Source organism: Garra rufa, chromosome 5 (genome assembly GCF_049309525.1).
Source record: "Garra rufa chromosome 5, GarRuf1.0, whole genome shotgun sequence".
NCBI classification, from domain to species: Eukaryota; Metazoa; Chordata; class Actinopteri; order Cypriniformes; family Cyprinidae; genus Garra; species Garra rufa.
The window spans coordinates 31,592,919-31,665,007 of record NC_133365.1 but is presented as its reverse complement, the minus strand read 5'-3'; the positions used below and the strand labels follow the sequence as shown (position 1 = coordinate 31,665,007).

The following is a 72,089-nucleotide window of genomic DNA, read 5'->3' as shown; positions in this document are numbered from 1 at the left end:
CCAATAAAGGCTTTTCTATTGATTATTGAGAAGCTATGAATAATTTTGGACATGTCACTTTTTGTTCAAATGTAAATAAAAGATGAGTAATAATTTTTTTCACAATGATGCCTCTTGTACATCGTCTTATTATCTTCTGGGAGATGTCTGTGTCATTTCTAATTAAAAAAAAAAAAAAAAAACTTTTCAAACTTGCTGGTTGAAAAGAATCACCAGTACAGAAACAATGATCCAGAGAAATAGAGTGGGATTTTTTATTTTTTGACTATTCACTAAAGAAAAACAAAGTATATTTTGTTGTGAAAGTGCATAATACTATAGGCTGGCCATAAAGTCTTATTTTTCAGTGTGCATATAATATAGTTTATATGATTAATATACCAATATCTACAATATAAATATCTTCTAGACTATATACCCCCCCCCCATGCCCTCCAAAATTCCCACCCAGGATATCTGCCAGCCCACCGTCAAGTATAGCCGTCAAGAACCAGGCCTGAATATTGCATAAATTCCATTTGACTGAAATGCTTGTATATTGAAACATTTTGCATTCTACCTGTGATGAAAACTGTGGTAGATATTAGTTTTGTGAAGGATGGTCACTGTAGTAGGAAGCTTTTTGTGTGTGTGTGTTTATGATCAATCTGCATAACGCTGACTGTAAATTATGTAGTTTTGGTATGGAAATGACATATTTTGATACCAAAACTACAGTAGGACCCCTACCGCCATGTCCAAAAATGTTAATTTTCAAAAAAACGTTATCTTTATTAACTGCATATTTGAACTATAAACAAGTACATTCTCGCCTGAAAATCTCTTAAAACTACATTCCGTGACACAAAAACAGTAACATTTATAACATTATACTGGATTTGGGCATCCGCCATGACACTCGCTGTAAGAAGTACCGCAAGTGGAGTGATACAATTACAAATGGTAAAACGGCTGTTGGAGTTCTGATATCACTCTAATATCATACTCCTCTCAGGCAATCAGATTCGAGGACCAGAAAGAACTGTTATGTAAATGACTATATAATATATCATTTAATATAATTAGTTATGATTTACACTTAGGTGTGAGAGAAGCCTAATCATTCAGTCCTATCAGTCATCATTAAAAGTCTATATCAGCAGTTATTGCACCATCCCAGCGACAATTCGTCCGGCATCCCTCAACCTCCCCATTTCCTCCTTTATTTCTGTTATTCTCCCTCTGTGTAGTACCACCATGGGGGACTGAACTCTGAGCTCAAGCCAAGCCTTGGGTTCAAGCCTCTGTCGAGGACAGCAAGCCAAGCAAACTGTGAATTTGACAGTTTGCTACTAGCATAGTTTGCTATGAGAGAATACGACACAGGAAAATTTTAGCGGAAATATGTAGACAGTCAGCATGGATAAGTGTTGTGAGTTACAAGACAGAAAGTCTATCCCTCAGCCTTGTTTTCATCCATGAAAATTCAATATGTCAGCTACCCTGACTACGGTATAGTGGAATATTAATTTTTTTTTTAAACATTTTAAATGACTTTTATGAAAGACTTCTACCTTGATCTTGGCAGGTTTTCTATGACAGTAAGAACCCTGACAGATGGATGGATGAATGTTGCAATTCTAACAAGTGTTACAGGCCTTGGGAATGTAATAAAAGAAAAAAAAAAACTGTTCCAAGTGAGAAATACCTTTGTGCATTATAGAAGGTTAAATCTTTATATTTAGTTAAATTACTAAATGAATAATATTAATATATCATTCCTTTCTTACCTTTCTTTTATCACAGGCCCAAGGCCTGTAAGATTTGTTAGAATTGCAACATCCATCCATCCGTCTGTCAGGGTTCTCACTGTCATAGAAAACCTGCAAAGATCAAGGTAGAAGTCATTCATAAAAGTGGACGAAGACGAAGTCAGCTTGTCCAGCTCCCTTCTCTGATTTTTGTATTAAAGGATTAGTTCGGCTCCAGAATACAAATTTCTTGATTTGAAGAAATTTACTCACCCCCATGTCCTGGAATGTTTTCCTCAAAAACCTAAATTTCTTTTCAACTGAAGAAAGAAAGACATGAACATCTTGGATGACACGGGGGTGAGTAAATGATCTGAAAAATTTTATTCTGGAAGTGAACTAATCCTTTAATGTCTCAATTAGAAGATGGGGTATTATGTGTATTTTCTTTTACATATTTCACAATCATTCCAGTGTTGCATTTCTTCATAATTTGACTGAACAATCCAAAAAAATCCACATTAAGCTCTGTCTCACACACATACACCCACACTGAGCCAGGCCAAACATAGACGCCTTAATTGCCTGAGAGCTCACTGCTCAGAGTAATGCAAATCTTTTGGCTGCAACTGGCCAAAGTGCTGATAAATCAATCTCATTTGCATCTCTTACCATGCAAGAAAAGACATTCTGTACATTACAAGGCAGCTGGCTCTAATACAGACATGCAGAAGATGTTGTTATGTGTCTTTCTGTGTGGGACCATGATCATAATGGATAACAGGATTCTTATCTGTTGGCAGAACAGAAGAATAATCCGGAACTGATCGCAAGTGTGGTCATCCAATCCCAAAGGTCATACTAAATCATCTATGACAGATTTTAGGAATGTCACCACTTGCTTTCCATAACGGACGGGCTCAAGCATGAAGTCCTTGGGGGGTGGACTGATGCCAGAAAAAAATAATGCAGGCTTGAGATGAACAGTTGTTAATATTATATTTCTCACTGACTGGAAAGATTAGATTAATTCTGCTTTTCTACATTTATAAAGTACCAATCAGTGGTTCGGCTACACTTACACATAGACATCAAAATCATGAAAACAATGAAATAACTAAAATGTATGGGAATTTTTAAATGACTAATAATGTGAAACAAATACCTTATATTTTGGCTTCTCTTAACTGCTCTGCACATTCTGGCCTTCTCTGGTGTATCCTTGGATGCTTTAAAATAATAATTAAAGAGTTCTCATTTGCAGTGGACATTTGTTGACTGGCTTTCATTCACTATCCACTCAGGAATGAATAAAAAGCAGAAAAATATACGGATTTATAATTATATTTATTTTTCATTTCAAGCATCAAAGCATACTTTAAACTTTTTGACCAATAGGTTTTAAATAGCATTAGAAACAAAATTCAGTTGAACGAATCAAGCTTTTGGCTGAAATGGCTGAATATGTCTAAAATAATATAATATTGTAACACTGCTGATTACCCAGCATGCTTTAAACCTCTGGGTCAAATCAGAGTGAGTTTAAGCTGATTACTTGCGAGGACCATAAAAATGTAAAAAACAGTTTTAGGAAGGTATTCATAGTTGGCTGAAGATTTGCTTTTTGTTATTAATTGTGTTACCATTGAGATTTTTAGTCTATATTGTTTTAGTCCATATTTTTCTTGTTACTGTACTGTACTGTTATGTTGTTTACTATAGGGTGGTACAGGGATGATGTACAAGTTAGCATTTTAGATGTTTTGAATTGATTTTTGGTTACAAGCCTGAAATAAGGTCTGTGGATAACACAAAGTACATCACAGCAAACAGGTTAACCCTACGGATTAGTCAGCTTTTACAGTCTCATTGTGTTTATAATTGCTCTCTTGCAAACTTCTTTAACTTTCAAAGGAAAATGTTTTTAAATCAAGACTAAAAGAGTTGTCTGAAGCCTAATGGTGGTGACATTCACAGTAAGTCATGTGACTGCGGTGTAGTTCAATTAATTAGATTCATTTTCATATATTCTTCCTAGGCATCAGGTGGCTTATTCCCTTTTGGTTATGGTTAAGAGATTCACATACAGATCTTTGGCTCTTTGAGAAGATAACCAAGGTTTCAGGGGGAAAAATGAGCGGGAAAAGGGAGGGGGAGAAGGAAATAAAGGAGAAAAAGGGGGAGAATGAATGATAGATCATGACGCATTCAGTTCTGTGCCATCTGCTACATTGAGACAGCCATGCCATAAGGTTAAACTAAGGTCATGGCAGAGTCTGTCTCTCTGTCACAGATAATACACACACTCACATGCATACGTGCTGTTCCTTCACACATCTTGTGCAGTGTGTCTCTGCGCAGTGTGATGGGGGTTAAACTGTTGTGCTGTGTGTATATTTATGCATTAATCTTATAATGGGCTGTAATTTTCCCCATGGGAAGGTCACCTGGCAATATGAACCTGTAGTGAAATGTGTGTGTGTGTGTGTGTGTGTGTGTGTGTGACTTTGACTTTTAACTTTTAATGTAGGGCTTTTATTGTATATAACATGAATACCAGTCAGTGTGATGCATAAAAGAAACCAAATGTACAATGTACAATCAAACTTTTATGAAAATGTTGAGTGCTCTTCATCTGCTGATTGAAGATGGGAGATTCAGTTTCGATTCTGAATTTGACTGTCATTATGTCCTTATGAATTTGGTGACCAATCTATACACAACATGGAAGTCCCTGAAAGAATATAGGACTTTTCTGCAATACTACAAAATGCCAACATTATAAAATATAAAATTAAAAAGTATATAAATCACTTGTTTTTCTGAAGAAACATTGAAACCAGTGATACCAACAGGTAAAATTGCGGAGGTTGACCGTGTTTCTCTCGCCTCCCCTGAGCCCCTTGAGTTTTAACAGACCCTCTAAAGCATGGTGGGTAATTAAGAATGAATATAGCAAAGTCACGTGAGAGGAAGAAGTGCCTCCTTCGCAATATGATTGGATATGACTGGTTATGTTTGACTGTGATTGGCTGATAAATGATAAATCCCACCTTTTGTTTTCGCGTGTACACCGCATTCACAAATCAGTCTGAATGAACAATATAATAGCGTGAATATAATTTATAAAAGTAAGTAAACAACTCACACATTTTGATATAACCAATTTGTTACATTAAAATAATACTTAAAATGGCACAAACACACAAAAACTGGGAGTTTTTAGTGAGTAATCAGCTTGGTGAAATTTAAAGTAAATCTCTGTGTCTGTGACCAGTATTTACAGAGCTTCGATGACTAATGATCTGAAAAAATCTAAAATAGTTCAAAGTTAACTACTAAAAAGAATAGCTGAACATAAGTTCACAAATAAAATGTATTGTTTAAAATGTTACTGTGTTTTTGTATTATTTTGGAATGTAAATAGTTAAAAACACTAACTTAATGAGATTCATACTTGGCTTTATTAAACAGAATATTTTTAGAATATTCTTATTTTTCTGATAGTGTAAGTAATGTTTATTTAACCAAGAAAATGTGACTGAGACATGAAGTTACATTTGATAATAAAAAAAGTAAGGACTTTGAGGACTTTGCCTTCTCATTTCAGAACACCACTGGTCTATTTGTGTCATAATTGTAAATGTCATTTAAAAATATTTCGTTTTATGTTGTGTAAATGTGAATTTATTTATTTTTTTGATTAAACAAACCATGAAAAATATAATATTCTGACATATTATTTGAATAAAAAGGATAATATGTTTCTAATTGCTAACTGAAATTTGACCACACACACACATTTGAATATGTACAAATAAGCACATATCATTGCAGTTTCCAGCAGAAATATCCACTGTGCGACACTAATGTTTGTTTTCCCTCTGGAACAGATGAACATACAAATGGTATGTTTAATGTGACATTGGTTTTGTACATGACTTGAAATGTCCATTGAGTGGTGCTATAACTCTAATGCGTGACTTTTAAAATAGCGTACCATCTGCACTACACCTAAACCTACCCAGTAGTATGAACAAAAGCCAATGTGATGTAAAAACTCAATCTCAACCATGCCGTTTTATCTTTTTTTTTATCTCTCATCTTTCAGCTCTTTCATCATGAGTCATGTTTTTCACGGTATTCGTACCCAAGGATTCCGCATCCTAATCCAACTCAGTGCCGGCTGAGCTACTGAGCTTGTTATGTCTGGTGTTGTGTCCATTTTTGACCCCCTGCCAAATTATTACCCCCTTTGTTGAAATCACTACATGATTGCCTAATCCTAATCCTTCCCCTACATCTAACCCTAAACCTACCAATACTAGGGGGGGTAGTAATCTGGCAGGGGTCAACACCGGAAAGCGAAACATATGGAGCTGTAATCATAACTGTGTACGAAAACGATTTTATTGCCTCTAGTGTTCATTTCTGTTGGAAGCTGCAGTGATAAAGTTCCCACAGGTACGTTTTCGTCATGAGATCAGGTAGCCTATTTGTAAAAGTCTTAAAAATGACCCTCAAAAATGCGGTTGACCCCATTAAAAATGATGATATTTTAAAACTCAGATAGTGCAGCATTAATAATGTCCACTATAAACAAATGTCATTCTGAAAGGTTGCCATCCCTCTTCATTGTAGTCTGGTGATGCTGAAATGTGCAGCTTGTGAACTGAAGAGTGAATGCTTTCCTTTGCCCTCCCCTCAGTCATAAACAGAGGGACTGTTTGCATTGTTCTCAATAACAGCACTAACGCTCTAAACCTACAAAAGGTCATATGCCGAGGATAATGTTTTATCAATCACTTATCCACTTATGTGGCTTTGAATCTGCTTTTTTTCTGCCTTTCACTCTCTCGCCCTTTGTTTATGGTGCGTGTGCATGTCCAACACCCTGACACAGCACACTCAAAGTGAGAAATTACATTTCTTAAGAACTGCTGCATTTGCGTTTTTACAGCGGTCTGTATTTATTTACAAACACACACGCACACACGCACACGCACACACACACACACACACATGTTTGTTTTTGTGAATTGTGGGGACATTCCATAGACATAATGGTTTTTATACTGTACAAACGATATTTGCTATCACCCTACACCTTCCCTACACCTAAACCTAGCCCTCACAGGAGACTGTGCATATCTTTACATTCTCAAAAAAACGTATTCTGTATGATTTATAAGCCTTTTGAAAAGTGGGGACATGGGCAATGTCCTCATAAGTCACCCTCTCCTTGTAATACCTATGTCATACCCATGTTATTACACCAATTTGTGTCCTGATATGTCACAAAAACAAACACACACATACACACACACACACACACACACACACACACACACACACACACACACACACACACACACACACACACACACACACACACACACACACACACACACACACACACACAGAGCACTAAATAACATGCTATTAAGTGAGGCCATAGTGTTATGGGGAACAAGGGAGCCACTTTCCTCCAGTTGTTAAAAATAGCCCTTTAAAGCATGTACAGAGTATAAGGCCGTGTGTGTGTGTGTGTGTGTGTGTGTGTGTGTGTGTGGTGCAGGTACTCAGTGTAAAGGAGATCTCAGTTAAATGAACAACCTCTCTTGCTTCTCTCTTTCCATTTGTTAACCCGTAATGGACAAGGTTTACATCTAATGAGGTGTAATTTGCATGTAATTTCGACTATACGGTCAACCAGCACAACAGAAAACAACTTGATCTCCCTCTGGGTTGAAAGGTCCTATTACGCAAAGCACTCCAGTGATGAACCAAGCTTATTTTAGCTGGTGAATAGTTCATTGATGGTGATAAGAAAAAAGAAAAAGAAGAAGAGAGAGAGCACGGGTAATGTTAGCTCACCATTAACTGTTCTCTGTGCCTCATTGTTGTTGTCATATTGATTGTGGTAAAAAAGATAGATCATTTGTGGATACAAACACTCGAGTTGTTTTTCTACACAGGGTGCATGTAAATTAACAATGTGTAAAAAAACAATGATTTTATTTTGTCATAATAAGCCATGAATTGTCTTCACACTGCTATCGTGCTGCTAAAAAACCTGTTCATCTGCCTCATTTCCTGTGCTGCTCAAATACACACCACAGGGGGGTGCCAGGATATTTAAACACTTAGATGAACAAACAAATCTGAAGACATTCACATCTACAGTATTTTAAATGTCGTACTTCCAAAATGTGTTTATATATAATATTCAAATGCTACATTATTTGTACACATTTGAATTAAATTGAGCCTCTCATAATGCCAGACATATTTTTTGCATCCAATTGACAAACTTGTCTTCTTGATTTTCTTAAAATGTGTATGAACTGTGTACATGCTTTTTTTCAGAATGTTCTATGAAAGAAATATTATGTCTCAAAATAATCTACAATGTTTTATATAATTTTATACTGTTGTTAGTATAATATAGCTTAATTACTGTTTTAACAGCTTTAAAATGCAACATTAGGGTTTCACATAGTATAAAATATATCAAACTATTTGATACCTTCATCTTTTTCTTCCTGTAAGAGTGGGCGAGGACATTTGTAAATTTTATGGAACTGGCTTCCGGTCTCATCCGTCCGTCCAGCTATTTGTACAAAACAGCTCATTTTGCTGTTTGATATTGCAGATTGGTGTGTCTTTCCATATTATTTGAATGTATTATCCTAATTATGAGCACACTGGTTTATAGTGCAAATATGTCATTATGTGTATTTTGCTCACATGTTCTTGTATGCTTGATCTAATATGTCTTATGTTTGATTCCAATTTGGTCAATGCTTAAAACAGGAAAGAAACATTTTTACTGAGGTTGCAAAGTCTGCTTAAAGGAGTAGTTCACTTTCAGAACAAAAATTTACAGATAATGTACTCACTCCATTGCCATCCAAGATGTTCATATCTTTCTTTCTTCAGTCATAAGTAAATTATATTTTTTGAGGAAAACATTTCAGGATTTCTGTCCATATAATGGACTTCTATGGTGCCCCCGAGTTTGAACTTCCAAAATGCAGCTTCAAATGGCTCTGAACAATCACAGGAAAGAAGTGTCTTATCTAGCAAAACAATTGGTTATTTTCTAAAAAAAAAAAAAAAAAAAAAATTACAATTTATATACTTTTTAACCTCAAATGCTCGTCTTGTCTAGCTCTGTGTGTACTCTGTGTAGAGATTAAAAAGTATATAAATTATAAATGTTTTCAGATAATAACCGATCATTTCGCTAGATAAGACCCTTCTTCCTCGGCTAGGATCATTTAGAGCCCTTTGAAGCTGCATTTTGGAAGTTCAAACTCGGGGGCACCATAGAAGTCCATTATATGGAGATAAATCCTGAAATGTTTTCCTCAAAAAACGTAATTTCTATACGACTGAAGAAAGAAAGATATGAACATCTCGGATGACAAGGGGGTGAGTACATTATCAGTAAATTTTTGTTCTGAAAGTGAACTATTCCTTTAACTAAAGGCTTTATGGTTAAATTACACAAGGCAGCAAATGTAATATATCAGATATCAGACATAATTTAGGCCCAATGATCACTACTTTTTAAACCAAATGAATATTACACTGGTCCTATTAGGGGAAAAAATAAGGTGAATGAAACGAGTAAAAAGTGGTCTAGAGCCACCTCAAAGATATTATATGATTTTGACATGACTTTGCTTTTCTCTCTCTCAAAAAAAAAAAAAAAAAAAAAATAGGGTTAAATGTTAGCACAAATCCATCATTTCTTCTGTGGATGTCAGCAGAGAATCGATTGTGAGGACACAGAGCCTCTTCATGGGTGGTATTGATCTGCTCAACTTCTTAACAAAAACAAGTCCAGCTTTTGGTCCAGACACTGGTTCTTGTATTTTCTGCTCCAGAACTATATTCTGAGTGGTCAATGCTTGGCTGTTATTAATGTAAGATTGCAAAGCCTTGGAAAAGCAAAGACTGAAAGGGAAACACAGTGAGGCACAGCTGACACCCTCATCCAGATCAATGCTCCAATCTATCACTGGAGAGAGGTCATTGGGTCCCAATATAATAGATGCCCATTTGGTTTTTACAGGACTATGTGAAATATTTAAGGGGGGAGGAAAGAGGTTGTGCCTCTCATTTTATTTATTTTTTATTTTATTTTTATTTTTTTTACAGAGGGGGTAACAATTTATTATTATTTTATATATAAACATTGGCAGTTATGAATACTAGAGCTATTTTATAGCTTTATGTTAAGAAAAAGCTGAAAAGAAGAGAAAAGCAAACAGAATGTAAGACATATAAGGGAGCTGATAAAAGGATTGTACATATGAAGCAACAACAACGAAAAATGCATTAAAAAATCAATATTTAGTCTTGAGGGTTGTCCTTGACCTTTCTCACCTCATAGTGTTTCACTGGAGATGTTTAATTTCTACTACTGCAAATATAATTCAGAATGTGTGCTTGTCTTTTTTTAGTACAGCTATCTGAATAATGCTTACCTGTTTTCTATATACTGCTAATGCAGTCAGCAGTGTGTGTGTGTGTGTGTGTGTGTGTGTGTGTGTGTGTGTGTGTGTGTTACAATTGACTTGATCATTGATGAGAGCCTGCAGGTCTATAGAGCTTATTAAGAAAGCCAGACTCTCAGTCCTCATTTAGATTGATTTGTGTTACAGAAAGGGAGAAGGCTTGTGTGGACAGTAATGAACAACAATAATAAACTATTACATAAACACTGAGTCATTTGTTTCAGGAACATTTATGCTTATAACACTGAATGCCACATATGATACAATCTCCTACTTTCATCAAACGGTATTTACATTAACAGCATGTCCTATAAAAATGAGAACAGGAGCAAGATTTCTTAATTTTTACTTTTTTTTTCAGTAAACAAGGTAAAGATTTGTATTATCTAAATGTGATATCTGGGGGCAGTAGCTCTAAAACTTAGCTTTAATGTGCTTCTGTTCTGTCAAGAGAACCCCTGATTGAATTTAATTTTTAATTTAATAGCACATCAATTTATTTAATTGTTAGCTTTCTTGTATCTAGGCATGTTTGACATCAGGAACCAGAATTCTGTGTTAGGATTCTGTTTAATGAACAAGAAGCTGTCCCTGTGCATGAGCAGAAAACATCATTTGTGGTTTGTGGTTTGTGATCGGTTCTTCTTCTGTATCCGTTCTCAGCGTTTCTGAGCAATGTTTTAGTAGAGTGATGCCTTAAAAAGTAATACCTTTAAAGTATAGATCAAAATATGGTATCATGTGTATGTTGCTCACATGTTCTTATATGCTTGGTCTTACATGTATTACGTTTGATTCAAATTTGGTCAGTGCTAAATACAGGAAACAAACATTTTTACTGATGTTGCAAAGTTAACAAGTCTGCTTAAGTTAAGGCTTTATGGTTAAATAGTTACACAAGGCAGCAAATGTAAAGCTGGTAAAAGGAAATGAAATAAGGCAACCACAAATGTTCTATGGTAAACCACCTTCAACTTGATTGGTGTGACACTAGAGCAGTCTGCTGTAGATTTCTGAGCTTGTAAAAATATTTAAAATTTTATGCCATCATAAATAAAATACCTGACCTCTATGTGCCCTCTAGACTGTCCAGATAATGATTGGAGTGATGGTCTTTATACTTGGTGTTATACTTACCACCAGTGTCTACAATTATTATGCAATTCTAGTCTATAGTGGCATAACATACTGGGGGTCCCTTATTGTAAGTTTTGTTTTATGGTTTTACTTTATTGCTTCTCATTTCAATTTCTAAAATGACCTTTAAATGTCCTTTGTTTGTTTTTCTCAGTAAATAATAAAATAAAATAAATGATATATACACTACCAGTTGAAAGTCTGGACACACTTCCCCATCAAAGAGAATGGGGAAGTGTGTCCAAACTTTTGACTGGTAGTGTATATATAGATTTGTATATATAGATTTTTGTTGTAATATGGTATATTAAATAGTCTTTATATGGCCTGTGGCTGCTTTTGATATAATGAAAAGTCTGCTGTGAGTCCACTGTGAACTAAAATCTAAAACAGTAACAGTGCAAATAATGTTACGTATTGTAACTACGACTTCGAGACGAAGAAACAATTATTTAAATGGATATCATTTATAAATAATTATAACTTGCTGCATATATTTTGAACATGTATATTAGTGCTCTTAGAAAAGTTCTGATTATTCTTACTATATAAACAAACCAGAGCAACACATATTGTCTGTTATCAGCTGCTGTAAGTTATTCTGCCTTGAACATTATTTTTTCATCTAAGTGCTTTGTAATTTAAGTAGAAGGTGGCCATTAACAGAAACTTTCTATACTTGAAGCAAGCCCCTCCTTAACTGTTTTCACAGAGTTGACACACTCAAAGATACAAATAGAGTTACTAGACATCAATCAATCTCATTTCAGGTAAAATATTTTATATATTGACATTAATGTTCTTTTTTATATTGTGTGTTTATATACAATTTGTGATACAGCCATTTAAGAAAAAAAATCATGTTTTGACAAAATATATTTCACACCAGTGATTGCTGTAGTTGTCAATAATTTATTGTTTGGTACTAAAACTTAGTTGTTGTCAATGTTTTGTGATTTGTTAAGACGGTAGGCTGGACAAAGACATCTTAGTCAAAAAGGTATTTAGCAACAACAACAACAACAACAACAACAAAAAAAGGATTGCATTTGTAACAGTAAAAAACTGTAAAAAATCTACAATACAATAAACTGTAATAAATATTGTTTAATATGTGACCCTGCAAAACCTGCCATAAAGGTCAATTATTTTGAAACTGATATTAATACATCATCTGAAAGCTAAATAATTTTTTTTTTTCATTGAAAATCTGTAATCTGAGGGTGCAAAAAAATCTAAATATTGATAAAATCGCCATTGAAGTTGTCCAAATGAAGTTCTTAGCAATGCATATTACTAATCAAAAATGTTTAATATATGTTTAAGTACAATATACTTTAATGGAACATGATCTTTAATTAATATTCTAATGATTTTGGCATAAAAGAATGATTAAAAAAAAAATCAATAATTTTGACCCATACATTGTATTTTTGCATATTGCTACAAACATACCATGCTACTTCAGACTGGTTTTGTGGTCCAGGGTCACATAGTGGAAAATAAAGTAATTTTATAATTTACACTGAAAGGCCGTAAATTGCCTGGGACACTTCATATTAGATGTTTGTACATAGAAATGACGGTAACACTTTATAATAACGTTCAGTTGTAAGTCATTTATAAGTGGTTAGTTAATGATAAAATAATGATTTGCAAAACATTCGTAAATGTTTAATAAGTGTTATGCTAACAATTTGTGTATGTTTTGCTAATTCATTTACAAGTTAATTACAAGTAATTAGTTAATGATGAACTAATCATTTACAAAACATGACTATGCATTCATAAGTGATTAATAAGTGATGTTATATTTTCATATGTTTTGTAGATTAAGTTATAAATCATTTACAAGTGATTAGATAATGATGAACTAATAATTTACAAAACATGATTATACGTTCACAAATGATTATTAAGTAATAGGCTAACAATTTACAAATCTGTCGTAATTTATCTTAAAAAAAATAGCATATCATGAAATAAAGTGGTTAATACATTACTAGTTAATATATTATTTGTCACTTAAAAATAATTAAAATATCAATCATTAAAATGTTTATCCTTCACCGAAGATCGCATCATGAATAAATCATTTACAAATCTTTCTGCAACCCCTAATCTAAAGTGTAAACAATTCATCAGTTGTAAATGTTTTACTCATTTTTCTGGTCTTTCCCCCAGTGTGTATACCCACCTGATGCCCACACAACCTGGAACCGGCAGGTTTGTAAAACATTTACAACTGATGAGTAGTTTACACTTTAGATTAGGGGATGCAGAAAGATTTGTAAATGATTTATTTATTTATGATTATTTATTCATCAACAGCTTTTGAATACTTTGTAGTGTGTACTGCAATGTAAGGGCTGACTGGTGAGGGTAAAGATGTTTTCTTTGGCAAACATTAGCTGCACCCCAAATGACGCACTATACACTCTGCACTTATTCACTATGTACTTATGCACTAATGCACTATGCATCATGTAGTGTATGAATTATATAAGGTTATTTAGTATTTTATAACGCCCTAAACAAACTTTCACAGGAAACTCAATTTTTTTTTCATATCAGCTTCAAATTTGGAATAACTTATTTAGATGTAAGACTTCAAATTGATATCAAATTTAGGATAAAACCTGTTATGTACAATATGTGTTTTATATAAAATATAATACAAATTGTACAGTGTATTCTCTTTACAGTAAATTTAAACTTCTGTAATTTGTTAATACTTTTTTTTTTTAATTCCGCTTCTGCAGTAATCTGCTGATTGTTTTCTTTAAAAAGAGACCTACCTTAGATCCAAAGTGTTCATGAATTACAATTTAAGTTTGGATAAACTTAAAAATTGGGGGTGACAGTTAAGTGGTTAACTAGTAATTTTTAACCATTTACTAAGGATCTGTTTGATTATTTCATGATATGCCATTTTTCAGATAATTTACGACAGATGGGTAAATCGTTAGCATAGTACTTACAATAAAATGAACATATCACTTATGCATAATTTATAAACACATAGTCATGTTTTGTAAATAATTAGTTCATCATTAACTAATTACTTGTAAATTAATTTGTAAATGAATTAACAAAACACACACAAATTGTTAGCATATCACTTAATCATTTGTGAATGTTTTGTATCTATCTATCTATCTATCTATCTATCATTCCTTCATTCATTTATTCTTTAATTTATTTTTGCTGTGTCTGAGAACCAGAGATATTTTTATCCTCTTCAAATATTCATACTTTTTCCTGTATACAAAATTCAATGCTCAAACTTGCATGATATAAACATGTTTATTACAGAAATCCAGAACTTTTCTAAGAATGGAAAGCAGCAAGGTCATCTCAACTGACAAACCTACAGTTGTCGTTGAAGTAAATTCACGGGTGATACAAGACACTGTTATTTTTGTTGATGGACTTGAGGCCGGAGGAAAAAATCACAATACGGCTATTAAAGGATTTTTCAAAGCACAACCAAAGGCATTGGGGGTAATGCATTTTATGATGAATTATAATGACATATGGTTTGGGGAATGTTCATTAGTATTTTATTTCTTCTGGATCACTGTATCCAAACATGCATTTTATGCCATCATGAATAAAATACCTGACCTCTATGTGCCCTCTAGACTGTCCAGATAATGATTGGAGTGATGGTCTTTATACTTGGTGTTATACTTACCACCAGTGTCTACAATTATTATGCAATTCTAGTCTATAGTGGCATAACATACTGGGGGTCCCTTATTGTAAGTTTTGTTTTATGGTTTTACTTTATTGCTTCTCATTTCAATTTCTAAAATGACCTTTAAATGTCCTTTGTTTGTTTTTCTCAGTACGTCAGTGTTGGCTTTTTGTCTGTTGCTGCACAAAATAAACTTCATCCATGTGTGGTATGTACATATCCCCAACTAATTCAGCACATTATAACTATTGGTAGTTATAACTGTGAATTTTAAATAACCTCAAATAACCTAAATTTTAAAAGTTGAGATATTATATATTATCAAAGATTGGTTGTTACATTGTAGCTTTAGACTGGTGGTAAAAGCACCAAGAAAAACTGCACAAGTGATCAAGATTTCAACTAAATTTGCCTCAAATAAATGAAAGGCTGGGGATGGTTGAAGCAGCCTTTGCTTTAACATCTGTAACACATTGTTTTGCCCAATGTTTATCTAATTCTGATATGTTTTCCTAATATTTATTTGCTCCAAATGAGTTGTTTTCAAATCTTTAAATGCTTTTGTCTTTTAATGCTGTTGTCACAACTACCAAAAATTGAATTGAAAGCATGGACTTTAGATTAAATTATGTGCATGCCGTTATTCTGTAAATCAAATTTACTACAACATTATAATCATAACAGCCCATTTATCGTCCAGTAGAAGTAAATGGAAGAAGTGGTGACACAACCCACTCAGATATTGTAATTTCTAAGTTTCAGGTCTTTTCAATGATCTGTTCTTTGAATATTTGAGCCTAAAACTAGTTCATTCTGTTCCTGTAGGTAAGAGCCTCTCTTGGAATGAATCTGTTCAGTGCCTTAACTGCAGGGATATCTATTATTCTGATGGGCATACAATTAGCATTAATATCACTGGATCATCCCACTTTATATCTTGAGGTATTATATTCACAATGTGCAATATTTTGTATTCATTTTTAATGTGCAAAACCATTCAGCTTTGTATATATATATATGTATATTTATATATATTCTGATTGTAGGGATACTCACAATTAGCTCAAATTATTCCATTGAATTTTTGTAGCATTTTACTTTGCGGGTCGTTGGAATAATGCTGGTGATCACCATTCCTCAGTTCATCATCTCCATCTATATCTCAGCATTTGCCTGCAAAGCCACCTGCAACAAAAACCCCATAGTGGTCAATGTTCACTAAACAAGGTAAATTATTTAGTGGTAATGCAGCTATTATTGCTATAATGAGCTTGGCAATCAGTTTTTTCACTACAATCAATAGTTATTTGTTCAATGTTTTTTTTTAGAACGTTGCAACTTTACTACACAGGCAAAATAATAAAACTAGCAGAATATATTAAATGATAATCTGCTTTTAACCTTGGTGCACATCATACTGTATGAAATAGATATCGGAACAGTAAATCACAAAGTGTTTTATTGTTTTTCTCTTTATCATTTTTCAGCCTAAATAGACTGTATGGTGTAATAGAATTAAAACAGATGTCTAAGTCTCTTGTGTACTAATATATCTTATCTATTACTTCCAAGGGAGGCTGAGTTACAGTGAAGAGAACCTACAGTCCAAAAGCTGGGAATTAGTATCTCAAATTAGTGATCTTCTTATTTTTTGCATTCATTCTAGTGTTACAGGCAAACATATTTATGAATGCTAATGCTCTGTGCATGCTTTAAAAGACTATTTTTAATAACTGAAGGAGAGTGACTTTCTTGTACTAAAATGGCCTCACTTCACTGTAATTTGTTCAGTGCTCTGTGAGTGTTCAATATAAAGGTTGTGGCTGTGTGTGTGTGTGTGTGTGTGTGTGTGTGTGTGTGTGTGTGTGTGTGTGTGTGTGTGTGTGTGTGTGTGTGTGTGTGTGCGCGTGTGTGTTTGGGAATCTTTTTTTTAGAAGAAGAAAGAGAAGTCATGTTAAATCATGTAATAAGTCAGAGGTGTCTAACTCTATACTTTTTTGAACTTGTTTCATGCACCTGAATTCAACCAGATTTTTTGGCCTGACCAATGTAATATGAACAGCACTGAACATCACGTCATATAAAATATGAACAGGAGCAGGAGTTTTGTTACAGACTAATGACTTATTTTCAAATGCATTATAATTTGTTGATCAGCAGATATAACTGCATGAATAAAAAGCATGATTTTAACTTGCATGTTATAAATGCTCAATAAACATATTCATACTTATTTCACTCAAAACCTGATTTATTTCATGATGCAGCAAAAATACACAGTTGCAGTGATACTAACGGGTGTTGTATTTGTGGTTCTGTCATTAATATCTAATGACTCATGCCACTTTTCTTAACATGTGGCTTAAAAGTAGCCTCTCTGTGTCCAACCTTTGATATTTTGCAAAAATCAGCTTCTGGTAAGCAACCTAGAAAAAAGTTAAATGAGTATGACAAGCCAAAGAGGGCAAGGTGTCAACTGAACTAAATATGATACTAAAGATACTCACTTTAACGTTAGAATTGTAAAAATAAAATTTTGATTGAGTAAGTTAGAGCTAAATTTTAGGAGGAAGGATGTTACATAATCCCTAAAAGTATAACACAAGCTTATATGACACAAGCTCCTCCTTAGTGGTTCTTCACTGTTCACACACACAAAGATACACCAGAAGAACGATCAGACATCTACATCAACACAACTCATTTAATTTCAGGTAAAATATTTTTTACATCAGTTAACATCTATGATTATTTTAATATAAAGCCTATATTTATATATACACTTTGATATACATCAGTTAAAAATAACAATTTCACTTCAGGTAATATATTTTATTTATCAGTTATATACACACTTTGATAGACATACAAGAGCATCAGCTAATGCTGTCAATATAAATGCAGTTGTACTTACAGTTGTACTTCATAAAAAGCAGAGAAAAGCAACCTTAAATGATTTGTGAATTTAAATGATGTTTAAAGGGATCATTTCTTCAAAAATGAAAATTCATCATTTACTGACCTTAATGTTATTCCAAAGTTATATCAATTTCTTTCTTCTGTGGAACCCAAAAGAAGATTTTTGAAGAATGTTGGTAACAAAATAGTAGCTGGTAGCCATTGACTTTCATATATTTTATTAATTAATTTATTTTATTATATTAAATATATTTTAATATGGAAGTTAGTAGTCATTATCAAAGGTTTGGTTACCAACATTCTTCAAATAAATCTTCTTTTGTGGTTAACAGATAACAGAAACTCATAAAGATTAGGAACAACTTTAGGGTTAGTAAACAATGGCAGGATTACCAACATTTTTTGGTAATATTTCCCTTCAATTGCAGGTGAAAACTTTAAAAAGAATGGAAAGCAGCAAGGTCATGTCAAGTGACAAAGCTACAGTTGTCATCCAAATAAATCCACAAGTGGCACACGATGCTGTTATTTGTGATGATGGACAGCAGGTCAGAGGAGCATATCACAATACGGCTCTTAAAGGATTTTTCAAAGCACAACCACAGGCACTGGGGGTAATGCATTTTATGATGAATTATAATTATAAATTATTTTGGGAATATATTAGTGTCATGTTGTATTCTGTGATAAAATGAACAGAAAAATAAAGCTGTCTTGTCATGCCCTAAAGGGAATAGATGTGTGCCAGTCAGATTGCTTTAAGACTGTTGTGCATAAAACAATACTGTAACTCTCCTTTGTGTGTGTGTGTGTTTTCAAACATGAATGATATACCCTTATTGAATACATAAATAAATACATAAACATGTGATCCATATCTGCCCTGTCCAGACTGTCCAGATAATGATTGGAGTGGTGATTTTCATAATTGCTATTGTACTTGCCACCAGTCTACATGCCTACATTAGCATACCTATTTATATCAATAGTGGCATCACCTACTGGGGATCCCTTATTGTAAGTTTTATTTTCAAGCCTTGCTTTCTAGCTTCTTATTCTAATATCCAGAATAGACTTTAACTTGTCCTGTGTTTCTTTCTCAGTTCATCAGTGCTGGCTCATTGTCTGTTGCTGCACAGAATAAACTTCATCCATGTGTGGTATGTAAATATACTGTAATGTACTGAAACCATGTGCAATTGTAGTGTAGTTACACCATTGAAAGCACAAATCAAACCTTTATCATCTGTTCTTTGAGTAAAAGCGACATGTCGTAGGGTAAAATGGGGATACAGAGTAAAAGATTTTTATTTTCAAACCCTTAACCACCAAATAGCAGCAAATTCAGCATCATTTCCTATACACCTTTTGCTGCCTTAATATTTATTTTTTTAAATTAAAACTATAACAAGAACAACAGTACTTCTATATAACTTATATTTACATAATTTGTAATGATGACTATATATATATATATATATATATATATATATATATATATATATATATATATATATATATAGGTGTAGCTCCAAAATTTTGAATATCATGAAAAAGTTCATTTTTTTGTTTGTAACTTATTTCAAAAACTGAAACTTTCATATATTCTAGATCCATTACATGTAAAGTTAAATATTTCTAAAGTTTTTTCGTTTTAATTTTGATGATTAGAGCTTACAGCTCATGAAAGTAAAAAATCCAGTATTTCAAAATATTAGAATTTTTTCTAAGATCAATCAAAAAACGGATTTGCAAAACAGAAGAGTTCAAGTTGTTTAAAGTATGTGTATTTATGCACTCAATACTTGGTCGGCAACACATATTACAGCAAATTACTTGCTCCTGGCACAAATTACAGCATTAGTGAAGTGTGGCATGGAAGTGATCAGCCTGTGGCACTGCTGAGGCACTATTGAACCTTCAGATTGTCTGTATATTGTTGGATCGGCTGTTTCTCATCCTTCTCTTGAAAATATCCCATAGATTCTCAATTGGGTTCAGGTCAAACATGTTGGCTGGCCAATAAAGCACAATAATATAATGGCCAGCAAACCACTTGTAAGTGTTTTTTGCACTGTGGGCAGGTGCTAAAGTCCTGCTGGAAAAGGAAATCATCATCTCCATAAAGCTTGCCAGCAGATGGAAGCATAAATGCACTTGATAAAACACAGCGGACCAACACCAGCATATGTCACGGCACCCCAAAGCATTACTGACTTCAGAAACTTCACAATGGACTTTGAGCAGCTTGGATTCTCTGCCTCTCCAGTCTTCCTCCAGACTTTAGGACCATGATTTCAATATGCAATGCAAAATTGACTTTTATCTAAAAAAACTTTGGACCACTGAGCAACATTCCATTAATTTTCTCCTTAGCTCAGGTAAGATGCTTCTGACATTGTTTTTGTTTCAGAAGTGGCTTGGTAGTGGTTTTCCTGAAGACGTCTATACTTGAGGACTCTTAATGTGCTAACTCCGGCTTCATTCTACTCTTTGTGAAGCTCTCCCAATTGTTTGAAGCAGCTTTACTTGACAGTATTCTCAAGCTTGCGGTCATCCCTGTTGCTTGTGCACCTTCGCTTACCCAATTTCTTCCTTCCAGTCAACTTAGCATTTAATATGCTTTGATACAGCACTCTGTAAACAGCCACCCCATTCAGTAATGACCTTTTGTGACTTACCCTCTGTGTGGAGGGTGTCAGTGATTGTCTGCTGGACCATTGCCAAGTCAGCAGTCATTGGTCATTTAATGAAACTCAAATAAATATTCTAATATTTTGAGCTGTACGCTCTAATCATCAAAATTAAAACAAAAAACTTTTGATTTTTTTTTACTTTACATGTAATGAATCTAGAACAAATGAAAGTTTAACTTTTTGAAATAAGTTGCAATAAAAAAAAAAAAAACTTTTTCATGATATTCTTATTTTTGGAGCTGCACCTATATATATATATATATATATATATATATATATATATATACTTCAAAAAGAGTTGCTTTAGTATTGTAGAAAAAAATAAATATTTCGATCACCATGTATTTTGGGATCAGTAATAATTCAAAAAAACAATTTAAGGGAGCTTTTAGTCATACTAATTCATTTGCATAATTTGACTGAAACTTTCCGTGATGAACTCTTTTTTACCACAGTCTGAAACATGAGACAATTTTACCACTTATAAGGATGTGGACTAAAAGAACATCTGACCCATTTTTAGTTGGCAACATTAAAAACTGTTCAAGCTGTTTTACAAATGTACACAATTATTATAACCTAATGTCACCTTTTAAGTGTCAACCTTTTGTCCTGTAGGTGAAAGCCTCTCTTGCAATGAATGTGATCAGTGCCATAACTGCAGCGATTTCCATTGCTCTGATGGCCATAGAGATTTCAATGCCGTATCGAAGGTGCTACTATAACTACGATCGTACTGACTCTAAACTTTGTTCAAGTTTTAAGGTACTAAATGTACAATGTGCAATACTCTATCAATGTGATCTGTCGATTTTTTTTTTTTTTTTTTACTTTTTATTGCTGGGATATTATTTGTTAAACTGTTTTCATATGGGCTTGTTGATCTTTTTTTGTAGAAATATGATATGGGGATCACTGGAGTAATGTTGGTGTTCTCCATCCTTCAGTTTATCGTCTCCATCTGTATCTCAGGATTTGCCTGCAAAGCCACCTGCAACACTGACTCTACAGTGGTCAATGTGGCACTAAATCAGGTAAACGATGTAGTGTTAATGATGCAATTATTATAATTAATGGCAGTAAGATTTATTTCAGCATGTATTTACATTATAATTAATAAAAATATAATACATTATAATTTACATTAAACAAGCCACAACCACAATAGTAAAGCTAAGCTAGCAAAATGAAGAGGAATTATATAGTAAACATAATATGGTCCACTGCAAACTATATTTAACCTTAGTGGTCCTAAACTAGGAAGATCTACAATACTCTAAAGTGTTCTTTTAAACTTGTATTGTTAGTTATACTACATATAACATAACTCATGTACTCCTAATTAAAACCAACAACAACATGCTTTGTTGTAAACTACAGCCTTTTTCATTCTGCTACACTGGTGAAGTGTGTGACAGTGGGTATTTCCTGGACATATAGCACATATAGCCTATAAAAATAGCTGTTATGGTGTGTAGAACTTACTAGCAAAATTAAAAATGATAATGAGTTTGAATCGCTTGTTTACTAACATATCTTGTCTGTTAATTTCCAGGGATACTGAGTCACAGTGAGGAAATCCTACCCTCCAAAGCTTGCAAAAAACTAACAACTCATATTGTTGCTTCTGATTTTATTCCATTTTTATTATTATTATTACTACTGTATTAACCTTCTGATATTGATCATTTAGAAGTCACAGACAACTTGATTGTGATCAAAACAGACCTGAGACAATATACAGTGAGGGAAAAAAAGATTTTATCCGCTGCTGATTTTGTACGTTTGCCCACTGACAAAGAAATGATCAGTCTATAATGTTAATGGTAGGTTTATTTTAACATTGAGACACAAAATAACACCAACAAATCCAGAAAAACGCATGTCAAAAAAAGTTATAAATTGATTTGCATTTTAATGAGTAAAATAAGTGTTTGATCCCCTATCAATCAGCAAGATTTCCGGCTCTTTAAGAGAGTGATCTTAATCTCAGCCCCTTGTATAAAAGACACCTGTCCACAGAAGCAATCAATCAATCAGATTCCAAACTCTCTGACATGCCCAAGACCAAAGAGCTAATAAGTCAGAGGTGTCTAACTCTATGCCTTTTTGAACTTGTTTCATGCACCTGAATTCAACCTGATTTTTTGGCCTGGCCAATGTAATATGAACAGCACTGAGCATCACGTCATATAAAATAAGAACAGGAGGAAGAGTTTTGTTACAGCAATGACTAATGACTTATTTACAAATGCATTATAAATTGTTGAAAAGCAGATATAACTGCATTAATAAAAAAGCATGATTTTACCAGAAATACCTGCCAAATAGTGATTTTTACCTTGCATGTTATAAATGCTCAATAAACATATTCATGCATACTTATTTCACTCAAAACCTGAGTTATTATTTCCTGATTTATTTCATGATGCAGCTAAAATGCACTGTTTAAGTGATACTAAAGGGTGCTGTATTTGTGGTTCTGACATTAATATCTAATGACTCATGTCGCTTTTCTTAACATGTGGCTTAAAAGTAGCCTCTCTGTGTCTAACCTTTGATATTTTGCAAAAAGTGAGTATGACATGACAAGACAAAGAGGGCAAGGTGTCAACTGAACTAAATATGCATTTAAGAGATGCTCGCTTTAGCTTATTTAAATTTACTTTTAAACTGTAAATATAAAATTTTGATTAAGTCAGAGCTGGTCCTGGGCTCCAGTGTTTCTTTAATTAATCTGACAATCATTGCAGGTTGTTACAAATGGCGACGGAGATGAGGATCCAAATGCAGCTTTTATTAAAGAGATCGTGGTCGACAGGCAGGATCAAAATATCGGCAAACGACAACAATGAAGACAGTCCAAAGAGTAATCCGTAAAACAGGCGTGGGTCAAAATCCAGAAGGGCAGTCCAAAGTAACAAAGAAAAAACAAACAAACAAACAAGGCAAAACTATGACTAGACTAAGACGTGGAAACGAGACAGGAATAAACTAACTAAGAAACACGGAAAACTGGAACACGGGAACTAGAAAACAAGGGAAACGCTCGGTAGAGTTCGCTGAGGCAAAACAATACTTCGCAGCTTGTGTTTGGCATGGTGCTGCTTAAAATGGCTGACAGACAGGAAGTAACCAGTGAAGCAGCAGAGGGAGCAGCAACAGTCACTGAGAGGCAAAGGCTCCCTCTGCTGGCCTGGCGTAACATAGCCCCCCCCTCTAGGAGCGACTCCTGGCGCTCAAACAAAATACAAAAACAATAAGTCCAAAATGGTGGGGGGAACAAGGTGCAGAGTCAGGGCGGGCAGGGATCTCAGGAACAGCCTTCATAGCCGTGACAGGGCAGACAGGGACAACAGGATCACTATGGAGCAGTGGTGGGCCTGGACTGTGGAGCAAAGGCAGAGAATCCAGCGAGAGCCAGGGCGGTGCAGGTAGAGCAGGGGGCCTTGGTAGAGCAGACAGTCCAGAAGGCCAAGGCGGATCAGGGAGCTTGGGCATCCATGGTAGAGCAAACAGTTCAGGGGGCCATGGTGGAACAGGGAGCTTGGGTAGCCATGGCAGGTCAAACAGTTCAGGGGACCATGGCTGATCAGGGAGCTTGGGTAGCCAAAACAGTTCAAGGGGCCATTGCAGAACAGGGAGCTTGGGTAGCCATGGCAGGTCAAACAGTTCAGGGGACCATGGCTGATCAGGGAGCTGCTTGACTTGGCTCAGGAAGAGCTGCTTGACTTGGCTCAGGAAGTGTAGCTACGGTTTGACTTGACTAGAGCAGACAGTCCAGAAGGCCAAGGCGGATCAGGGAGCTTGGGCATCCATGGTAGAGCAAACAGTTCAGGGGGCCATGGTGGAAAAGGGAGCTTGGGTAGCCGTGGCAGGGCAAACAGTTCAGGGGACCATGGCTGATCAGGGAGCTTGGGTAGCCAAAACAGTTCAAGGGGCCATTGCAGAACAGGGAGCTTGGGTAGCCATGGCAGGTCAAACAGTTCAGGGGACCATGGCTGATCAGGGAGCTTGGGTAGCCAAAACAGTTCAAGGGGCCATTGCAGAACAGGGAGCTTGGGTAGCCATGGCAGGTCAAACAGTTCAGGGGACCATGGCTGATCAGGGAGCTTGGGTAGCCAAAACAGTTCAAGGGGCCATTGCAGAACAGGGAGCTTGTGTAGCCATGGCAGGTCAAACAGTTCAGGGGACCATGGCTGATCAGGGAGCTGCTTGACTTGGCTCAGGAAGAGCTGCTTGACTTGGCTCAGGAAGTGTAGCTACGGTTTGACTTGACTTAGCAGGAACGATGACTGTAACGTGATTAGACTTGGCAGAAACAGCAGCTGTGACGTGACTTGTCTTGGCGGGAACAGCGACTGTGACGTGACTTGACTTGGCAGGATCAGCAGCTGTGACATGACTTGTCTTGGCAGGAACAGCAGCTGGTGCAAGTTCAAGAGAAGCAGACATAACGTTAACAGGCAATGGCTTGGTTGACGTGGCGTGAGCAGACGCTGGCTTGGCTGATGTGGTGTTTGCAGGCGCTGGCTTGGCTGATGTGGCGTTAGCAGACGCTGACTTGGCTGATGTGGCGTTAGCAGGCGCTGGCTTGGCTGATGTGGCGTTAGCAGGCGCTGACTTGGCTGATGTGGCGTTAGCAGGCGCTGGCTTGGCTGATGTGGCGTGAGCAGGCGCTGGCTTGGCTGATGTGGCGTTAGCAGGCGCTGGCTGGGCTGACTTGGCGTCAGCAGGTGCTGGCTTGACAGGCGATGACAGTAGGAGACTGACTGTTCTTGCTGACAGCAATGGTGGGTCCTCCAAGCTGGATATTAGTTTCTGATAAGCCATGGAAACATGAGGGTCTGATGCTGCAGCCACCATCTTGACGTTAGATTCGGGAATGGCGGCCATCTTGGGTGCAGGCTCGGGCGTGGCGGCCATCTTGGTCGGAGACACAGGAACGGCGGTCATCCTGGCCGAGAATTCATGAACGGAAGCCATCTTGGCCGGGAACTCAGGAACGGAAGCCATCTTGGCTGGAAACTCAGGAACGGAAGCCATGTTGGCCGGAAACTCAGGAACGGAGGCCATCTTGGCTGGGAACTCAGGAACTGAAGCCATCTTGCGTGCAGGCTCAGACGTGGCGGCCATTTTGTGTGCAAGCTTGGGTGTGGAGGCCATCTTTGCAGCAGGCTCTGGCGTGGCGGCCATCTTTGCAGCAGGCTCTGGCGTGGCGGCCATCTTGTGAGTAGGATCTGGAAGAGCGGCCATCTTGACCGGGAACTCAGGAACGGAAGCCATCTTGTGAACGGGCTTTGGGACGGCGGCCATCTTGTGAACAGACTCGGGAAGGGTGGCCATCTGGTGAATAGACTCGGGAAGGGCGGCCATCTTGGGAACTGTCTCTGGAAGGGTGGCCATCTTGTGAACAGGCTCTGGACTAGCAGGTATCTTGTGCTGTGACCCTGGGCTGGCGGACATTTTGTGCTGTGGCTTTAAGCTGGCAGACATCTTGTGCTGAGGCTCTGGGCTAGCAGACATCTTGTGCTGAGGCTTTAAGTAGGGCTGTTCGATTCCGAAAATTTTGGAATCGATTCCGATTCCGATTCCTGGTTCTGGAATCGATTGGATTCGATTCCAGAATCGATTCCTCACTGTTGTTTCGATTCTTTTTCGATTCTTGTTTTTTAGACTGGAGGAAGCTAATTTCGCAATAAATACAGGATGTAAAGGTCGTATAAAGTTACCTTCTCATAATATGAAGCTTCTTTTGTAAAAAAAAAAAAAAAAAGATATATATATTATTTACTATTTTTCTGTAGTTCTGACTGATTTCAAATTGTAATTCATTGCCCAGGAAATGAGTCATAACCCACAGCTCAGCAGTGGACATGCATTTATTGCATGTGTAAAACAAGACGTGACGTGTATAAAATGACAAAATTAGCAAACTATACACTGAAACAAAATAAACCGAACTTTAACAACAACACTGATATAACAGCTATAATTTCGCAATAAATGCAGGATGATATAAGAGCTCGTGGCGTAGCTGTCAATCAGATGCGCTCTCGGCCACTGACGTGCTCTCTGCGTTTTCTTTCAGAGTTATCATTGGCTGATAGAAAGATTAAAAATAGCATTTATTTAAGATGTAAATAAGATCAAGACACGTCATGATCTATTCTGTCGTGCAGCGCTCAAAATTGTGGACATCATGAGCCAGTTCTCCTGTAAAATAACATCTGAATCGTTTTTTTGAACTGGTTCATTTAAATGATCTATCCGAACGAATCTTTTTGTGGAAATGTATCAGACTATAATAACTATTAGCGAGCAAGAGGCAAATTAATGGGTGCTTCTCAAACTGAAGGCTGCATCCTTAAACTCAGACCGTCAGACGAGTTTAGTAATGAGTCGTTTTTATTACGTTTATTTTCGTCAATCGACGTTTGATGACTTACAGCCGAAATATGCAGCCTTCATGGAATGCAGCCTTCCGTTTAAGTTTTGTTGAACTGAAAACGGCTCTGAATGAGGAGTCGATTCCCCATGAGAGGATCGATTCCAAACGTTGGAATCGACTCTCGATTCCCAATGCCTCGGAATCGAAGAATCGATTCTTTTTGGAATCGATTCCCAGCCCTAGCTTTAAGCTGGCAGACATCTTGTGCTGAGGCTCTGGGCTAGCAGACATCTTGTGCTGAGGCTCTGGGCTAGCAGACATCTTGTGCTGAGGCTTTAAGCTGGCAGACATCTTGTGCTGAGGCTCTGAGCTAGCAGACATCTTGTGCTGAGGCTTTAAGCTGGCAGACATCTTGTGCTGAGGCTCTGAGCTAGCAGACATCTTGTGCTGAGGCTTTAAGCTGGCAGACATCTTGTGCTGAGGCTCTGAGCTAGCAGACATCTTGTGCTGAGGCTTTAAGCTGGCAGACATCTTGTGCTGAGGCTTTAAGCTGGCAGACATCTTGTGCTGAGGCTCTGAGCTAGCAGACATCTTGTGCTGAGGCTTTAAGCTGGCAGACATCTTGTGCTGAGGCTCTGAGCTAGCAGACATCTTGTGCTGAGGCTTTAAGCTGGCAGACATCTTGTGCTGAGGCTCTGAGCTAGCAGACATCTTGTGCTGAGGCTTTAAGCTGGCAGACATCTTGTGCTGAGGCTCTGGGCTAGCAGACATCTTGTGCTGAGGCTTTAAGCTGGCAGACATCTTGTGCTGAGGCTCTGGGCTAGCAGACATCTTGTGCTGAGGCTTTAAGCTGGCAGACATCTTGTGCTGAGGCTTTAAGCTGGCAGACATCTTGTGCTGAGTCTCTGGGCTAGCAGACACCTTATGCTGAGGCTTTAGATATTTGGCTGTGATTTGCAGCTTGTTCACTGACTCCTCGGAAGTGACCACAGTGAATGAGGAGCCAGTGACTGATAAAGCAAAGTTCAAAAGTTCACAGAGCGACCCTCGAGGACCACGGAGTATTAATATAGATTTCAGTGGTTCATTAAGTCCATGGCAAAAAAAGTCTATGAGTGCACAGTCCAGGAAATTAGAGTGGTGAATAATGTCCAAGAAATCCTGAATGTAGACCTCAAGGGGCCAAATACCTTGTTTCCTGAGAGCGAAGCTGATGACTGGGTCCATGGCAAACTGCTGGTGGAAAAAGCTGCTGGATCCAGGGCGGCGAAGTATTCTGTTACGAATGACGACGGAGATGAGGATCCAAATGCAGCTTTTATTAAAGAGATCGTGGTCGACAGGCAGGATCAAAATATCGGCAAACGACAACAATGAAGACAGTAGAGTAATCTGTAAAACAGGAGTGGGTCAAAATCCAGAAGGGCAGTCCAAAGTAACAAAGAAAAACAAACAAACAAACAAGGCAAAACTATGACTAGACTAAGACGTGGAAACGAGACAGGAATAAACTAAGTAACTAAGAAACACGGAAAACTGGAACACGGGAACTAGAAAACAAGGGAAACGCTCGGTAGAGTTCGCTGAGGCAAAACAATACTTCACAGCTTGTGTTTGGCATGGTGCTGCTTAAAATGGCTGACAGACAGGAAGTAACCAGTGAAGCAGCAGAGGGAGCAGCAACAGTCACTGAGAGGCAAAGGCTCCCTCTGCTGGCCTGGTGTAACACAGGTGATATTTCAGTTTGCTGAGTTTTGATCATTTAATTCAAAGTCAGTCCCTTCTAGATTTAATTAAGAATTAATTTAAGGCTCTTTCAATCATTTACTAATAAATGAGTGCCCAACTATAGCATTATTGTGTGTGTTTGAACATGGTCCATTGTGTTATTGCTGATATTTTGGTTCTCAAATGGCTATAATTTATGCTACCTTGTTATTTTTATGTATATGTAAAACTGTTTAAATTTTAGGAGGAAGGATGTTATTTAATCCCTAAAAGTATAACGCAAGCTCATTTGACACAAGCTCCTCCTTAGTGGTTCTTCACTGTTCACACACAAAGATACTCCAGAAAAACAGTCAGACATCAACATCAACCCAACTCATTTCACTTCAGGTAAAATATTTGATTTATTAGTTAATACCTATTCTTATTTCATTATAAAGCCTATAGTTTTATACACACTTTGTTAGACATATATAATTGTCACTCAAAACAAAAGCATCAGCTAATGCTGCAAATATTAATGCAGGGATCTTTTACCCGAAAAATGAAAATTCATCATTTACTCAACCTAATATTATTCCAAAGCTGTATTAGTTTCTTTCTTTTGTGGAACACGAAATAAGATTTTTGAACAAAACAGTAGCTGGTAGCCACTAACTTTCATAATATTTAAATCTTTTTTTTTTTTTTTTTTTTTTTTTTGATAAATATGGAAGTCAGTAGTTACTATCAAAGGTTTGGTTACCAACATTCTTCAAATACATTTTCTTTTGTGGTAAAAGATAAAAGAAACTCATAAAGATTATTAAAAACTTTAGAGTGAGTAAACAATACCAGGATTACATTTGTTTTGGTGAAATTTCCCTTTAATTGCAGGTGAAAATGGAAATGGAAAGCAGCAAGGTCATGTCAAGTGACAAAGCTACAATTATCATCCAAGTAAATCCACAAGTGGCACACAATGCTGTTATTTGTGATGATGGACAGCAGGTCAGAGGAGCATATCACAATACGGCTCTTAAAGGATTTTTCAAAGCACAACCACAGGCACTGGGGGTAATGCATTTTATGATGAATTATAATTATAAATGATTTTGGGAATATTTTGGTGTCATATTGTATTCAGTGATGAAATGAACAGAAAAATAAAGCTGTCTTGTCATGCCCTAAAGGGAATAGATGTGTGCCAGTCAGATTGCTTTAAGACTGTTGTGCATAAAACAATTCTGTAGCTTTCCTTTGTGTGTGTGTTTTCAAACATGAATGATATACCATTATCAAATACATAAATAAATACATAAACATTTGACCCATATCTGCCCTGTCCAGACTGTCCAGATAATGATTGGAGTGGTGATTTTCATAATTGGTATTGTACTTACCACCAGTCTACATGCCTACATTGGCCCACCTATTTATATCATTAGTGGCATCACCTACTGGGGATCCCTTATTGTAAGTTTTATTTTCAAGGCTTTGCTTTCTAGCTTCTTATTCTAATTTCCAGAATTGACTTTAACTTGTCCTGTGTTTCTTTCTCAGTTCATCAGTGCTGGCTCATTGTCTGTTGCTGCACAGAATAAACTTCATCCATGTGTGGTATGTTAATGTGCTGAAACCAGTTTAAATTATGTGCAACTGTTGTGTAGTTTTATATAACTTGTATACTAGTTTTATATAACTTGCCACACTAATACATTTGCATAACATGAATATACTGCAACCTCAAAACTTTCCGTGATAAACTTTTTTTTTTTTTACCACATTCTGAAACATGAGATACTTTTACCACTAAAAGGATGTGGACTACAAGAACATCTGACTCATTCTCAGTTTACACAGTTAAAACTGTTCAAGCTGTTTTACAAGTGTACACAATTATTATAACTATATGACACCTTTTAATCGTCAACCTTTCTTCCTGTAGGTGAAAGCCTCTCTTGCAATGAATGTGATCAGTGCCATAACTGCAGCGATCGCCATTGCTCTGATGGCCATAGAGATGCATCTCATGCCGTATCATACAGTAGGTGCTACTATAACTACGATCATACTGACTCTGCACTTTGTTCAAGTTTTAAGGTACTAAATGTACAATGTGCAATACTCTATCAATGTAATCTGTCAATTTTTTTTTTTTTTTTTTTTTTACTTTTTATTGCTGGGATATTATTTGTTAAACTGTTTTCATATGGGCTTGTTGATCTTTTTTTTTGTAGAAATATCATATGGGGATCACTGGAGTAATGTTGGTGTTCTCCATCCTTCAGTTTATCGTCTCCATCTGTATCTCAGGATTTGCCTGCAAAGCCACCTGCAACACTGACTCTACAGTGGTCAATGTAGCACTAAATCAGGTAAACGATGTAGTGTTAATGATGCAATTATTATAATTAATGACAGTAAGATTTATTTCAGCATGTATTTACATTATAATTTACATTAAACAAGCCACAACCACAATAGTAAAGCTAAGCTAGCAGAATGAAAAGGAATTATATAGTAAACATAATATGGTCCACTGCAAACTGTACTAAACCTTAGTGGTCTTAAACTAGGAAGATCTACTACAATAGTGTAAAGTGTTCTATTTAAACTTCCATTATTTGTTACATATGCTACATATAACATAAATAATTTACTCCTAATTAAAAAAACAACAACATGCTTTATGGTACACTACAGCCTTTTTCATTCAGTGGGTATTTCCTGGTTATTCCTCAAATATAGCCTATAAAAATAGTTGTTATGATGTGTAGATCTTACTAGCAAAATTAAAACTAATTAGTCTGAATCTCTTGTTTACTAACATATCTTATCTGTTACTTTCCAGGGATACTGAGTCACAGTCAGGAGATCCCACCCTCCAAAGCTTGCAAAAAACTAACAACTCATATTGTTGCTTCTGGATGACTCAATTTTTTTTTCAATTTATTATTATTATTATTATTATTATTATTATTATTATTATTATTATTATTATTACTGTTTTAACCTTCTGATATTGTTCATTTAGGAGTCACAGACATGTTGTAGTCAAAACAGAACTCAGACAATATACAATGAGGGAAAAATGTATTTTAACCCCTGCTGATTTTGTACGTTTGCCCACTGACAAAGAAATGATCAGTCTATAATTTTAATGGTAGGTTTATTTTAACAAAGACACAAAATAACAAAAAATAAAAAATCCAGGAAAATGCATTTCGAAAAAGTTATAAATTGCATTTTAATGAGTAAAATTAGTATTTGATCCCCTATCAGTCAACAAGATTTTTGGCTCCCAGGTTCCTTTTATACTTGTAAGAGATTAAAGAGAGTGCTCCTAATCTCAGCTTGTTACCTGTATAAAAGACACCTGTCCACAGAAGCAATCATCAGATTCCAAACTCTCCACCATGGCCTAGACCAAAGAGCTGACCAAGGATGTCAGGGACGAGATTCGCAAATGGAAAAAACACAAAATAATAGTCAATCTCCCTCAGCCTGGGCTCCATGCAAAATCTCACCTCGTGGAGTTTCAATGATCATGAGAACGGTGAGGAATCAGCCCAGAACTACACAGAAGGATCATGTCAATGATCTCAAGGCAGCTGGGACCATAGTCACCAAGAATACAATTGGTATCACACAAGAACATGTACATGCCCATCTGAAGTTTGCCAATGAACATCTTAATGGTTCAGAGGAGAACTGGGTGAAAGTGGTCAGATGAGACCAAAATCGAGCTCTTTGGCAATGACCCCAAGAACACCATCCCCACCGTCAAACATTGAGGTGGAAACATTATGCTTCAAGAAACGTCTGACCTCTGTGATTGCCAACAAAGGTTTTACCACCAAGTACTAAGTCATGTTTTTTGAAGGGGTCAAATACTTATTTCACTCATTAAATTGCAAATAAATTAATAACTTTTTTGAAATGCTGTTTCTGGATTTTTTTTGTTGTTGTTGTTATTCTGTCTGTCACTGTTTAAATAAACCTACCATTTCTTTGTCAGTGGACAAGTATAGTATAGTATAGTATAGACTATAACATAGTTTTTATGGTGTGTGTGTGTGTGTGTGTGTGTGTGTGTGTGCGTGTGTACCTAGTATTCATCACGTTATGGGGACCAAATGTTCCCACAAGGATAGGAATACCAGTAGATTTTGACCTTGTGGGGACATTTCTCAGGTCCCCATGAGGAAACAGGCTTATAAATCATGCACAATGAGTTTTTTGATGAAGTAAAAGTGTGCACAATCTCCTGTGAGGGCTAGGTTTAAGTGTAGGGTAGGTGTAGGGCGATAGAAAATACGGTTTGTACAGTATAAAAACCATTACGCCTATGGAATGTCCCCATAAAACATGTAAACCCAACATGTGTGTGTGTGTGTGTGTGTGTGTGTGAATTTTGTTAGTCTCTTTCCCTTAATCACTATACTGGGGCATTAATATAGTGGGGCACCCACACAGACTGCAGGATAAGCACCCCCTGCTGGCCTCACTAACACCTGTTCTAGCAGCAACCTAGTTTTGCAGGTTGTCCACCCATCCAAGTACTGATCAGGCTCAACCCTGCTTAGCTTCAGTGGGCAACCAGTCTAGAGGGTGATATGGCTCCTGGCTAAAAAATTCACCGGATGTCCTCTTTAAACTAAAATAATAATGGAAACTAGATAAGAAAGTTTGTCAAGACAAACTTCATAGGGGTCATCGGATGCACATTTTCCACAAGTTCATATGATTCTTTAGGGTCTTAATGAAAAGTCTCTAATATACTTTGGTTAAAAATTCCCAATAGTAGTGTAAAAAAGCACCCTTTTACCTTATCAAAATCAGCTCTGCAAAATATCAACTCATTTTATGCATCGGCCCTTTAAATGCAAATGAGCTCTGCTCGCCTCGCCCCTCTCTGCTGAGGGATTAGGAGCTGTAATGTTTACTTTAGCCGCATTTAGCTGCATTTAGCCGCATTTAGCCGCGTTTATCGGCAAAAATTTATCGCGTTTATCGGCGAAACTTGCCAACAAGCACATTATTAAGAAAGGCCATTGGCAAAGATGCATAAAAAACCCTTATGCTCACTTCTGCTGTGGGTGAAGCTGCATCAGGAATGATTCACACGAACATAGATGGACATTTGTAGATCGGGATTGGCGCTTTCCTTTTAAAAACTAAAGTAACATTGTCCTCTGCCTCTTAAGCGGCTTAGATGTCGGGAGTAAATGATGACTGCTATGTTCATTATTACATCCAACACCAGAACACCTCAATCGCTCAATCAGAGTCTTCCTCTGCACCTGAGTCACACAATGGCGATCGTATTCAGACTTTTTTAGCTCGGTGAGGGCGGGTCTAAGGTAAGACACTCATGTCAATCAACTGTGTTTCGTCACAACAACAAGAAGCTGAGAATGACCTGATTTTTAAAAAGAGGATATTACTTTTTAAAGATTAAAAAAATACCACTGGGTGGATTTTTATCATTGTAGGGTGGTTGTGTACCCAAACTGCCAACACACATTAATGTTCAAACAACATGTAAAAGTGAGTTTTGCATCCGATGACCCCTTTAAGTTGGCTTGAGAAAGCCAGACCAGAAAGTTTAAAAAGTTAAAAAAGTTTAGGAAGTTTCTAGCATGATTTGCAAGTTACTAACATGTTTCTAGCATGATTAACAAGTTGTTAGTATGTTTCTAGCATGATTGGCATGTTGCTAGCCTGTTTCTAGCATGATTAACACATTGTTGCATGTTGTTAGCATTTTTCTAGCAAGATTATCATGTAGTTAGCATGATTTTTTTTTCAAGCCAACTTAATTACAACAAATACGTACAAATATTTTACAAAATGTTTTTTCATGATCTTGGGGTCAGTTGTAGCTCTGTATGCTATAGTTAATTACAGTATGCACATGCAATGGCAGTTTAAAAATCTGGAGTGTACAAGTATTAAATAACTGCAGTTTGCTCATGTCTGCACATGTCAGATAAAGCAACCTTTCCACACAATAGACAACAGCATAGGTACAGGTAAAACTACCAGATTAGACAGGAAATTTTACGCAACCATAATGGTAAACTGCCTGGCACCTGACTGGTGTACAATAAGGGCGGTCTGCTGTAGTTGTCTGAACTTGTTCAAAACAAGACATCTACATTATTCATGATTACATTACATTATTAAATCAACTTTACCAGACCAACTCTGCATTCAAGGTATTGTATTACTTAATCTCAACTCAATTAAAAAAAAAAAACAACAAAAAAAAAACAACAACACATTTTTGGTAATGCCCCAATAGTGCGTGCGTCCCCCTATTCAATGTTACCATCATAGCTCTTAGGTGATATATAAGATTTGTAGAGTTTTGCTAATTTAACTCAAAGCCATACAAAGATACAGTACATAGTTCCATCATGTTTACTGAAAAATTATTATTGTGTGTGTTGAACACAAACACGTCTGCTGGTGCATTTAAGCAGTTATATTTTTGTCATCAGTAAATGGCCATAATTTATGCTACCTTGCAGTTTTTATCTGTATGTAAAGCCCTTTGAATTTTAAGTAGGAAAAATGTTACATGATCCTTAAAATTATAATGCAAATTCATATGGCATAAGCTCCTCCTTAGTGATTCTTTACAATTCACACACACAGAGATACACCAGAAGAGCAATCATACATCCACATCCACACAACTCATTTAATTTCAGGTAAAATATTTGATGTATTAGTTACCTATGCATGATTTTTTTTAAATGTCTTTTAATGACAATTAAATGTCTTTTTAAGCCTGAATTTACACACACTATGACATACATCATTGACTTTCACATCAGATATTGTTTTGGTTAAAGTTATTTTTAATTTTTAATTGTTATACTTTGGTACATTAAATTCCATTAAAAGGTTCTGAGATTTGTTTGGACATTAGGATACAAAATACTTACTTAATTTATATAGCCAATGATTTATTTTCAAAATGAGATAAAATATACAATCATGCAAAATATTTGTGAACAATATAAATAATTATAATTTATCCTATGATATTTCATAAGAGAGGAAGAACTCCAAAGGCATCCTTGTCAAGAATACTCTATAAATCTATAAATATAGAATTTTAGACTATTAAATAATTATAATATGGGTATATATAAGTATGACAAAATTTTAATCTGTGCAGGTTATTTTAATTTTTTTTACAGTTAACATCTATGGATTTTTACATTGATAAACCCTATATTTATATACACACGTTGATATATATTAATTAAAAAATAACCATCATCTATTGACTTTGATCATAAATAATTTTTCACACCATAAAGTTTGAGTTTAAGTTTTAAATTATTGTTACACTTTGGTACATAAAAATTCCATTTAAAGATTTTTCTTTTATTTGTTTGGGCATTATGTTACAAAAAAAACAGTATTAATGTAGCCTGTGATTTAATTTAAAAATCAAAAACAAATGAAATATACTATAATGCAAAATATTTGTGAACAATAAACATTTTATAAAATAATGACTATGACTTTGAAGGTTATGGGTATATATTAGAGCAAGCATGCCCTGACTGGTCCTGGTGGGTCTGTGTCCTGCAGAGATTCGCTCCAACTTGCCTCAACACGCCTGTCATGAAGTTTCTAGTATGCCTAGTAAAAGCTTGATTAGCTGGTTCAGGTGTGTCTAACTGGGGTTGGAGCTACTGTAAACTTTGCAGGACACCAGCCCTCCAGGACTGAGTTTGGGCACCCCTGTATTACAGTTTTTTAGGGCCCAAGCACCGGTGTTGTGAGGACCCTATTGGAATTGCTCCGTTTATTATATTCTCCAAAATGAATTGCATTTTGAATTGAATTTTGAGTCATGAAATTTTGCACACACATCAGAACGGGTAAAAATTTATGTCTGATATGGGTTTCAGAAGAGGGTGTGGCAAATTGACTCAATAGTGCCACCTTTACACGTTCAGCAGAGAGTGCTTTGAGCTACGCTTCACGTACATGCAAAAAAATCGGTACACACATGTAACACACCAATACCTACAAAAAAATCTCTTGAAGCAAAATCCGAAACCCAACAGGAAGTTTTTTTTTTTTTACATTTTCTCAGACAATTTTGTGTAATTTTTGACATTTTCAGGCATCGTACTTGAATGTACTCCTCCTAGAGATTTATTCAGATCAACACCAAATTTGGTCAGTCTAATCTAAAGGCCCATGTAACATTAAATTGCAAAGATCTAGAGTTTTCATTGGAGGGTGTGTTCATGGCGGCCTGACAGATTTTGATGTTTCACCATGAAACAGGAAGTTGTTATAACTCAGGCATACAATGCCCGATCTGCCCCAAACTTCACATGTGATAACACTTCTGACCTGAAGACATCTACATTCCCATATTCAGTTATAGGCAAGGTGCCACCAGCTGGAAGCAGGAAGTTTGGCACGTATAAATGACTTTGACATATTCCTTCTATATTTACTATATTAAAAGCATACAGCCCACCGTTTGCTGTTTTCCTAAAGTCACCGGTCAGCAGTAAGCCTGGGTGCGAGGACCCTTTCATCGCTGCTTGCAGCTTTAATTTTTACTTTTAATTTGTACTTTTTATTATAGTGTAGCTAACAAATGCCTTTGTAAATTTCTTGCTTTAGAAATCCTGGCAGAATCAGAGTTTTATGTTTCACTGACAAATTAAATGTAAATGCTGATGTACAGTATATGAAAGCAGAAGTAATAAGTAGCCTTCAGTAAAGTCAGCTGTTGTGATCAGTAAGGTTTAATGTTTAAAGTGGCAATATAATACTGCACAAGTATGATCTGTAGTTTTAACAAAAGCCATGGAGCTGTCAAAAGTCTGCTGGATGATGCATAATAACGTATTTTACATTATCTGGTAGACTTTTTCTGACAAATATACATATACGTTTGGGCACAGTTAACAGAGAGAGAGTAAAGATTGTTAATTTACATGTATATATTGACATTTGTAACAAAACAACACTAATTCAAAATTTACTTTTTCTTTAATTACAGGGTAAAGCAAAAACTGTGCAAAGAATGGAAAACAGCAAGGTCCTCTCAACTGACAAAGCTACAGTTATCATACAAATAAATCCACAGGTGGCACAAGATACATCACTTATTTGTGATGGACAGCAGGCCAGAGGAACATATCACAATACGACTCTCATAGAGTTTTTCAAAGCAAAACCAAAGGCATTAGGGGTAATGCATTTTATGAAGAATTGTAATAGAAAATTCTTTCAGAATGCTTTTAGTACCTCATTATCTTCTGAGATTTAAAAAAAAAAAAAATGTTGTCATAAGTCCAAGTCAATCTATTCAAGTGAATAGATGTGTGCCAGTCTTTAAACTGGAGTGCAGTGAATAGAACATATCACTGTGTGCATGCATCTAAACATGAAATATATGCAATTCTAAAGATTTTACTAATATCTGCCCTGTCCAGACTGTCCAGATAATGATTGGAGTGATGGATTTCTTGTTTGGTATTGTACGCACCACCAGTCTCTACAGCTTCTTATACCTAGCCATTTCTGTCATGAGTGGCACCACCTACTGGGGATCCCTTATTGTAAGTTTCATTTAATGGCTTTGCTTTCTAGCTTCTGGTTTTAATTTCCAGATTTTTTTTTCTTTTTTTTTTTTTTAGTTAAAAAAAGACTGTTTTTAACTGATGTAGATTTCAGTTAAAAGCCGCAGTAAGTGGGGAAAGACAGACTAACTGAAGAATTACAGGGCAAAAAAGGAGGGAAATAACAAAATGTGATTAGTAGGGGGGAGAAGGGATATACAGTAATATTCAGAAAATATTCTGGAAATATTACATTGCAAATGTGTGCATACTTGTATTCACGGTAAAGGTATGTAGTCAGTGTAGTGTATAAATTCACAAATCAGTTGTTCAATTTCAGATAACTTGTGTTTGAATATGATTGTCTTGTTTGTTTTTTTATTGTTAACATTTTTATATTTGGAGATTTTGTTTTTATTTTTCAAGTTGATTAGAATTGTTTTTTTGGCTGTAACTAGAGATAGTGGTGACGTGTTCTCATGGTTCTCATGGAATTATCACCTAAAAGACATAAGAATGAAGTTGCAGGGATTCCAGTCAAAATAAACAGATAATTTAGAAGTAACATCTTGTGGTAATTGTTGTGCAGGACCAAAGTGCATGAATGTAATCATCTTGTATATTGAGAGTGCAATGAGCACTTTTGTTATAGGATCCACCATACCCATTTTAAATACAGTGCTGTGAAAAAGTGTTGGCCCCCTTAATGATTTTTTGCATGTTTGTCACACTTTAATGTTTCAGATCATTACACAAATTTAAATATTAATCAAAGATAACACAAGTAAATATAACATGCAGTTTTTAAATGAAGGGTTTTTATGAAGGGAAAAAAAATCCAAACCCACATGGCCCTGTGTGAAAAAGTGTTTGCCCCCCTCCCCTGTTAAATCCTAACTGTGGTTTATCACACCTGAATTAAGTTTCTCTAGCCACACCCAGGCCTGATTACTGCCACACCTGTTCGCAATCAAGAAATCACTTAAATAGGACCTGCCTGACAAAGTGAAGTAGACCAAAAGATCCTCAAAAGCTACACATCATGTTGAGATCCAAAGAAATTCAGGAACAAATGAGAAAGAAAGTAATTAAGATCTATCAGTCTGGAAAAGGTTATAAAGCCATTTCTAAAGCTTTGGGACTCTAGCGAACCACAGTGAGAGCCATTATCCACAAATGGTGAAAACATGGAACAGTAGTGAACCTTCCCAGGAGGGGCAGGCCGACCAAAATTACCCCAAGAGCGCAGCGACGACTCATCCAAGAGGTCACAAAAGACCCCACAACAACATCTGAAGGACTTCAGGCCTCTCTTGCCTCAGTGAAGGTCAGTGTTCATGACTCCACCATAAGAAAGAGACTGGGCAAAAATGGCCTGCATGGCAGAGTTCCGAGACGAAAAGCGCTGCTGAGCAAAAAGAACATAAAGGTTCGTCTCAGTTTTGCCAGAACACATCTTGATGATCCCCAAGACTTTTGGGAAAATACTCTGTGGACTGACGAGACTTTTTGGGAGGTGTGTTTCCATTACATCTGGTGTAAAAGTAACACAGCATTTCAGAAAAAGAACACCATACCAACAGTAAAATTTGGTGGTGGTGGTCTGGGGCTGTTTTGCTGCTTCTGGACCTGGAGGACTTGCTGTGATAAATGGAACCATGAATTCTGCTGTCTACCAAAAAATCCTGAAGGACAATGTCCGGCCATCTGTTCATGACCTCAAGCTGAAGCGAACTTGGGTTCTGCAGCAGGACAATGATCCAAAGCACACCAGCAAATCCACCTCTGAATGGCTGAAGAAAAACAAAATCAAGAATTTGGAGTGGCCTAGTCAAAGTCCTGACCTGAATCCTATTGAGATGCTGTGTTATGACCTTAAAAAGGCAGTTCATGCTCGAAAACCCTCCAATGTGGCTGAATTACAACAATTCTGCCAAGATGAGTGGGCCAAAATTCCTGCACAGTGCTGTAATAGACTCACTGCAAGTTATCACAAACGCTTGATTGCAGTTGTTGCTGCTAAGGGTGGCCCAACCAGTTATTAAGTTTAGGGGGCAAACACTTTTTCACACAGGGCCATGTGGGTTTGGATTTTGTTTTCCCTTCATAATAAAAAACTTCATTCAAAAACTGCATGTTGTGTTTACTTGTGTTATCTTTGATTAATATTTAAATTTGTTTGATGATCTGAAACATTAAAGTGTGACAAACATGCAAAAAAAAAAAAAAAAAAAAAAAAAATCAGGAAGGGGGCCAACACTTTTTCACACCACTATATTGTGTGTTGTGTCCTATGTATAATTTAATATTGGATTAGTTACATGTTGGTATTTTTACTTAAAATGAATTAGTTTATGCTAACTTTTTTCCAGAAATGACTATTTGTGTTTAGAATTAGGTCTTCCTCCAATTGCTTACCTGAAATTAAGTACATGTAGATATTAAGCAGGTGTACAGTTTTGTCAATAATTGTTTTCAGTTACTGATCTTATTCATTCATAGTTGTTGCTTATGTTAGTTTTGACTGCTTTTTGATTTGTAAATAGAAAAAATATTGACCTTTGCCTAGCTTATTTCCAGAATGAACTTTAACATGTCCTCCTTTTCTTTCTTAGTACATCAGTGCTGGCTCTTTGTCTGTTGCTGCACAGAATAATCCTCATCTGTGTGTGGTATGTACATATAATTGTGCTGAAATCAGTGGGTGAGAATTCTTCTTTTTAAATTGTTGTTCAATTTTGAAATACATGCACAAGGCCCCTTCTGTCTTCAGTACAATGGGCTTGCAAGGTATAAGGTCACTGTGATTTTATTTTAATCCAAACCCATGGCACAAGTCTGAAACTTTAAACTTTTCTAAAAGGACATCTGAATCATTATCAACTGACTTCATTAAAAATTAAGTTCAGGTCATTTTTATCACACCATTTCTATTGTCATAGTAATGTTTTTGCTTTTCTTCCTGTAGGTGAAAGCCACTCTTGTAATGAATGTGATCAGTGCCATTACTGCAGCAATCTCCATTATTCTGCTTGGCGTAGAGATAAAACAATTTTCAATGCCCTATCACAGGTGCACCTCTGACTACTATACCTATGGTCAGGCTGACTCCGACACCTGTTCAAATTTTAAGGTACTAAATGTATGTGTAATACTATAATAATGTGATCTGTTTAAATTTGTTTTTAGTCTTCAACTGCTGTTTTATTTATTTAAATGAATAGTTCACATCAATTTTGCCATCATTTATTAATTGAAACAAATTTTTATTAATAAAGATTGTGTTGGTCACTCTTTTCCATACAATTACAATGGCGACTGGAGATATAATGCATTACAACGACGCAAAGACACCTTAAAAGTATCATAAAAGTGAGAAAGATATGCATGTGACTTATATGCTATGTTCCAAGTGTTTGAAAGTCCTCCTGAGACCCCGCCCATTGACTTATGTCCTCTGTAGTGGACCTTGTGTTTTCATGAATTTTCTTTGAATTTTTTGAGCTACTCTGTCAAGTCCTGTTGTACTGTGCAGAGGACATCCTGGGCTTTCTAGTGATATGTCATTTGATTGGCTGGCATGCTAGGAACCACTTCTTACACTGAATCCAAAATGGCCGACATGCAAATGAGCACATTTTATAGGAAGGACAGAGATATGTAAAATTTAGCTTTTTTACATGTTTTTTACTATTATTATCACATATATATTTGTTTATTAAAGTGTCAGTAACAATACATTTAGCTTTCAAAGCTGTTAAATTGTTTATGTTTCAAAATATCATCCTTTTTTAAATGTCAACTATAGTGGACATCAGGACCATCTTAATGTAATTAATGACTGCATGTTGTAGGAGGCCGAACTGAAGCAGAGAGGATTTTTATAAGATAGTTGAGGGAGACTCTGACTTAGAGCTGTCAGATGAGGATAAATTTGAATGTAACATACAAGAAGATGTTGAAGAAGAGGAAGAAATTGCAGGAGACTCAGATGAGCAGACTGAAACAGACACAGAGACAGAAAGGGAAGAACAGGAAAGATGCCGCACTCTGTGGTTCTGCAGAAGGACAATGCACACCAGCAAATTCACTTCTGAATGGTTGAAGAAAAACAAAATGAAGACTTTGGAGTGGCCTAGTCAAAGTCCTGACCTGAATCCTATTGAGATGCCCACAGCATGACCTTAAAAAGGCGGTCCATGCTCGAAAACCCTCCAATGTGGCTGAATTACAACAATTCTGCCAAGATGAGTGGGCCAAAATTCCTGCACAGCGCCGTAACAGACTCATTGCAAGTTATGGAAAATGCTTGATTTCAGTTGTTTTGTTTTTGTTACATAAATGTTGGATTAATATCCCTTTACAGCCATATTCTGTACAGTTTTGTTGTCTGAGTTTGGCTGTCGTTTCGAACTAAAATGGTCCTGTGGTCCACTACAGTGGACATGCTGTAAAATTAAAAATAAAAACAAAACGTAAAAGCTCTAAATTGTAGAATTTTTTTTAAACCCAAAGGATGTAGGAAATCACAAAAAAACAACAAAAAAGAGGCACTTTTTTTCTTTGGGTCTCAGGAGGATAATGCCTACTTATAGGATAATGTAATCATCTTTAGAAATTCACTCAATATGATTGATTGGATATTATTTGTAAAACTATTTTCATATGTTGAATATTTTTCAGAACTATGATTTGGGGATCATTGGAGTATTGCTGGTGTTCTCTATCCTTCAGTTCATCATCTCCATCTTTATCTCAGGATTTGCCTGCAAAGCCACCTGCAACACACACTCTACACACTCTACAGTGCTCAATGTGGCACTAAACTAGGTAAATGATTTAGTATTGTCAAAAGTATTGGGACACTCCCTTCTAAAGAACAGGTTTGACTAATTTAGTAATTTGCATGAGTACAAATCTTTATGTTTAAGCATATGAAGATATTCTAGGGCAGTGGTTCTCAATCCTGGTCCTTCTAATTTTACAGCAACAGTTTTGACAGGACCCTATTTAATTCTAACATGACAATGCCTTTGTGTATAAGGCAAGGTTAAAAAAAGAAATGATTGATTCAGTTAGCGTGGAAGAACTTGTCTGGGTCTGCAAAAAGCAAAGTCCCAATCTCAGCTGAACACCTCTGGTGTGACTGTAAATGCAGACCTTAAACCAAAAACTCACTAAACACCAATTACTTGTACATACATACAATATATGGAGAAAAGTATTGGGACACCCCTTCCTTAGAGCAGAAAAAGGCACTTCCACTTCCATCTGTGTCAACAAAGATGGAAACAGTTCATATGACTGTACCCATTGTTACAAGTCATTGGTGTTTGGTAATGAGTTTTTAGCTCAAAGTCTGCAATTAAAGTCACTCCAAAGATGTTCATCTGGGATTAGGACTTTGCTTTTCGCAGACCAGTCAAGTTCTTCCTTCACTGAATCAATCTTTTTTTTTTTAACTCACCTTATACACAGAGACATTGTCATATTTGAATAGAAAAGGGTCTTGTCAAAGCTGTTGCTATCAAATTAGAAGAGCAAAATCCCCTGTAAAAATTTTATATGCTTAAACATTAGGATTTGTACCCATGGAAATTACTACAGTAGTCAAACCTGTTCATTAGAATGGGGTGTATCAATACTTTTAGCCATATTGTGTATAATTGCTATGATCAGGGTGGCAGTCAGTTTTATCCCAAATCTACATTAAGTGTAACGTTAACAGAATGCAAAGTGACAAGAACTGTAAACTTTAACCTCTGAAACTAATCAACAATAGTCTAATTGGTTGTATTTGCATACATTCCAACAACCTCAAGATCAACGATCAACAAATCCTTGAGGGGCTATGTGAAATAAATTAAATAATTTTAATTCCTTTTCAGCTCTAGTTATGACTTCTGGGAAACTATTATTATTATTATTGTTGTTGTTACTACTCATAGTAGTCTGTGCAAAATTAATAGCGGTATATCTTAATAATACATGCCATTCTGTATTATTTAGCCAAAAGAAACTATTTTTTTTTGTCATTAGTAGCCATAAGTTATCAGTATATTTTTTTCTTCTATAATGCACATCATATTTTAAGAGGAAGGCAGCCGTCAATAGAAAATTTCTATATTTAAAACAAGACCCCCTTTACTGTTTTTCGCAACTGTTTATTCTTTAGACTTGTATTGTTGAAATGTAGTTGTAACATAACAGGTAACATTTTTGCTCCTAATAATAAAACAACAACAACTGCACATTAAACTAGGACTATAATTAATAAATCAAGCAATAGGCCAAAAGCATTATTTAATACAATAAATAAACTTACGAACCCCCCTCCTCAGGATGCCCTAGCCTCAACTGAGTTTTGCTGCTCCTTTTTGGATTATTTGCTTGAAAAGACCACCAATGTTTCCCTACTGATACAGAGCTCAGCCATCCACCAAATCTATCCAGTCAGTCTCTGTCTTGTTTTTCCCTGACGACCCCAGATTCTGTCTCTAAGCTAATCTTGAAATCTAACTCTTCATCATGTCACCTTGATCCTGCTCCTACTTCTCTCCTGAAACTTGTCACTCTGTCATCTCTACACCTATCTCTCACTTCATCAACGCATCTCTTACCTCCGCTTCATTTCCTCTGCCACTAAAAACTGCTGCCGTTACACCTGTGCTCAAGAAACCCAACCTTGACCCCTCAGTTTTATCTAATTATCGTCCCATTTCTAATTTACGTTTCATATCTAAATTACTAGAAAGTACTGTTGCTGCCCAACTCCAGTCTTTTCTAGTTGATAATAACCTTATTGACCCTTTTCAATCAGGTTTTCGCCCCCTCCATAGTACTGAAACTGCACTTGTAAAGGTAGTGAACGATCTACTGCTTTCTGGTGATTCTGGCTCCTTGTCTATATTACTGCTACTTGATCTCAGCTCTGCCTTTGATACTGTCTCCCATGATTTACTTATTTCCCGTCTCTCAGATCTGGGTATTTCTGGTACTGCTCTCTCTTGGTTTTCTTCATATCTCTCAGATAGACAATTCTACATCTCTGTTAAGGATTTTCGATCGCCCACTGTCCCCCTGAAGCGAGGTGTTCCCCAGGGATCTGTTCTAGGCCCACTATTATTTACAATTTACCTAATCCCTCTTGGTCTGATCTTACAACGTCATGGTCTAAACTATCACTTCTATGCAGACGACATTCAACTTTATTCTATCTGTACACCTACTCCATCCGCCCAAATTGATAAAATCTCTGCTTGTGTGAAGGACATTAAAGATTGGCTTGACTTAAATTCTCTGAAACTCAATATGGACAAAACAGAGGTTATTTTCATTGGACCCCCAGCACTTACCAGCAACATTTCTACCAGTTTCACCTGTGAGATTGCTGGCTCTCACATCAAAACATCTATTTATGTCAAAAATTTAGGTGTAATCTTCGACTCCAGACTCTCCTTTCAGTCTCACATTAAATCTGTCACTAAATCTTCATTCTTCCATTTACGTCGTATTGCCCAACTGCGTCCCTTCATCAGTACGAAAGATGCTGAAACTATCATCCATGCATTTGTCTCATCACGCACTGATTTCTGTAATGCCCTTTTCATTGGTCTGCCTGCCAGCTCCATCTCCAGATTACAATATATTCAAAACTCTGCGGCTAGAATACTCACTCATACCAAACGTTCTGCCCATATAACCCCAATCTTGTATGACCTCCATTGGCTCCCAGTTGCATACCGTATTAAATTCAAAATTCTCCTCCTTACTTTTAAATCCTTAAATGGCCTAGCTCCCTCTTATCTTTGCAATATGCTTGTCCCCTACATGCCTACTCGCTCACTACGTTCCTCCGATTCTGGCCCTCTTGCTGTACCTCGGTACCGCCTCTCTTCAATGGGGGGCAGATCATTTAGTGTTGTTGCACCCAAACTCTGGAACTATCTTCCACGCTCACTCTGTTCTGTTAATAATATCTCAGAATTTAAATCTTTACTCAAAACTCACCTGTTTTCTGAATGCTACACTTCTGATTTGATAAACTGACCACTTTGTTTGATCAACCTGTACTCTGCATATTTGTCTCTTAGGTCTTTTGTATTTCCTGTTTGTTATATTTGACTTCTTGTATGATTGTTAACCTAATGTTTCTCTACCTGATTACTGTTTCTTTCAATGTCTGTTCGTGCTATCTCTCCTTTGTTACACTCATTGTAAAGTGTCCTTGAGCTCTGGAAAGGCACTATATAAATAAAAGTTATTATTATTATTATTATTATAAGTTAGTCATTGCAGACTGCATTCTTTTAACTGTTTCACTGTGTACTAACATATCTTGTCTGTTAATTCCCAGGGATGCTGAGTCTCAGTGAGGAGATCCTACTATCCAAAGCAAAAAGGAACTAATAACTCATATTGTTGCGTCTGATTTCTGTTGTTTAAGTGTTACAGGAACTAAGAATTGAGAATTAAAAGTACATCAGATAACTTAGTTGGTACAAATACAGTTTTGTGTCTGGTGTGTTTTGTGGTGTGTCACTCAACAAAGAAATACACATTAAATTTAATTGTTGATTTTACATTTCATCTTGTGATCAGTACGTTTGTAACATTCATAGGGACTAGGTGTTTAGAATGTCTGGAATCAGAATCAGTAATCATATTTCTGTTTGATATACAAGAAGGTCAGAGAATATGGTCTTAGAATCTTCAAGAGGCCACCTGTCTCTTGTGACCAATGTTTTACAAAAAAAAAAAAAAAAGGTTTTGGTACTGGTGTTGTGACAGCCATAACTAGTGTGGCAGATTATGTTATATTACAGTATGCACATGCAGTGGCAACCTAAAAAAATCTGGAGTGTACAAGAAAATACATTACTGCAGTTTGCTCATGTCTGCACGTCAGATAAAGTTCACACCACTGTAATGGGACATCACACGGTTTAGGATCAACCACAGACAACAGCAAAGATACAGGTGCAACTAGCAGAATGGAAAGGAAATTTCATGCAACCACAATGGTCAACTGCCTGGCACCTGATTGGTCTAAAACTAGGGCTTTCTGCTGTAGTTGTCTTGACTTATTCAAAACAAGACATCTACATTATTCATTATTATTTTACATAATTACATAATTACATCAACTTTATTACTATTATTCTTTTCCAGACCAACTCACATTGCATTTAAGATATGCATTTTATCAATTTGTTAATAGTAATGCCACAGTAGTTTTATCCGTATGTAAAGCTCTTAAAATTTTGGGAGGAAGTGCATCAACAGAATCCTTAAAAGTGTAAAGCGAGCTCATGACACAAGCTCCTCCTTAGCAGTTCTTCACAGTTCACACACACAAAGATACACCAGAAGAGCAATCAGACATCAACACTTCATTTCAGGTCAAATATTTTATGCATTGGTTACCTTGGCATGATTTTAAATGTCTTTTTAATGATAATTAAATGTCATTTAATGTATTTTCTAAGCCTACATTTATACACATCACTGACTTTAATAATCTTTGACCAAGTGATCTTTCACATCAGTGATTGTTTTAGTTAAAGTTGTTGTTTTATTGCTATACTTTGGTACATTAAATTCCATTAAAAGGTTCTGATTTCTTTGGGCATTAGGATACAAAAATACTATTAATATAACCAATTATTTAATTTCAAAATCAGATAAAATATACAATCATGCAAAATATTTGTGAACAATATAAATTTGATCCTATAAAATTTATATATGTGACCCTGGACCACAAAACCAGTCATAAGGGTAATTTTTTTGTAGCTGTAATTCATATGTATATAAATTTATAGGCTTTCCGTTGATGTATGGTTTGTTAGGATAGGACAATATTTGGCTGAGATACAACTATGTGAAAATCTGGAATCTGAGGGTGCAGAAAAATCTAAATACTGAGAACATTGCCTTTAAAGTTGTCCAAATGAAGTTCTTAACAATGCATATACTATTCAAAAAATAGGTTTTGATATATTTATGGTATAGAGAATTTACAAAATATCTGATGTTTACTTGGAGTAAAAGAAACATTGATCATTTTGACCCATACAGTGTATTTTTTGACTACTGTTACGAATATACCTGTGCTACTTAAGACTAGTTTTGTGGTCCAGGGTCACATATTTCATATGAGAGGAAGAACTCCAGAGGCATTCTTGTCAAAAAATATTTTATAAATGTAAAAAATCTTAGACTATTAAATTATTATAATATAGGTATATATAGGCTGTATCCGAAATCGCCCCCTATACCCTCAAATAGGGCACTATTTGAGGGGACAGCCATTTTAAGTGGTATTCGAAACCATAGTGGACGTTATCGAGTGCACTCATTCAATCCCACAATGCACCGCAAAAACGAGTGTACAACCGATGTACGCTCAACAGCTACAGATAACCCATAATGCACTGTGAGAGTTGCGCGCCGACTGAATTCCCGCGTCTCTCCAGACGATGGCGCCCGCAGCTGAATCATCCATCTGTTCATTTTACAACACGCTCGTCCACTGCGTAATGCAGCGTACAACACAGGTACAAATTTGTTGTAAATTGATTATTAAATTGTTTAACCAAGGTTTATACATAAACTCCTTGACATAGTTCAAGATAAATCCTTTAATCTTACTACTCGAACTGTCCGTTTTAAATGGTTATTAAACAGTAAGCAATACTATGCAAAAGCGGCAGTCCGTCCGGTGCACTTAGTGTCCGAATTCACTCACTCGTTTTCATTCACTCCTTCAAGTGAACTGTACTAGTGGACTAATGTAGGGAATAGTGAATAGGGTATAGATGGCGATTTCGGATACAGCCATAGAGTGACAAAAATTTAAACTGTGCAGGTCTTACCTTTTATTACAGTGTAAGCTAACAAAAGCCTCTGCAATATGTTTGCTTGAGTAACCCAGTAAGTATCACAGTTTTATGTCACTCTAGACAAGAGGCATTGAGTTTGGCCTTGGTGCAGAGACCACCAAGTATCAAAGATGCTACTATGTTCGTACTGAAGACTTGTTGTGTTCGTTTTTTGAGGTACAAAATGTGTAATGCACAATACTTTGTATTAATGTAATCTCTTTGCAATCTGCTTTTAGTTTTTAATTAATTTAATTTTAGTTGTTTAACTTAAATGCCAGCATTTTTGCAAAATGCTAATATGTTGCTTTATGCATGTAAAAAGTGAAATCTCCAGTGAGTGATGCTATAAGTGCATTCAATTGTCTTCTAAAAGATGAACATGAATGTGGCAAGATTTGGTCCCACTTTACATTAGGTGGCCTTAACAACTATGTACTTACATTTAAATTAATAATTTGGTACAGTGTACTTATTGTGTACAAACATGTTTTTACATTGTATTTATATATTTTTAAAAACCTATATGTAATTACATTTGTAATTAATTTCTGTAATTACCACTGTTGATCCAAGACGAAAACCGCTGCTGAGCAAAAAGAACATAAAGGGTCGTTGCCGTTTTGCCAGAACACATCTTGATGATCCCCAAGACTTTTGGGAAAATACTCTGTGGACTGACGAGACTTGAACTTGAACTTTTTGATAGGTGTGTGTCCCATTACATCTGGCGTAAAAGTAACACAGCATTTCAGAAAAAGAACATCATACCAACAGTAAAATTTGGTGGTGGTAGTGTGATGGTCTGGGGCTGTTTTGCTGCTTCTGGACCTGGAAGACTTGCTGTGATAAATGGAACCATGAATTCTGTTGTCTAAAAATCCTGAAGGACAATGGCGGCCATCTGTTCGTGGCCTCAAGCTGAAGCGAACTTGGGTTCTGCAGCAGGACAATGATCCAAAACACACCAGCAAATCCACCTCTGAATGGCTTTGGAGTGGCCTAATCAAAGTCCTGACCTGAATCCTATTGAGATGCTGTGGCATGACCTTAAAAAGGTGGTTCATGCTCGAAAACCCTCCAATGTGGCTGAATTACAACAATTCTGCCAAGATGAATGGGAAAAAATTCCTGCACAGCGCTGTAACAGACTCAATGCACGTAATCACAAATGCTTGATTGCAGTTGTTGCTGCTAAGGGTGGCCCAACCAATTGTTAAGTTTAGGGGGCAAACACTTTTTCACACAGGACCAGGTGGGTTTGGATTTTGTTTTCCCCATAATATATATTTTTTTAATTATGTTTAATTATGTTATCTTTGATTAATAGTTAAATTTGTTTGATGATCTGAAACATTAAAGTGTGACAAACATGCAAGGATATAGGAACTATTAGTCAATTATTGGGTGGTTCTCAATCAGAAGGCTGATTGAAGGAAATTATATCAGAAGGAATCATTTTAATAGCATTTTGTGTTGTGACCACTGGGGCAGAAATATTTATGTCGTGGCCAAACGTACTTACTAGACGGTCTCATCCTAGGGTTTAATGTTGAGCAGGACTGCTTTGAAGCTTCAGAAGGACTAGACTAGTAAGGATGTGTCTTCACTAGGATGCAGCCTTCCATTTGAGAAGCACCCATTGTAAACTATAGCCTTTTTACTATTGTTAAAGTGTGTGACTGTAGGCTTTTCTCTTTGATATTTATCACAGTATAGACTATAAACTATAAAATAGTCTTTATGGTGTGTGGATCTTGTTAGTCTCTTGTGTACTAATATATCTTATCTGTTTCCAGGGATACTGAGTCACAGTGAGCAGATCCTACTGTCCAAAGATTGTGAGGAATTAATATATTATATTGTTACCTCTGATGACTCCTCTGACTTTTTTTGTTACAGTAATTGAACAGGAAAACATGTTTCTGTAACAGAGCAAGAATGTTTGTGAATATATTATAACTACTGGAAAAACTGACCTGCTGGATTTAATTTTAACCCTGAGCAAACACATGAACAAGTTGACCAAAGTCTTTGGGATTCCTAAAAAATGACAAGCACTTGAGTTGATTAGGGTAAACTATGCAGTATCTTAGACCATAGGGGCCTGAGTTGAGAACTACTAGGGTGATATCAGGTAAATTGGGACACTTTTTGGTTAATCGCTTGGGACACTAACAAAAAACCCATGACATTTAACTGTGTTCTTATGATTAGTAAGGATGGTTTTTATTTTTGTGTTGAATTGATGTAATGAAATATAATTGTTCATGCCCTACAGGTTTTAAAACTTTAGCTGCCCCACATTTTTTGAGATAGCAGTGTTCAGGTAAAATGGGTTGGCTGATCAGCAAAAATTAGTCATTTCTTATGAAACACATTATATTGAATTGCATCATGTAAAAGTGTAACACTGCATTTAAATTACAGTAGAATATCAATTTCAATCAGTTTCATCAATAAAATATACATTTAATGAAAAAATGTAACAATTGCAATAAGTGAGTTATGGCAACAGTTTAAAAGCCAATTTCATCAATAAAACATACATTTCATGAAAAGTAAGTAACAATAAAAAAAAGTGTAACAATAACCTGAACAACTATAGTGTGTGTGTGTGTGTGTGTGTGTGTGTGTGTGTGTGTGTGTGTGTGTAATAAATTGGCTACATTAGGCTACTTTACTTAAACACCCATCACTTCTATATCAAATTTTTTTACCCTTTCTTTTTTCAGTGAGTGTGAGCCCATGTGTGCACAACTATACACACACAGTACACATACACATGCCTCACTAACATACACATACAAACATAGTTGACCACACATAAACATACATCACATATAAAACAGATTTAGAAGGTAAAATGTGAAAAAGGTATGTCACAAATGCAAGAATACAATATATTATTAATATAAATCATTTTAATAAGAGGAACCACCAGAATTTCTGCTTAAACTCAACTCAGAGGGTGGCCCATTTTAACGGAATTTAATGGCTCATTTAATCTTAACACATTCAGGTAAATTAAGCCAGTAACTAAAAATGCTTTTTTTATATATATAAAAAAGCAAAATCATTTTATCTCACAGAGACCATCAAGACATGTGTTATGAATCATTATTTCTAAATGTGCATTTGTTTTATTGATTTATCAACCTTATTATTGAGAAGTAAGATTGGATATGTCAGGCCATTCACCTTGTTTTTTTCTGGTGCGGTCTCAAAATAGGCCATTGCCTCCTTACCCTTAGCAACCTCAGACCAACAAAATGATTTGCTAAATGTCAAGTACTGTTAAGGCAATAGTTTAAAATTCTTTGCAGTCATTGGCTGTTAACTTTTAAAGAGATAAGACACTCAAACCTAAAATGACCGATTTTACAAGATGGCCCAATTTGCTTGATATCATCCTATATGTACTGTATGTCAACTACATGTTGACATCATGGTAGCACTTTATTTTACAGTCCTGTTGTCATGATCTGGGCTGTGGGGCTTCCCTCAGCCACCTGAGGTCGCTGTTTTCCCTTCCCTGCACTGCACTTCCCTGATTGTAACACCTGTCTTGTCATTAGCACTCATCAAAGCTCTCACCTGTTCACAATTATCTGGTCTATAAGAACTCTCATTTCCCACTACTCATTCTGGCTGCATTGTCTTCTGTGTGGTTTGTGTTCATTGTATCCCGTAATTTATATTCTTGCCTTGATCGTGTTTTGTTTTGCCGTGTTGGCCTTTTGGTTTTGTTTATTTTGTGTTTATTAAATATATCTTACCTTCCCTACACTTGGACCCAGATCTCCTCTATCTCACCGTGACACCTGTTCCACATGTACATACATGTTATAGTAATTACAAAAGCTGGGTAATAACTAGTTAGGTACTAGCTCTGAACTTACCCCTAAACATAACCCTAACCCATGTAATTACCTTATACTTTCTTAGGTACGTACATTATTACGGGTAAGTGCACATAGGCCTGCTGTGAAATAAAATGCAACTAAAATGCAACAATTTTTAAAGCAAAACATGTTTTTCCTCAATCCTATAATGTTTTAATATTTGTGAAAACATTTAATAAAATTTGCTCACAAGTATAGCAAAACATCTATACAGAAAAACTAACACAATGTCGTATTTTTAATCTATTACTGTATAGTCCAATGTTAAGAAATAAACTATATGACATAAACTGATATTCTGTGTTAATAACCAGATCATTTATATTTATATCAGCAGGGACTAACTGCCCATGCTAACCAGCCAAATGAGCAAATAAAATCAAAAACCTATTCTGAGAATCATGATTTGGTATTTGAATGTTTTACAATAACCTTACAAAGTCACAGTAACATATGTATGTTTGTGAAATAATATGCATAACATGCTCCTGTTCATATATGATGTAAATGATGAAGATTCTAAATTAATAATTCATGTTTTTAAGAACATAACAGTTGCTGTTTGATAGTGGTATTTTAGATTCTTTAAATGTTTAGATTCTACAAGTTTTTAAACTTGTACAATAGACGTAAGAAAAGGAACTGATGAAGACATTGTAGGAAAAAAGTACATGAGTAATCATGTACTATTATTTAAATTAATACTTACTTCACTAGTGAAAACAGGAACTAATCATGAACTAATCAGGAGCTAACCTTAACTACAACTGAAGTCATTTAAATTAAGTCAGTAAACAAGTTAAAAACATTTGTGTTACCTAAAACGTGCCATCTGGGGGCAGCACCTTAAAGACTGAACTGTATTGTGTCACTCTCACACACACACACACACACACACACACACACACACACACACACACACACACACACACACACACACACACACACACACACACACACACACACACACACACACACACACACACACACATATGTTGGGTTTACATGTTTTATGGGGACATTCCATAGGCGTAATGGTTTTTATACTGTACAAACCATACTTTCTATGGCCCTACACCTACCCTACACCTAAACCTAGCCCTCACAGGAGATTGTGCACACTTTTACTTCATCAAAAAAACTCATTGTGCATGATTTATAAGCCTGTTTCCTCATGGGGACCTGAGAAATGACATTTGGTCCCTACAACGTGATGAATACCAGGTACACACACACACACACACACACACACACACACACACACACACACACACACACACACACACACACACACACACACACACACACACACCTCCGTCATTGTTAAGTGCTTGTGTCCAGTTCATTAATTATCTGCATCACCTCTCAATACTGATTATTAATAATAATCAGAGTTTATAGTAATTTTTTTGTAAACATTTGTAATATCTAATTAGGTAAAATGAGGTCACAGTCGCAAAATGACTGAATTTGCTATGGCTTTTCAAAGAGATTACATTAATATTTGCAGCATTTTTTTGTGTTGTTTTGCAGTGAAAACCCACCAATAAGCATGAAGTATTTAGTAACTAATCAGTATTAGTGATAGTAAAAGTAGTTGCCTCTAAATATTTTTGTACATAATTAATGAAATCAAGTATGGTCCTGTGCATAGACATATACTGTATGTTGATACACATTCTCAATTATTTATAGAGAATGCATCAACAATGATCATACGTTATTTTTACTATATACATATATATATATTTTTTTACTATATGTAAAGCCCTTTGTATTTTAAAGAAGGAAGCTGACCATTAACAGAAACTTTGTAGCCCCACCTTCTTCACAGAGTCCACACACACAAAGATCGAAAGAGCTACCAGACCTCAACAAATATCATTCCAGGTAAAAGAAATATATACACACATCTTTTTCACATCAGTAATTACTTTAGTGTTGCTTTTTGTAAGTTTTGCTTTGTACTTAAAATTCCATTAGACAATCATACATATATGAATCTGAATGGCATTGTTTTCAGACAAAACTTCTCCAAGAATGGAAACCAGCAAGGTCATCTCTACTGACAAAGCTACAGTTATCATTCAAGAAAATCCACAGGCGGCAAAAGACAGCATTATTTTTATTGATGGACAGGAGGTTGGAGGAAGAAAGCACAATACTCTTACAGAATTTTTCAAAGCACAACCAACAGCTCTGGGGGTAATGCATTTAATTATGCATTATAATGATATATGTTTTGGGAATTTTCCTGCTATTTAATTTCTTCTAGATCATTTAAAATGAAATAAATATCTTGTCATAATAGCCCTAGTGAAGAGATATGTGTTTGATTTAATTTAGTACATTAAATTTAATAAGTGCATAAATGTTATGCCATCATGAATAAAACATCTAACCTGTACCTGCCATTTAGACTGTCCAAATAGCAACTGGAGTGATGGTCTTATTAATTGGAATTGTACTCACCATCATCATCAATTATACCAGTATTGTAACCTATAGTGGAATCACCTATTGGGGATCTTTCATTGTAAGTTACTTTTGCTTTGTTTTCCTATAAATTAATTTTTTATTTCCAGCAGGAACTTCAACATGTCCTGTGTTTTTTCCTCAGCACATTAGTGCTGGATCTCTGTCTGTTGCTGCACAGAAAAAATTCAGTTTGTGTTTGGTAAGTACTGTTCATCAAACCAGTTTCAGCACATTTTAACTTATCTTTTGTGATATTTTTCTGGTGCATTTCCTCTTTTTTTTTTTTTTTTTGTTATGACTGTGCACTTCAAATCATCTCAGTCTATAAAGAATAGAGAAAGCGATATCTTTGTTGTATTATCGTTTCATCTGTTAAGGGTGATTTCTGATTATAATATTAAAATATAACGTTATGGAATTTTGCCCTCAGCCAAAACTATTTCCTCTGGAACAAATAATAGATTAATGAGACCATTAAATTTACCAAAAACAAATGATATCTCATTTAGAGACATCAGAGTCAGCGGCAACTGGCTGAGGTGAGGCTCACATCTCCGAAAACGTCAAAGCAAATTCCCAAATAGACGTTATCTTTTATTAACAAACCACATATTTGAAGAAATAAAAAAGTCATAAAACTACAGAATTATTTTAAAAATTATAGTGGATTTGGCAACCTCCAGAGCAAACTCTGAGAAAAACTGTAAACATAGCAATACAGACGGTAAAACAATTGGAGTTCTGTTATCACAAATATTACACTCATAATAGCCAATCAGGAGGACCAGAAAGAACTGTTGTATAAACACATGTAATGGTGGCTGAACATTGTCCCATTTATGCAGTCTTTGGGGGTCCAGTAAGCAAATAGGCAAAGCGATGTTACAGACATGATTTTTATAGTTTTCTTAGATTTTTTTTATTTGATTAAAATTAATTATGAGATTCTACAAGTTCTTTCAATATGTTCTTTGAGTAACTTTTCTAAAACTTGTACATTCTGTTGCTGTAGGTGAAAGCCTCTCTTGTGATGAATGTGGTCAGTGCCGTAACTGCAGGGATAGCCATTATACTGATGGGCATACAGATAAAAGTGATAATGTATTCTTCAGAGGTGGGTAGTAACAAGCTACATTTATTCTGTTACATTTACTTCAGTACATTTTGGGGAAAAGTGTAGATTAAAAGGTGGGTGCTTTAACTCAAGCACATTTCTAATAATAAAAAAACTGTTCTTTTACTTTGTTTCACTGGGTGAAGTTCCTCTCGTTACTTAATTGTAATGCAATGTTAAGAAATGCATAGTTTACTCCAAGCACGCTTTTTTTTTTTTTTTTTTTTTGGGGGGGTGGGGGTGGGGGGGGTGAGCGTTAATAAATTATTAATAAAATTCCTGACTTTTTGCTTAATCCTGTTTGTTGCTGCCAAAATCAGCTCAAAATGATACCTGATTCAATATAATTTTTGGATTCTCGCTCAGTTTTTTGTGGAACTACTTTAATATATGGCCATGTTGAATGTTTTGCAGAGTTATAATTTGCGGACTCTTGGAATATTGCTGTTGTTCACCATTCCTCAGTTCATCATCTCCATCTTTATCTCAGCATTTGCCTGCAAAGCCACCACCAGGATCTATTCTACAGTAGTCAATGTAGCATTAAACTAGGTAAATGATTAATGGTGGTGATGTAATCATTAGATATTTTAATTTTGATAGACATTTCTGTTGAAGTCAATGTTTTTAGAGAATGATGTCACACCACTAAACAAGCTACAGCCAAAGTTAAAGCTAGTAGATTGTAAAAGAAATATAAAATTATATAAATATAATCTTAAAGCACATAATATTGTATGAAATAGGAGCTCAAAAAGTCTGCCGGTGTTATTTTAGTATCATTGAGATTCTATTATTTTATAATATTTTATAGTTTTAGTAATTTTGTTGTGTTTTTGCCATTGTTTCTCATAATTCTACTTAAAGGATTAGTTCACTTTCAGAACAAAAATTTACAGATAATGTACTCACCCCCTTGTCATTCAAGATTTGTATGGTGCAACCAACTTCCAAAATGTTTAACCACAGCTTTATAGGTCTCTAAACGATCCAAGTCGAGGAAAAAGGATCTTACCGATCGGTTATTTTCTAAACAAATTGACAATTTATATACAGTCAAGCCTGAAATTATTCACACCCCTGGCAAATTCTGACTTAAAGTTACTTTTATTCAACCAACAAGTTGACCGGAAATGACACAGGCTTCTCCCAAAAGATAATAAGACAATGTACAAGAGGCATTTCTCAGCTATTGTTTACATTTGAACAAAAACAGGCATGTCCAAAATTATTCATACCCTTTACAAACTGTCACAGTCTATGGGAAAATCCAAAGTTCTATACCATTCCAAATAGTCCAAGCTGTTCTAAAGCATCCTAATTACTTTGATTCATTGGGAACAGCTGTTTTAATCAACTCAACAGGTGGAAAACAGAAGCTCTCTGCTGTTGGTTTGTAGACAGTCATAAATGAAAAAGGAGCAATACATCAAAATTCTTAACAACAACATCAGGCAGTCTGCAGAGAAACTCAACACGACAACAACCCAAAACACACAGCAAATGTGGTGAAGAAATGGTTAGCAGACAAAAACAATCACATTTTGCAGTGGCCCAGCCAGAGTCCTGACTTAAATCCAATTGAGAATCTGTGGAGGGAGCTAAAGATCAGGGTGATGGCAAGGAGACCCTTCAACCTGAAAGAGTTGGATCTCATCGCTAAAGATAAATAGACAAAAATACCAGTGGAGACATGCAAAAAAAGCTGGTCAGCAATTATAGGAAGCGTTTGATTGCTGTAATAGCCAATAAAGGCTTTTCCATTGATTATCGAGAAGGGTATGAATAATTTTGGACATGCCACTTTTTATTCAAATGTAAATAAAAGATGAGTAATATTTTTTTCCACAATGATGCCTCTTGTACATCATTTTATTATCTTCTGGGAGACGTCTGTGTCATTTCTAATCAAAAAAACTTGCTGGTTGAATAAAAGTAACTTTAAGTCAGAATTTGCCAGGGGTATAAATAATTTTGGGCTTGACTGTACTTCTGAATTTGGGAAAAAAAAACGAGATGGGAGTTTTTCAACATACCCTCACTGTATTGACCCGGATCACACTACTCATGCGCATCACTGAGACGAGACAAGACGAGCATTTGAGGTTAAAAAGTATAGAAATTGTCAATTTGTTAAAATAAATAACCAATCGTTTTACTAGATAAGACACTTCTTCCTCGTCTGGGATTGTTTAGAGCCCTTTGAAGTTGCGTTTAAACTGCATTTTGCAAGTTCAATCTTGGGGGCACCATACATATCTATTATATGGAGAGAAATCCTGAAAAGTTTTCCTCAAAAAACATAATTTCTTTACGACAGAAGAAAGAAAGACCTGAGCATCTTGGATGACAAGGGTTTGAGTACATTATCTGTAAATTTTTGTTCTGGAAGTGAACTAATCCTGTATGTAGGTTGCAGTGGGCTTCTCTCTTTATCATTTATACATACTATAAAAATATGATGTTTCAGGGGTGTGGTTCTTGCTAGCAGAATTAAAAGTGATGATTTTAACTCAGTCTCTTTTGTAACTAACATGTCTGTTATACTATTTTATAATTGCGATTGCACTGTTAGCAGGGGTGTTTTATATTGCATTCATTGTTTAGCCTTTTGTGATTCAGTGGAATCGAAAGAAGCAAGGTCATTTCAATTGACAAAGCTACAGTTGTTATTCAAATAAATCCACAGATAAGGATACTGTTAGGATACTGATTATTTAGAGGATGGACTGCACAACCACATGTTCACAACAACAGACCAAACATGAAGCATCTTGATCTCAACAATAAACTGAAATCGAAGCAAACTAGTGGATCCTGTCATCATGCCCCAAACACACAACACACCACATGGATAATAACACGTACAGCCACTTGAAGTCACACACTCACACAGAAAGAAGACAATACACCACATGTGATTTAATAAAATCTTTATTTTTTTCTTTCACAAAAATTGTTGCTCTAATGTATTTAATACATTAGTTTTTAATCACCATTCATTTTGGGACCAGTAAAAAAATAAATAAATACAAATAAATAAATAAATATAAAAGTGGGGTTTAACCAACACTTTATCCACTGATGCATATGCACAATTAGAATAAAAGGCAACCACAGTACTTTCCATGGTAAACTCTCTTTTACCACAGTGGTATCTGCTTCCTTAGAATACTGAGAAAAATGAGAACAAGTTTTTTTTTTTTTTTCGTATAGTGTTATAGGAATTGAACAGAATAAAATGTAACATTCTTGCTCTAGCCACAGAACAAGAATATTTGTGTATATTTTATAACTATTGGAAAAATTGACCTCATAATATAGCTTGGTGAATGGGACCTGAAGAACAGAAAATGTGCGTCTTGTCTCTGATTGTGGCTGTTTTTAGGTTTTGTATGCCGAATTTTGTATTTTGAATTTTGAATTTTTTCTTGGATGAAAATAAGACTTTGAGGAATAAACCTAGTCTTTACAATGGCACACACTGTGTATAAAAGCCCTACATGTACTTTCCATAACTCACAGCCAACTCACAACTGTTTTATTTTTGAATGCATTTATAGTTGATAAATTACATTATGTAAGGAATAATTGACGACGATTATTCGAAAATAATGTACACCAAAAAACTATTGCACCAAAAATGTCCGAAAAACTTCAAAACAACAGCAAAAACTAATACTAATGTAAGTAAAACTGCTCATGCTTACTGAATTCAAGTAAAAAGTCTAATTATGAATTACAAGCAAAAGGATAAAAAAATATATATGTGACCCTGGACCACAAAACCAGTCTTAATAGCACAGGTATATTTGTAGCAATAGCCAAAAATACATTGAATGGGTCACAATTATTGTTTTTTATATTAGGATTTTAAGTAAAGATCATGTTCCATGAAGATATTTTGTAAATTTCTTACCGGAAATAAATCAAAACTTAATTTTTGATTAGTAATATGCATCGCTAAGAACTTTATTTGGACAACTTTAAAGGCAATTTCGATTTTTTTTTTTTGTGCACCCTCAAATTCCAAATATATTTAAGTTCTATATAGTAAAGGCTATTACAGAAATAGTCTACGACAGACATTTAATGAAGTAATGTAAATATAAAACACTGCAGTCTTGACTGTATACATTAAATATAAACTACATGATGCCATTGAAGAACCTTATTTGTCTAAATGGTTCTATAAAGAACCTATAACATCTGAAGAATCTTTCTGTTTCACAAAACTTTTTCTTTTGTTGTTTGATTAACATTTATGACGCTGTCGCTTTTTTGACACATCCATATTTCTCCCAACTGTTCAGGTTCACTTAAGACAAAACTGACTGCATTTACATAAGTAGTCTCCAAGATGGGCATTTTCACATTACTTTTCGCGTAAGTGTGTAGCAATAACATGCGAAAGACAACTTAATTCAGCATTCGCATGCTGACTGAGAGGCGTTGTCTGTGAGCGAGCTTTGTGTGTGAGTGCACAGAAACTTTCAAGTAATGGACAAGACTTAAAAACACATGTGTATACTGAATGTCACTTTCATGATAATGGATGAAGTCAGTGACATTTCCATCAATTGCCTGGACTCGGTTGGAAATATTTTGAAGTCCAAAAGGCTTGAGTCTGAGTCAAGTCCGAGTAAAAATTAATCAAGAGTCATAACTGTAAAAAATGTACTCAAGACAGGACTACGAGTCCGAGTACCCCAACTCTTCTTTTCAGATTCAGACTACTCTGCATTTTTTATGTAACTGAAGTGGAATTGTATGTTTAATCTTAGTCTTGGGATCAGTACATTTTTTAACAAATTGTGGACCAAGCATATTTGAAATGTTTGGAGTCAGAAAGTTGACATTACTGTCAGTTAAAACCAGGTTTCAATTTAATGAACAAGAAACTTTGCCTGACAAGAACACACTTCAGTGGTAAGCCTTTGTGGTCATTCATCCTCTCGCCTTTGGTCTCAGTCTAGTTAGACTAGAATAGAGCAAAGGTACAACTATAAGAATGGAATGGAAATATCAAGCAACCACAAAGCCACAGGCACAACTGTCTGTTAATTTTTTGGTGTAAAACTAGGATGTAGACTGGACTTTATTGTTACATTAAATTATTAGATCTATCTTATTATTATTCTTTTCCAGAACAACTCACGTTGCATTAAAGGTAAACATGATTGCATTATTGCAAATTCTATAGTTTACAGAACTTGACTTGACAAAAAGTGCCCAACTACAAAATTATTGTACGTGTTTTGAACACAGATGTGTCTGATTGTGCTTGAAATTACAGATATTTTCAACCTTAATCAATGTCGGCAGTTTATGGTGCCTTGTAGTTCTTTAAATTTTCATAAAGTATAATGTGAGCTCATGTGAAACAAGCTCCTCCTTAGTGGTTCTTCACAGTCCACACACACAAAGATACACCAGAAGAACGATCAGACATCCACATCAACCCAATTCATTTCACTTCAGGTAAAATATTTCACCCATCACTTAACATCTATTGATACACATCAGTTAAAAATAACCATTATTTATTGACTTTGATCACCTTTGACTGAAGGATCTTTTACACCAGTGATGCACATTTTTTGTAATGCTTTGGCACATTAAATTCCATAAAAGTGTTTTGAGATTTGTTTGGATATCAGGGAACAAAAACAAAATGAATTATTTTGAACAATTAATAATACAATCATGCAAAATACCCTAATCAAAATACAGTACACATTTACATACATTACAACATTTATCAAAAGATTATGATATGAGTATACAGTAGAGTGACAAAATGTATAGCTGCTTTGAAGCAGAGATTCTGTATTAATAAGTGCATTGAATCATATTATTATTTGATGTTATTAAATTATATTTGCTGCTTAATTACAGGTGAAAACGAACTTAGAATGGAAACCAGTGAGGTCATCTCAGCAGACAAATCTACAGTTGTCATTCAGATAAATTCACCGGAGGCGAAAGACAGCGTTATTTATGATGATATACAGGAGGCCAGAGGAGCATATCCCAAAACAAGGCTTCAAAGGTTTTTCAAAGCCCAACCAAAGGCACTGGGGGTAATGCAATTAATGATTCATTATAATGAATGTACAGTTATGTGAACATAAATCCCATATCAGGATATAATAAAGTTTTGAGAATATTCTTAGCATTTAATAAGATCAGTTAAAATGACAGTAGTCTCTTGTTCCCTAATGCAGAGATACAGTTCTGATTCCCTTTAGCGCATTAAACATCAATATATCTTCTATGTTTGTGTCTCCAAATATAAATCTGACTTATATCTGCTCTCTAGACTGTACAGATAATGATTGGATTGATGGTCTTCTTACTTGGTATTGTACTCACCGCAAATGCCTATGGATTTTTTAGTATTTCTGTCATTAGTGGCATCACCTATTGGGGATCTTTCATTGTAAGTTTCATTTATTAGTTTTGCTTTATTTCCCTTTCAATTGTAATTTTCAGAATTAACTTTAACATGTCCTGTGTTTCTTTTTTAGTTCATCAGTGCTGGATCTCTATCTGTTGCTGCGCGGAATAATCTTCATCAGTGTGTGGTATGTACATATAATGTACTCAAATCTGTGGGTGAGAACTCTTCTTATGTCACATTGTTACTGATCTGTAAATCATTATTTACATTACTCAGGTAATTGTTACGCAATTCAAATTGCCACAAGCTGTCAACAGTTGCAGCAACAGTCCAGACACAAATTTGTCATCTGTTAGCAGTGAACCATATATTTTGGAAATAATAATAATAATAATAATAATAATAATACATCAGTGGTCTGAAACTATTCTGTTACTGCAAGAGAGAGACCTGTTAGTTTTGCCAATAAGTAACAAACTGTCCAGCTGTTGCTTCTTCTAAGAGCTTTTTAGCACAATGAGATATTCATTCTTTTACAGATCAAAATATCTGACTCATTATTACTTTACAGAGTTTAGGATGTTTTACAAGTGTGTGCCATTACAATTCCTGTCACTTAAAAGCTTTTCTCCCTGTAGGTGAAAGCCTCTCTTGGAATGAATGTGATCAGTGCCGTAACTGCAGGGATCTCCTTTATTCTGATGGCTGTAGACATAGTAATCAACTCACTGATCTATCCGAGATACTACTATAGCTCCCCTAGCTCCTATAGCTCCTATAGCTCCTATAGCTATATAAATTCTCAGGTACTAAATGTACATTATTTTGTTTTAATGTGTATTAATAGTTTTAGCTATTAACTGTGCTTTTATTTACTTAAAAGTTCACCCAAAAATTAAGAATATTATCATTTAAGTCTAGACAATAATCAATAATACAAACCTCAGATTGTTCCTCACATAATGCTACTGGATGATCTGCAAATATTTGAAATATAGTGCACAAGTCGTATAAACAGTTTATTAAAGCTTTTTGTCTGCTTTGAAGAGCTCTCAATAAATTGTAATTGTATTAAAGGGGTCATGAACTGAGAAACCAAAATTCTCTTGATCTTTTGGTATACAGTATAAGAGGTCATTGTAGTATAAAAAAAAACATCCTGTAAGTTTCAGAACTCCAAATGTTGTCATTAGTCTATATTAAAGCCAGTCTGCCAAAACGACAGCTTTTGGAATGTTCTACTCTAAGTTGTAATAGCGTGGATAAGCACCGTCCCGCAGAAGAAGATCAACGCCTGCTTCTAGATCACTGCCTGTTTAGCCCCACCCACCAATTCACGCATGTAGTGTTTACGAGAGGTGCATGTGCAGAAACCAAATGCTAAATATGGCTCAGAAGACAACAGGATACTGTGCTTTGCCAAGTTGTAGAAAAACAGTCTGCGTTGCCTTTCTTCTGTTCCCAACATTAGAAAAGAGTAAATGAGCTTTTATATTTTATTATTTTTTATATATGTATTTTTTTAAATGAAGATTCAGACCGTGTCAGTAAGAATTCTGTCCTTTGTTTACTTTTCATTTTCGCATTCGTTTACAATTCGCCGCAGGATTTTCAGACTGAAAAGTTGAAACTTAAAAACGATGCTATAAACTATATTGGATCCGACAGTAATGTCAAAACACAAGTGTGAGTAACAGTTTTTGTCACGTGGTCACTTTGGCTTTGTCTCTTCTTAGACATAGTTTGATATGTTTTGAGTTATTTATGTGTTTTTGACCTAAATCACAGCAGCGTCCATCTATGAGAAATGTACGCTGTCAAATATACACCACTCTTAGCCAATCATAGCGGTGGGTGTTTATTTCAGAGTTTACAATCCGCCACGCCTGTTCAAACAGAAAGTTCAAATGAGGGGGTTAAAAACAGGACAGAAAGTAGATTATTACTTGTAAATGATGATGTTTTTTGATGTAAAAATCTTGATAACATTATAAGGGTACAAAAGACAAAAGCAGTTCATGACCTCTTTAAAGCAGCCTTTAAAATATAAAATGATAAGAGTAAATGATGACAAAATGCTGAATGAACATCCTGATTTTTGCAATACACCTTTAACCTTTATAATCAGAATGAACTCAATATAATTACTGGGATGTTATTTGTGGAACTGCTTTCATATGTTGAATGTGTGTTTACAGGGGTTTGGTTTAGGGATCATTGGAGTATTGCTGGTGTTCTGCATCCTTCAGTTAATCATCTCCATCTTTGTCTCAGTATTTGCCTGCAAAGCCACAGGCAGCACAGACCCTAGAATGGTCAATGTGGCACTAAACCGGGTAAATGATTTAGCGATGTAATTGCTATAAACAGATTGTCAGTTTTATTCTAACAACAAATTTTGTGTGTGGATCTTTTTAGTCTCTTATATCTATATATTTTATTACTTTCCAGGGTTACTGAGTCACTGTGAGGATAATCCTGTGGATCGTGTGGGGCTCCAATGGATGCAGGGAATTAATTTCTCATAGTATTGCTTCTGATGACTCAAGCATTTTTTTAATTAGATTTTTAATGTATCTGTAAGAAGAGAATGAGAATACATGTACCTAATTTATAATCTTTGGAAATTTGACATCCAAACCCTGATCAAACACACATGAACAAGCTTAGTCTATCAATCAAGCTAGTCTTCAAGATTTCTACTGTAAATGACAGACAGGTGAGTTGATCAGGGCTGCAGATAAACTCTGCAGGACCAAATAGACCTTTAGGTGTGCTGTCGACCACATGTTGACATTATTTTTAAAGCAAAACATGGTTTGACTCAAATATGAATCTTTTAAACAAAGGTGACCACTTCTAATATCCTCAGTCCGACAATGTTTGTTTGCCATAATTTCTGTGATGTAGCTACGTCACCATTTATTACAATTTGCATAATCCCCACCTGCTGGCTACCGCTGGCCCTCTAACAAAGGTAGCTATAATGGTGCATTCCATTTGGGCTTGGGTCAGAAATTTTGTGTTCCAAATAGGAACTTTTCACTGGAATGCCACCTCAAGTCAGAGTTCTGAATCAGAATCAGAAGGAGCCACAACAACTCTGACTTCAAAATCCAATATGGCTGTGGATAAATTCATTTATTGTATTATTAGCATTTCTGTCTATGTCTCACTGCAGTCAACTCAGTTGTGACGTCATTCCCAGCTCCGACATCCAGCTTCCAAGGTAAATGGAATGCAGAATTAAAGAGCAGGTCATATGGGTTTTCGAAAAATATCTTTCTTTCACAGTTTGTAACATAGCTATCTTTCAATGTAAACAGTCTGCAAAGTTGTTAATCAAAAGAGTGCATGATAAATAAAATAACTCTTGTAGTGTGTTGAATGCTTTTCCCTTTGTTATTCATCACATCATAGACTATAAAATAGGTGTGTGGCTAACAAACTAACAAATAGGCTTGTTAGTCTCTTGTGTAGTAATATATCTCATCTGTTACATCCAAGAGATACTGAGTTGCAGTGAGGAGATCCAACCATTCAAGGGTTGCAAGCAATTAATATCTTATATTTTACAGTAATTGAACAGAAATCAATTTCACAGATTGAGTCAGTGGACCACTACAAATACGGTATACTCAATCCTATAATGTTGGACTATATTTGTTGAATTTTTTTTTTAAATCTGGCTCTTACACATATACAGTCGTGGCCAAAAGTTTTGAGAATGACACAAATATTAGTTTTCACAAAGTTTGCTGCTCAACTGCTTTTAGATCTTTGTTTCAGTTGTTTCTGTGATGTACTGAAATATAATTACAAGCACTTCATACATTTCAAAGGCTTTTATTGACAATTACATGACATTTATACAAAGAGTCAGTGTTTGCAGTGTTGGCCCTTCTTTTTCAGGACCTCTGCAATTCGACTGGGCATGCTCTCAATCAACTTCTGGGCCAAATCCTGACTGATAGCAACCCGTTCTTTCATAATCACTTCTCAGTAATTGTACAAACAAAGAAACTTTTAAATGTCTAATCACTATTTGGAGCATTTGGGATTGCTAGACGGGGCGGGCTTATTAAACTCATTTTTGTAAAAAAAACAAAACAAAAAACAACTCAACAGACATTTTTCATTTTTCACGATTTTGCCTGTACCTAAAAATATCCTGTAAGTATTTACACTCATTTTGCCAGCAAGCGTAACATAAGACGTCATTAAACCGCGGAGCAGTACCAATTTGTATAAATTTTAATGACGTAGGCTACAGAACGCAATGCATCAAAAGATCCGATCTGCCTGTTTACATGACAGTCGCATTGGCACATATCCGATTTATATCTGATTTATTTCAACATATGAATGAGGCCTGAAACCGATCTCTAAATATCCGAATGCATGCGTTTTTTACCCGTTTACACTGTCATAGAACAGATCCGATCTGTGTCACATATGAGCAAAAAATCGGAATCTGTCCTTGATGTTTTTTTTTTTGGAGAGAAGTGGCTTCTTTGCTGCCCTTCTTGACACCAGGCCATCTTCCAAAAGTCTTGGCCTCACTGTGCGTGCAGATGCGCTCACACCTGCCTGCTGCCATTCCTGAGCAAGCTCTGCACTGGTGGCACTCCGATCCCGCAGCTGAATCCTCTTTAGGAGACGATCCTGGCGCTTGCTGGACTTTCTTGGACGCCCTGAAGCCTTCTTAACAAGAATTGAACCTCTTTCCTTGAAGTTCTTGATGATCCTATAATTTGTTGATTTAGGTGCAATCTTAGTAGCCACAATATCCTTGTCTGTGAAGCCATTTTTATGCAACACAATGATGGCTGCACACGTTTCTTTGCAGGTCACCATGGTTAACAATGGAAGAACAATGATTTCAAGCATCACCCTCCTTTTAACATGTCAAGTCTGCCATTATAACCCAATCAGCCTGACATAATGATCTCCAGCCTTGTGCTCATCAACATTCTCACCTGAGTTAACAAGACGATTACTGAAATGATCTCAGCAGGTCCTTTAATGACAGCAATGAAATGCAGTGGAAAGTTTTTTTTTTCAGGATTAAGTTAATTTTCATCTGATCACTCTTCATAACATTCTGGAGTATATGCAAATTGCTATTATAAAAACATAAGCAGCAACTTTTCCAATTTCCAATATTTATGTAGTTATCAAAACTTTTGGCCACGACTGTAGACACAGAAAAAAGTAAAAATACGATTCTAGAAGAAACAGAAATATTCTGCATTGACAACTAGATGTTTTTTTACATGACAGGACTAACCAGACAAACAAGCAAATTAAATTAAAAACCTATTTGAGAATCATGAATCAGTATTTGAATGTTAAATCAAACATGCTCAGGGCCGTGCAGAGACCTTTAAAGGGGCAGGTGCTCAAAGTATAAAAAGGGCACCTGGAACAAGACATTAAAGAGCCCCTCGGGTCCATCACCTCATTGTAGGCATCCAGTTACTTAAGTAACAATGTCATTAATAAGACAAATAATGCATTATTCAAAGTTTTAATTGCATTTATGTTTAGTTCAGGACTCACACAATAGAATTTGTAAAATTGTTATCACTATAAAAGGGGCTCTCTAAATAGGGCTGTGCTCAAAACATCAGTACAGCAATACTGTACTGTATATTGTGACACATTCCTTGCTGATATACGTATTAATACAGAGGCTTCTAGCAGCCAATGCTGTGAAGCAGTTCTGAGAAAGAAATGGAACATAAAAGACCATTTTAATGTTTAAAAGATTACAAATATTTTCTTTGGACCTATTAATTTTGATTAGAAATTGTTGTGTATTAAATTGTCAAACCTAAAGATTTTATTCTCTCTGTTAAACACAATAATAAAGAACAGCTGTTATATTAAACTCTGTGTGGTCACTATTGAAAATATATGTGGCCCCTGATGTATTGTATTGTAAGATTGTAGACGGTATAATATTAAGGCATAACATGGCAGGATTTATAATTCAGATACAGGTTCACACAAAAACAAAATATCTTATAAAATGGAATTTCGGCCTTTATACCATTAAAAGGGATAAATCGAGTTTATAATTTATTATATTTTTCTTAATTGTTTGGATTTTTAGAAGGAACATTAACATCTTTAACATTTACAACTCTATGTGTTTGCTGCATAAAAACTAGGTCGATAATTGCAATAATTTGACCATAAAGAGCTGAAAAATGTGGAAATAAAAATTCATTCTCAGTCACGAGGGGGCGCTTTAGGAGTGCTGAAATACTACGGTTTCCATGGGAACGGCTGAACACAAAGCAGCATTATTGCTGTTTTATCAGACATGAAATGAAAATGCCAACGACACGTTTCTGAGGACAGTCGGGTCCCTTCAGATTCGTTCATATAAAGACATCAGTGCAGTGTTTTGACTTTGAAACGTGCAGCGTGCATATTTATTCAATGACTTAATTGCCTTCTGAAGTTTAATCCAGCTCTATCGCGATTCTCGTCTTTCCGTCCCCAAATGTAAGACCTCCTAAATTATAATTAAGTCTTTTCTTATACTATTTAACATATATAAAACTTTTATGGCCTTAAATTTGATACAACCTAATTGAGGAGTTTTTAAGGACCTGCAGGAGCCCTCTCCTTTACGATAGATTTACGATTTTTTTTACATGACGATATTAACATTATCTGCAGCTATTTCAGAGCAGACTATGCATTCACACAATATAAAAAAAGTCTGAATACTCGTGCATAATCTCTTTTCTTCAGGTCATTCTTATAATAATAAGTAATGTTAAATCCGGTAAAAACACCACTAAGGGCCACGAACGGTCGATCATCCTGAACTTCCGGGTGGGGTCGTCACGTGAAAGGTCGTCAGGAGGGTCATTCTATTTACAGCTAAAACATTATTAATTAATTTTACTAATAGTTCGATTGGGCAGGCTGTCGCGAATTCGTTATTTTTTTTTATAAATATTAAATTTTTATATTATTACAAAAAAAAAATCTTAAAAAAAGGGCACTTTGATCACTAGGAGCCAAAAGGGCAGGTGCTCAAGCACCCTCCGCCCCCCCCTCTGCACGTGCCTGAACATGCTCCATCAGAATGAATACTCTGTACTCTGACTTTGAATTAAACATTAACAGTTTAATACTATAATCATTTAAATTTTGCCATCCGCAACTGATATAATTGAGTGACACATGATTATTTTGTCAATAATTACATTAACATTTTCCATATTGTTTTTTTTACTTGTATTTTGAATTTTGCACAGTACTGTACTGTGTTTTAGGGTTAAAGTCTGTGAAACTAACAGATTCAAGGGTTAGTTTACCCAAAAATAAAAATTAGCCCATTATTTACTCACTCTCAAGGCATCCAAGGTGAACATGACTTTCTTCTTTCAGTCGAATCCAATCGGAATTATATTAAAACTTATCCTGGTTCTTCAATTTATAATGGTAGTGGGCGGGTGTTTCTATTAAACATTCCAAAAGAAGTCCAATAAAGTATATCCATCCATAATAAAAAGTGCCTCTACGGTTCTGGAGGGAGAATAAAGGCCTCCTGTAGCGAATAGATTCCTTAAGAAAAATACCCATATTAATATGTAATAATCACTTTTCTCTAGCTTGCGTTAATTGTCGTACATAAAAGCCGCTCCGGGGGAATGACATACAATGTATGCGTTTTGCATGCGCTGCTGAGACGAACGTGGAAGCAGAGAAGAGAAAGTAAAACAAAATACCGGTCACAAATTAAAAGTACAAAAGGAGGATTTGTAAAGAAAAAACTTCAGAAGATTTTGAAATTAGCCAAGCTAACTTTTGCTAAAGTGAGGAAACTTTGCTTCCTTTGCTCCTGTAAACAAACGGTGGTTTTCACGAGATCAGCGACACATGCACAATGCATATGCCCTTCACCATCTGACCGGCTGATGTGTACGACAGTTAGCATAAGCTAGAGAAAAGTGATTATTATGTTTTAAATGTAGATATTTTTCTTACAAAAACACATCGTTTCGCTAAAGAATGCAGTTATTTACCTCCCGGAGCCGTGTGGAGCACTTTTTTATTATGGATGGATGCGCTTTATTGGACTTTTTTTACACTGCTGTACATAAACATACACCCACTGCCATTATAAAGCTTGGAAAAAGCTAGGACAATTTTTATATAACTCTGATTGGATACGTCTGAAAGAAGAAAGTCATATACACCTAGGATGCCTTGGGGATGAGTAAATCATGGGTTCATTTTCATTTTTGGGTTAACTAACCTTTAAATTTAATTTCACAAATTAAATGATCCATCTCAAATGTGGAAAAACATTGATGCGTATCTGTAGGTGTATAAAGTTTATTAAGAAAGCCAAACTCAGTCCACATTTAGATTGATTTGTGTTGCAGAAAGGGAGAAGGCTTGTGTGAATAGTTATAAACAAAATAAACTATTATATAAACACTATATAAAAATATTTATTACCAGCACAATTATCAGTATAACACCGAATACCACTAGAGTATACTGCCCTCCAAAGGCAAAGCGCAGTAACTACACATTTGGTCAAAATTGAGTTAAGGCTTAAAATGGACTTTGTGACAACTGTTTTGTCTTGTGGCAAAGTCTCCTGGTTCAATTTTGTCCCAGAGAAACGAGAGTGTTTCAGAGAAACAAGAGTGTCAACATGTTTGTCTAGCTTGTGTAAAAACTTTAAAGGCATTTTTCTGTTTCAGTGTTGGTGTAGTTACTGCACTCTGCCTTTGGAGGGCAGTATAATAGTTCTACTTTCATCAGGAACATATACAACATTAAATTAAGTCAGTAAACAAGAAAACCTTTGTGTTATCTAAAATGTTCCAAATGGGGGCACTAG

At 35.7% G+C, this 72,089-nt stretch overlaps 4 protein-coding genes across 4 annotated transcripts; all 4 read left to right on the top strand.

The window, feature by feature from the left end:
- The first annotated feature begins 18,448 nt into the window (after nucleotides 1-18,448).
- On the top strand, nucleotides 18,449-21,614 carry LOC141334829 (membrane-spanning 4-domains subfamily A member 8-like). The gene is made up of 5 exons (XM_073840054.1): nucleotides 18,449-18,628; nucleotides 18,906-19,031; nucleotides 19,118-19,174; nucleotides 21,329-21,467; nucleotides 21,607-21,614. Exons 1-5 carry the CDS (start codon nucleotides 18,461-18,463, stop codon nucleotides 21,612-21,614), a joined length of 498 nt encoding a protein of 165 aa, XP_073696155.1. The 5' UTR covers nucleotides 18,449-18,460.
- Nucleotides 21,615-29,717: 8,103 nt separating this feature from the next.
- Nucleotides 29,718-31,671, top strand: LOC141334828 (membrane-spanning 4-domains subfamily A member 4A-like). The gene is made up of 6 exons (XM_073840053.1): nucleotides 29,718-29,885; nucleotides 30,159-30,284; nucleotides 30,372-30,428; nucleotides 30,757-30,855; nucleotides 31,049-31,186; nucleotides 31,663-31,671. Exons 1-6 carry the CDS (start codon nucleotides 29,718-29,720, stop codon nucleotides 31,669-31,671), a joined length of 597 nt encoding a protein of 198 aa, XP_073696154.1.
- A 6,216-nt stretch (nucleotides 31,672-37,887) lies between these two features.
- LOC141334826 (membrane-spanning 4-domains subfamily A member 8-like) lies at nucleotides 37,888-43,255 on the top strand. Its single transcript, XM_073840052.1, has 5 exons — nucleotides 37,888-38,055; nucleotides 38,300-38,425; nucleotides 41,041-41,097; nucleotides 41,394-41,558; nucleotides 43,109-43,255. Exons 1-5 carry the CDS (start codon nucleotides 37,888-37,890, stop codon nucleotides 43,253-43,255), a joined length of 663 nt encoding a protein of 220 aa, XP_073696153.1.
- An 11,998-nt stretch (nucleotides 43,256-55,253) lies between these two features.
- On the top strand, nucleotides 55,254-65,668 carry LOC141334825 (uncharacterized). Its single transcript, XM_073840051.1, has 8 exons — nucleotides 55,254-55,418; nucleotides 55,633-55,749; nucleotides 55,834-55,890; nucleotides 56,704-56,805; nucleotides 63,336-63,392; nucleotides 63,847-64,014; nucleotides 65,407-65,544; nucleotides 65,660-65,668. Exons 1-8 carry the CDS (start codon nucleotides 55,254-55,256, stop codon nucleotides 65,666-65,668), a joined length of 813 nt encoding a protein of 270 aa, XP_073696152.1.
- The last annotated feature ends 6,421 nt before the right edge of the window (nucleotides 65,669-72,089 follow it).

Excerpts from the sequence above, each read along its gene's own strand:
- LOC141334828 (XM_073840053.1), top strand. The coding sequence starts at position 29,718 with ATGGAAAGCAGCAAGGTCATGTCAAGTGACAAAGCTACAATTATCATC. Across the intron at positions 29,886-30,158 it reads CACAACCACAGGCACTGGGG|ACTGTCCAGATAATGATTGG; the intron begins GTAATGCATTTT and ends TGCCCTGTCCAG. Across the intron at positions 30,429-30,756 it reads ATAAACTTCATCCATGTGTG|GTGAAAGCCTCTCTTGCAAT; the intron begins GTATGTTAATGT and ends TTCTTCCTGTAG.
- LOC141334826 (XM_073840052.1), top strand. The coding sequence starts at position 37,888 with ATGGAAAACAGCAAGGTCCTCTCAACTGACAAAGCTACAGTTATCATA. Across the intron at positions 41,098-41,393 it reads ATAATCCTCATCTGTGTGTG|GTGAAAGCCACTCTTGTAAT; the intron begins GTATGTACATAT and ends TTCTTCCTGTAG. Across the intron at positions 41,559-43,108 it reads ACACCTGTTCAAATTTTAAG|AACTATGATTTGGGGATCAT; the intron begins GTACTAAATGTA and ends AATATTTTTCAG.
- LOC141334829 (XM_073840054.1), top strand. The coding sequence starts at position 18,461 with ATGGAAAGCAGCAAGGTCATGTCAAGTGACAAAGCTACAGTTGTCATC. Across the intron at positions 19,032-19,117 it reads CCTACTGGGGATCCCTTATT|TTCATCAGTGCTGGCTCATT; the intron begins GTAAGTTTTATT and ends TTTCTTTCTCAG. Across the intron at positions 19,175-21,328 it reads ATAAACTTCATCCATGTGTG|GTGAAAGCCTCTCTTGCAAT; the intron begins GTATGTAAATAT and ends TTTGTCCTGTAG.
- LOC141334825 (XM_073840051.1), top strand. The coding sequence starts at position 55,254 with ATGGAAACCAGCAAGGTCATCTCTACTGACAAAGCTACAGTTATCATT. Across the intron at positions 55,750-55,833 it reads CCTATTGGGGATCTTTCATT|CACATTAGTGCTGGATCTCT; the intron begins GTAAGTTACTTT and ends TTTTTTCCTCAG. Across the intron at positions 55,891-56,703 it reads AAAAATTCAGTTTGTGTTTG|GTGAAAGCCTCTCTTGTGAT; the intron begins GTAAGTACTGTT and ends CTGTTGCTGTAG.